This window comes from Myotis daubentonii, chromosome 6 (genome assembly GCF_963259705.1).
Source record: "Myotis daubentonii chromosome 6, mMyoDau2.1, whole genome shotgun sequence".
Taxonomy (NCBI): domain Eukaryota; kingdom Metazoa; phylum Chordata; class Mammalia; order Chiroptera; family Vespertilionidae; genus Myotis; species Myotis daubentonii.
Genome location: NC_081845.1, coordinates 60,395,822 through 60,464,382, shown reverse-complemented (window position 1 = coordinate 60,464,382; position 68,561 = coordinate 60,395,822). Strand labels below are relative to the sequence as shown.

The 68,561-nt window shown below is 40.2% G+C and overlaps 1 protein-coding gene across 5 annotated transcripts; it reads right to left on the bottom strand.

The window, feature by feature from the left end:
- Positions 1 to 14,719: 14,719 nt before the first annotated feature.
- HMGN3 (high mobility group nucleosomal binding domain 3) lies at positions 14,720 to 46,257 on the bottom strand. 5 transcript variants are annotated; one of them, XM_059701131.1, is made up of 7 exons: positions 46,097 to 46,257; positions 27,171 to 27,221; positions 19,770 to 19,799; positions 16,996 to 17,046; positions 15,728 to 15,841; positions 15,510 to 15,609; positions 14,720 to 15,195 (listed from the first exon to the last, which is right to left on the bottom strand). In XM_059701131.1, the coding sequence occupies exons 1-7, from the start codon at positions 46,109 to 46,111 to the stop codon at positions 15,182 to 15,184; spliced, it is 375 nt and encodes a 124-aa protein (XP_059557114.1). In that variant the 5' UTR covers positions 46,112 to 46,257; the 3' UTR covers positions 14,720 to 15,181. The 5 variants fall into 5 exon arrangements, with proteins under 5 accessions (XP_059557114.1, XP_059557112.1, XP_059557113.1 ...); XM_059701129.1 differs by having other exon boundaries at positions 15,517 to 15,609; XM_059701130.1 differs by having other exon boundaries at positions 15,523 to 15,609.
- Positions 46,258 to 68,561: the final 22,304 nt, after the last annotated feature.

The window sequence follows — 68,561 nt, the reverse complement described above, 5'->3', positions numbered from 1 at the left end:
AAAGGAGTGCTGTATTCTTCACAAGTCTATCAATATTTCTCAAAAATAATAATTAAAAAAATAACAAATCAAAATGGAAATAAAAACCGTTATAGGAAAAATGCTCTAGAATCAGTTCATGAGTTTCATTGTTGCATTTAAAAAAAAAAAAAAAAAGGAAACTTACTTTTCCTGTTGAGCACCTGTTTATTTCAATCACAAAAGCATGGGGAAATCTATCTGAAAACTTTGCTTCTGAGCCCAGAATTTTAATTCACTCCACTGATGGTTTTTATATTTCAAGACAGGAAATACAAATTATTCATGCAAGTATGAAATATTCTTATAGTTGATACTGAGAATGTTTTATGTTTACAAATGTGATTTGAATTATATGTGGGTAGGGCTTTGAAAAGCCATAGGCAGAGGGCCATCGATGTAAATGAGCCATTGAAATTCCTGCAATAATTGTGTTTTTTTCTTTGTCTTCAAAGACGTTGAGAGTTGTTGAAAGTTCAGTGTTGAGAGTTCTATATGTTCTATTTATTTAGGGTTATTAAAGCCAGGACTTCCTTCTAGCCCAAGGAGGTGACTGGTTCTTGGAAGTCAAAGAGGTAGAGTTTCCTTCCAAAGTGACTCTTATCCCATTAGGGTGTGACCCAACTAATCCTGGGGAATAGGAATCCTGACTCCCTCAGAACTGCCCTTGACTACCTGACTTGACTTTTCACTTTACCTTAATCTGTTTCTTTTCGACCAGGCTCTTCAGTGCTCTTCCAGATAAACAGCAGTACAAGCTGATTGTTAAAGTTCTGCCCTCTGCTGTCATTGCTGAGATTTAAGACATTGGTAGCCATACATCTCAACTTTTACTCCAGAAAGAGCCTAGGATTCCCCAACTAGGGCTTTCCCTCTCAGGGTTAGAGTATGTGATGCTGGAGATTACAACATAGGAGTTAGGAATAAATAATATACAAAATCCTCCTTTCGTTGAAAAAAAAAAAAAGTCCTCTTTGCCTTTTGACATTTCCCAATTAAAAAAAACTTCATTGAGATATAACTTACATACCATGAAACAGTCTCATTTTAAGTGTACAATTCAATGATTTTTTAATAAATTTACCAAGTTTTGCAACCATCGCTAAAATCCAGTTTTAGAACATTTAGGACTGTTCATTGCTAGTATATAGAAATACAATATAATTTTTTATATTGGTCCTATATCCTAAGATCTTGCTGAATTTTTTATTTTTAGTTCTAATAGTTTTTGCATGTGGTTCTTAAGCTTTTCTATATACAGGATCTTGTTGTCTATGAATGAAGACAGTTTTACTTCTCTTGAAATTTTTAATCCAATAATAGATATCAAATCTAGTCTCCTTATGAGAAAGAGAGATGCTGGGAGGAGGTACATATAACTTTTGGAAGATGTCTGTGTGGCAAGTGATAAAACCAAGAACCTAGTTCTTGGTTTCAAGAATAGGCTACCACTTCACAGTTATTTATTTACTAGAGTCCCGGTGCACGAATTCATGCACCAGTGGGGTCCCTTGGCCTGACCTGCGGGATCAGGCCGAAACCGGCTCTCTGACATCCCCCTAGGGGTCCTGGATTGCAAGAGAGTGAAGGCCAAGCCAAGGGACCCCACCCTTGTATGATCAGGGCCGGGGAGAGACATGAGAGGTAGGCCAGCCAGGGAGGGACCGAGGGAGGGCTCCAGGGTGTGTCTGGACCGTCTTGCTCAGTCCAAGCTCACCTACTGATTGACTGTCTGCTCCCTGGTGGTCAGTGCACATCATAGTGAGCTGTTGAGTGGCTTTAGCATATCATTAGCATATTATACTTTGGTTGAATGGACAACTGGGCACTTAGCATATTAGGCTTTTATTATATAGGATAAAGGTGATTATTATTATTCTATCTAATAATAGACAAAGATTGAAATTGACCATACCTTCACTACTCCTCCCATTGGCTAATCAGTGAGATATGCAAATTAACTGCCAACAAAGATGGCGGTTAATTTGCATACATAGGCTCGAAGTGGTGGAGCGAAGACTGAAGGTGGCTCTGGCCGGAGCAGCGAGGGCTGTGAAGGCAGCTCTGGCTGGAGTGGCACCGGTTTTCCTCCGGCACCCGGGACCCAGGCCTATTGCACGAATCTTTTTGTGCAACAGGCCTCTAGTATATTATATTTATGTATTTATTTATAATTGTGGCTATTTACCAGAGTTGATGATGGTTTTTTCCTTCTTAGGTTAAAAAAGAAAAGAAATGCAAGACTGGCCATTCAAATATGTTTTGATGGTATTTATGGATATAATTTCTAACAGGAGTTCATTGCCATTACTTCTTCCTCAACTGGACAATGTAATTGTTCCCCCTCCTCCCCAAAACAAAACAAATCAAATCAAATCAAATCAAAACAAAACTGCCTACTCTTTCTTTTTCTTCATAATTTTTCAATAGCACTTTATTTGATAACTTCATAAACTCCTGCCAGGGCTGACTGGCAGACCCTGGACGATGGATGAATGATTACTCTAACACACGTTTCTGTGAAAGAGGGCTAAGGCACTACTTGGCTATCACCGCCAAGTAGCCCTGTTCGCCTGCCTCCTTAGGTTTTTATTGTCATAACAGCTTGAACTAAAATTAAGCTCTAGATACAATTAGCAGGTTAAGTATCCTTGAGAAAGCACATGCTTCTACAAGGTCAGTTCTTTAAAGACTAAACATATAGAGATTCTTGTTTGGAAAAGTCAAAAGTAGGGGCTGCCGCCTTTGGCAAGGTCCTCTCAGAGGCCCCCATCCTTTCAGAGAATCCTCCTTACAGACATTCCAACCAAGTCCTGTGCTTCCCCACAAACTCCCTTCAACGTCATATCCATTACTAATTTATTGCTAAATCCTACTTTCTCTTACCCTATTGCTGCTGAAGGCTTATCTCTTTACATTGTTCCTCTTTTTCTCCTCGACCACCTAGAAAACCAGAAATAGTTTCTCTGGTGTTAAGCTATTCAACATTCTTCCAGATAAAATATCAATCCACACATTTACAATTTCCCCATCACCATTAATATAAACTGCTGTTGGCCTTACTCATAAGTCACTTCCATTTACTGAAAATCATTTTCCATCTTTGTTCTTGCCAGAACACACCTCTACTGGCCTCCTCTTTTGTTAACTCCATTCCCCCCTCAAGATCTCCACTACCTTATGAATTTAGTTTGTCTTTCATGTGTATCTGTTTCAGTCTATTCCCGCTAATCTTTTAAGTTTTAATGTGCAAAGCAAGGCAAATCTGAGAGGACTTTGGTCTCTGTGTAGCTATCCTCCTGAAATCATTGCTCCTCTACCCACTTCGGAGAGTAGTACTCATGCATTCTCGTGGCTACCAAACAGGAGGCTTGGACACCAGCGAATGTGTTCTGTCCAGTCGCCTGTGCACCCCCAGCACTTAGCACAAAGATGCTCTTCACTGTCCTGGATGACTAGCACCTTCCATGTGCCTGATGACCTGCGGGCTCTAGAGATAGAAAGAGAAAGTAGAGCCCGGCCAGGGCTTTAATGAATCAGCTCACGATCCAACTTCAGGCAGCACGAAGAGGACAACTTACAATTCATCGTGAATCGTCCCATAGATACATTTGTTATTGAAGCAAGATTGAAAAAAGTATTTTCAGAACAAATACTATAGACTTGAATCCTGTCTTTGCTATTTTACCATGTGTCCTTATGCACATTACTTATCCATGTTCCTATTTCCCATGTTTGTTTGTTTTTTAAATATATTTTAAAATATATTTATATTGGTTTCAGAGAAAAGGGAGGGGGAGAGAGAGAAACATATGAAAGGAATTTTAGAGATAGGACCGGCAGTCAGGAAATAAAGAGGTTCCATGGGAGAGGAATGCATATGTGGAAGGCAGGAATAGCTGCAAGACACTTTTATGCTTTCACAGAGATATAAAGAAAAGTCACAGGATACCAGGAAGAAGGAAACATATTTTCACAGAGGATAGGGGAATGTTGCAAGATGAGGGGAGAGAAAGACGGGGGCACCATGTGGGCTTTGGACTTTGAAACTGATACCATGTAGCAGAGTGACCAATGAGGAAAGCACAGGGGTCCTAAATCAAGAGGAAGGGTCCAATTAGAAAGGGTCATGTTCAGACAAAGAGCTACAGCCTATATAAACCCGAGACAAAGGGACAAGAGACAGATTTTGTATTTTTTTCCCCCATTAGAGAGAGAGCAGGCTTTTCCCATTTTGGGGGGCCCTCCCAGGGGGTTCCCTTTGGGGATCCCGCCCCGGGGAGAGTTTGTATATGCTTACAATAAACTTCTACATTTTTACTAAAGAAATCTTTTAGTCCACAAATTTCCTCTTCAACTTTGCCAGACAAGGACCCACGAGAAGAAAAGCCTGTACCCTGAACCCCACGTTTCATATAAATGATGACAGAGAATCATTGACCGGCTGCCTCCTGCACTCCCCAAACTGAGGATGGAGCCCACAACCTGGGCATGTGCCCTGACAGGGAATCCAACTGTGACCTCCTGGTTCATAGGTCAACACTCAACCAATGAGCCGTGCCGGCCGGGCTAAAGTGATATTTCTTAATGGGGGTTGCACTAGGACCTCAGAGGCTGTTCTGGTTTTCTGTGGAGTCATTAGTTGTCAAAATGACCAGAAGTGGGGAGGTGGGTGAGGAAGGTCTGGAGGTGATTACTGGGTTTTCCTGGGCAGAAGCAGGGATGCTAGACACCCTGCAGGGTGTGAACAGTCCCACACAAAAAATGTAGCATTGCCTTACTTCTCTCAGGGTTCTCACCTGTCCCGCTGTCATGCCGATTTTTCAGAAATCCTATTTATACATTTCCAAGCATTCTGTTTTAACATATACACACTGAATACTCTGAATACTTTTTGCGTAGTGTTAAATATTGTGCTTAGTTTGCAACTTTAACAAGTGTTGTGCTCCATTTCAGAAAGTCACATCACCAGCAACAGTGTAGTCTACAGTCTTTGAGCCTTCCCTACAACTATGGCTGTTGATCACAGAGTTTCCATGCAAACCTACAAACATATTTATCCCCTATTTTAAAGTTTAAAGTATAAAGAATGTTGATAATTCACCGAATGTCTTATTTTTCTTAAATCTAAACTTATTTTGTGCATCTATCCACTCCATTATGTCTTCTTGTAAAGTCACGCCCAAACATTCACACGTTGAAATAGTTTGTTATAAATTACTTTAAAAAAAATTCTTCTTCATTTTGCAGTTAGAACAGTATGTTGAATTTTTGAAACTATCTACGAGCTTTAGTTCAGGAAAGTAAAGGGACAGTAACAAATATTTGTTATACGAGGTGGGTAAATCTGATGGGGTCCAGTACAACTGCTTTAAGGCCTGGAAGTTTTTCTTTGACCTGGATCCCTCCTGTCGCTGCAAATGTTGTTTTTATTTCCCCCTTTTCTTTGCAGACAGAAAAGAGCTATTCAGACCACCTTAACATTTTCTTCATCTTTTCAAGTCCCAAGCGTACATGATGTGATATCTTGAGCTCACCAGGTTTGGTATTCCAAAGCCTTCTGGCTATAAATATAATTTTGTATGGCTCAAAGTTAAGATCTACAGTCCCACGGAACCAGCCAAAAGATGGCAGCAGCTCTTCTGCAGTCTTTTCACTGCGGCCTCTCGAGTGCCCCTGACCAGCTGTAGGACTGGTCCTGCTTCAGGGTCTGTGGGGCCTCGTGTGTCTCTACCCCCAGAACTGGGGCCTGCTGCACTCTGCATTCCAGCCGTCACACTAATTCACCGAACTAATTAGGCTAAAGGTCCATAAAGGCAGAAATCTGTTGGAGTTTAGTCTCATTCATTTCTTTCAGAAAAACTTGCAAGGAAGCTCCTGTCTGCTTTTGGAACGGGGACAGAATCTCAAAGGCTTGGCATGAAAAACAGTTGAAGGCGCCAACCTTCCAGGCCAAAGATTCTAGTCACAAAGGCTCCCAATTCAACCTTTTCCCTTGAGGCAAACTTCAAAGTATGCAGGACCCAAAAAAACCCCTCATCTAATGAAAATAAACCAAGGGATAACACACTTAGCTGAGACTTGCTGAAAACAGTTTTCTCCCACCATACCTCAATTCTCTCTGCCTCCAGACTACCTCGTGGCACTTAATTACTTGTAAGGAGGACAAAGGCAGGTTTTCTAATGCTTACTTGCTTCATTCCACTTGGACCTGCAATGGTTTTTGTTTTGTTTTTTACTTGTGTTTAAAAAAAATTAAAACAAAGCTATAGCTTACTATGTGCCAGACACTATTCTAAGCACTTTAAAATATTAATTCATTTAATTCTCATAACAACCTTGAGAGGCACTTTTCTTATTCTTATTTCACAGATGAGGAACTGAGCAAACACTGTTGCCTATTTTCCTTGAGTGGTGGTTTTTCCCCTTTATTTTATTTGGTTCCCATCCCTTCCCTTCCCTTCCCTTCCCTTCCCTTCCCTTCCCTTCCCTTCCCTTCCCTTCCCTTCCCTTCCCTTCCCTTCCCTTCCCTTCCCTTCCCTTCCCTTCCCTTCCCTCCCCTCCCCTCTCCTCCCCTCCCCTCCCCTCCCCTCCCCTCCCCTCCCTCCCCTCCCCTCCCCCCTCCCTCCCCTCCCCTCCCCTCCCCTCCCCCCTCCCTCCCCTCCCCTCCCCTCCCCTCCCCTCCCCTCCCCTTCCCTCCCCTTCCCTCTCCTCCCCTCTCCTCCCATCCCCTCCCATCCCCTCCGATCCCCTCCCCTTTTCTTTGTCTCTCTCTCTTTCTACATAAGGTCCTAGGAGAGTGCATAATTATGTTTCAGAAACATTTTTAATGATTGAAAAAAATTAGAAAATGACTACAGTAGAGATCAGAAAAAAGCATAATCTCAAGACACAATGTTTGGAGTTGTCTTTTTTTCTTTTTTGTTTTAGGTGAAATATAAGCCACTTAGGGAAGTCCATAGAATGACACAAATAATACCACTTAGAGATCCTTTTGGCCATTAGGCTTAATTTAGCAGAATAAAGCAGCTAAATAAACCAGAGGTTTAATCTCTTAGGTTTCTCTTGTTTTTATATGCTCTTGGCATTGCCTATCCCTCACACTGTTCCCCGCCCCCACTCCCCCCCCCCCGCACCCCTCCCCCCCCTTCCATTGCTTACCTCCAGGCTTTTTGGGAGTGGCAAGAGAAGAATAGCATCCTCACTACCTGTGTAAGGGCATTGTTCACACCTCAATGCACACACTCAAAGAGCAAGTGCCCAAATTTGGTGACTACTGCAGAGCGCCATTCACACGTTTTGCTTGCACTTATACAGTACCATTTATCTGGAAACTTTTGTGATATTTTGATTAAAATTTAATGTATATTCAGCTAATTGGTTTAGAAAATGACCAAAGTGCTTGCAAAATCTTGAAATTAGTGGCCTGTTAAAATTAGAACTTTCCTATAGGAGCATTTTGAATTTTGCAAAAGGAGAGTATAGAGGAGCAGCCCTTGTTACACAGATCTCCCCTTAAATAATTTCTTTAGGGTATTGAGATTTTCACCAGTTTTATTTTAGAATTCTGAAGCACATGTTATTTAGATTTGGATTATTGTCAATTATCAATTAGTGGCGAGAGGTGTGGGACTGCTCTCTCTCTCTCTGAAAGCATTTTTTCCATGCCACTGGAATTGTACAGCAGCCTCCTATTAACAGGGGATGTGGCGGTCTTGTTACTTGGATAAGGGAAAAGTTGATGAGAAAGCCCTTTCTGTCAGAACTCTTGGACTTCTTCATAAAATTAATTAGTCCACTTAATGGCCTTAGAAAATGAAGTGTGAAAAGGAGGACCCATGTAAAACTTTCAACAATAAAGATTTTTAAAAATTAAAAAAAGAAAACAAATTGTGGAGTAGCCAACATCACTGAATCTTTCAGGGCACTGTGTCTTCTTTTGCCTCAGGGTCCTGATTCGGAAGGTTCATTATTATTGTGCAGAACGGCAGTTAGAGAATGCAGGAGACAAGACGCAGCCTACATTGCTCCCTGAACCCACTTACCCTGGGATTCTTTTCATTGTATATCCCTGATACAAGCTGGCTTTCTTATCAGCAAGATGCACAAGCTCTGGGGCAGTCTGCCAGCGTTTAAATTCTACTCACGGTATCACCTTGGGCAAGTTCGCTATCTATCTGTTCTGGAGTTTCCTTATCTGTTAAACAGGCAAAATGGTAGGTCCCATCCAACTCATGAGTATTAAATATGCATGCAAAAGGAGAACGCCATGCTTGGTGTTAGCCAACTGCAAAGTCTAAGGGCACAGTCCCCAAGACTGTCATCATTTCTGACATCAATCGCAAGTTCAGGGAGTTCTCAAAACCAACCCCAGGTTTGATAATGCCATAAAATTGGAAGGAGTCACGGACCTCACTGAAAGCTATTACACGTGTGGGTAAGTACAGGGAAAGGATACATATTAGAACACGCTAAAGGAAGAGAGACATGGGGCAGAGTCTAGGAGGGTTCCAAAGGAAAGCTTCCAGTGTCCTCAGGACGAGTCGTCCTTCCTTCTGATAGGAATGTGTGACAATACACATGGACCACTGCCAACCTGGGATGTGCATCAGAGTTTTGGAGTCCAGAGTATTTTTACTGGGCCTTCATTACATAGGCGTGATTGATTGAGTGACTGCCCAGGGGTTTGAACAAAGTCTCCAGTACATCCCCCCGCAACCCCCACATTCCACCTCTGTCCAGAATTGAATAACATGAATAACAAAGACACTCTTATCACTTGGGAAATTCCAAGGGTTTAAAGATTACTTTTCAGGAGCTAGGGCAGTGATGGCGAACCTTTTGAGCTCGGCTTGTCAGCATTTTGAAAAACCCTAACTTAACTCTGGTGCCGTGTCACATATAGAAATTTTTTGATATTTGCAACCATAGTAAAACAAAGGTTTATATTTTTGATATTTATTTTATATATTTAAATGCCATTTAACAAAGAAAAATCAACCAAAAAAATGAGTTCGCTTGTCACCTCTGACACGCGTGTCATAGGTTCGCCATCACTGAGCTAGGGACAAAGCCTGGGTCAGGCCAAATTCTTTACTACACAGCCTGGCACAGGGTAAGTACGCTCCTGATGTGTATGACTATCATCATTAATTGTCCTCTTGCTCTGATAAGAGGATTAAAGAACAAACATTTCCCCCACTTCTTTTCTAACCTTTTCTTATGAAAATATACAAGCATACAGAAAAGTATAAGGAAACCTTTTATACCTACCACAAGGTCTAACAATTAACATTTTGCCATATTTTCTTTATTTATGCAGATGGTATATGTGCACATATGTTGCACATATAAGTTATGTATATAATTATTTGAAAGTAAGTTCCAGCTATCAAAACCCTTCACTCCTAAAAAAAAAGCTTCAGCACACATTTCTTAAAAATAACCATAATTACATCTTAGAAAAACAATAGTTCTCTAATATGCAATATCCAGACTATATTCTAATTAAAGGGACTATATAGGTTGATTGAGGGATCCAGTTAGCTGCCAGGCTCCTCTTCCCTAGACATCATGCCCATCCTGCCTCTTCCCTGGGGAAAAAAATCTAGGGAGGCTCCATGGTTCTTGCTGAGTTAAGTACAAATACTGGTGACCAGCACTCAAGGCTTCCTGAGCACGTGGATCTCTCATTCCTAGCCTACAACATCACACCCCCACAGGCATTTACATGACATTCTCCAGTGCTGACTGTGCTAGGCATGGTCCTGAGTGTTGGATGGTCCCAGTCCATTCCCCTGCTTCCCACCATCAACTTTTTACTCCAGCCATGGTGTCCCTGTCTTTCTGCACAAACTGTGCACATTGATGGTTGGGCAGAGTCATCATGCCACTCAGGCCTTTAGATATCCCCTGATTCACTGGCCTTCACATTGTGTTCTGTTGGTCCAGCCAATGAGCCTTAGGAATGGCCTCAAAGGGTGAAGTCATGGCCAAGAAAGTGTGTCATCCGCACCCTGAAGGCCCCACCAAGAAAGAATGATTGGTATCCTACGGCTTTAAAAACAATGGTTTCAACAGCCATTATCAAAATCCAATCCAATCATTTTACAAAAGAAATGGAAGCAGGAGACAGTGAATGGATTTGCTCAGGTATCTAAAACACGGTTCTGCGCGAAGAACCTACTCCAGGAATGTTTCACTCCACATACTTCCTCCGGCCTTTATAAAGGCAGTTACTTGTCTGAAGGATCCTTCAGCTCCTTTCTGACTCACTCATACCTCCTTCAAAAACGGGAGTACTGTGCTTTCACCACCATTAAATCTCTCCCCTGCTGCTCAAGATGGTTCTCTTCTCTGGTCTCCTGGAGTCTTTTGTCTGAACTTAACACATTTAACACTTAATTTTGTACCCTGGAGTTTTCTGTTCCTTTTTTATATATTTTAGTTTTGCCTCCCTCAGAGATCAGTAATACTTTGAAAGTTGGGAGAACAACGTGGACCTACAATTAGTTCATCTAAACATTCCATAAACATTCATTGAGTAACTACTAAGTACCAGGCACCAGGTAAGTACATTGAAGATTATAAGGAAGAAACTCCCTGCCTGAAGAGGCTCAAATTCTACTTGAGGAAATAAAAAAGAAACATTGTTTTACAGATTCGGACAGAATGAAATAAGTACAAAATTTAGGTCAAGAAAAGTGCTGTGTGAATGCAAGAGGAAAAGCAACTCATTGTGTCAGAGATGATCAGTGAAATTCTCATTTGCTTCTCTCCACCATGGGGGACAATGTAGACACTCAAGGATTTTACTGTCTCAGTTTTGATGAATCAGTATTAAATTTTCTATTTAAAAAATCTGGAAGTGCATATGGCCAAAGGCCTGTCTCATCTCATAAGAACAAAGCCAAAAATGACATCTCTTCTTGGGGTTGCTATTACTTCTCCAGCAAAGTGCTCAGAACACAGTAGCTGCTTAACAGTTGCTAGTTAAATGCAGCTTGTGGGACTTAGTATGTGCTGAATAAACCAGTTTTTAAACCATTTTTCAAATTGAATTCCATCAAAAAGAGTGAATGCATATTTTTAAATCATCTTATCCTGATTTAAAGCCTACTATTAGAAAACCTTGAAAATTTCCCAGGGGGAAAAAATACACTAATTCTTTTGGAATTCTAAGGAGACTCACCTCTAAGAAGGAAAGGACATCAGATACTCACAAAGATCTATCCCAGTTCTGTGATTCCCAACTCTGAGACCCCCTTCCTCCCATCCTCTACTCCCCTCAAATTCTGTTTTACCTGCCAAGTCATTCAAATTCCTCAGGTCATTTTGTGACAGACTGGACTCTTCTAGTCAAAAAGACAGCTGTGTAAGAGCCACAGGAAATACTCAGAACCAATTATTTCCTGGAAGTACAACTGAACTTTCTTTATACCAAGTCCAAATTGTCATTTGTTGGTACTCTGTAACAACCAAGTGAATAATACTTAAAAAGCCATTCAATAAGTTATTTAGTTTCTTGTGGGTTTGTGGCTAACATCTTTCTAAAATGGACTCCATTAGAGGTACAAGAAGGATTTACTGTGGAAGAGGTTAGGCTTCAGTAATAGCTCTTACACATTTGAGAAGTTGAGACAACCTCCCATGCCTGCTAGGATTGGCAACCTAAGGAACAGCACTGTACCTCTAATCAAGAGTGAAGTCCTTGCCTAGCCAGTGTGGCCCAGTGGTTGCGCATTGACCTATGAACCAGGAGGTCATGGTACAATTCCTGGTCAGGGCGCATGCCCAGATTGCAGTCTCAATCCCCACTGTGGGGTGTGCTGGGGGCAGCTGATCAATCATGCTCTCTCATTATTGATGTTTCTATCTCTCTCTCCCTCTCTCTTCCTCCCTGAAATCAATATATATATATATATATATATTTTTTTTTTTTTTTAAAGAGTGAAGTCCTCTAAAAATTGAGGACAAGGAAAATCTTTTTTCCATGACCTGTTTCTAACTCCTTAACTGTGTAAATGTACATTCAAAATTTTATGGGACAGTTCACTAAAGTTGGACCAACGTCTTGACTTTTGGTTCAGATTATCTTTTCACAGAATTTAAAAATAGGAATTTCAGGGCATTTGCCTCTCAAAGCTCCTCTCACTCCACCACAATTTGTGGGGCAGTCTCCAGGAAGGATTTGAGGACATCACCTATGATTATACAAGCAGTTCACTGCTTAACAACAGGGGTGCCATGTAACTCAAAGTCATTATAGATGCAAAGGGCTATTACAACTTTCCAGCAAATGAACAAAAACGTTTGGAGAAGGGGATCCTTTTCCTAGGCTGCATAAATCCACTGAAGGGGTAGCAGTGTGGCAGTAATGGGTACCTCCCACCTTCTATGTGTTTGCAGTAAGTACATCCATTCAAGTACTGGGTTATTTTGGTAGCTGTCTGCTTTATAGTAGTCCCTTGTTTTGTCAATGTGGTAATAATACCCATAAATTTTAACAGACACACATCCATGGCCTGCAGAACCCATGTTTGAAATAAAAGTAATGGCATCAATGGACACTGTAAATAATAATGATTTAAAACAGCGACTTCCCAGTAAAAAAAATAGGGGGGAAAAATCACAATTCACAGAAGAAATTCAAATGACCATTAAACATATGAAAAACTCATTTTACTTGTGGTAAAATAAATTTAAAATTAAAATAGTAAGGCATTATTTTTCATTTATGAGACTAAAATAAGGTAAGAAGAGATGCCATTTGCACGCTGTTGACAGAGTGGATGGGCACAATGCCTTTGGCATAGTCAAATGTACCTTCCCGTTGACATTCCGCTTCAGACATTCCACTTCTAGGAACTTATTTGAATAGAAATATATAAGTAGGCAAAGCTTTGTGCACAAGAATGTTTATTGCAGTCTCAATGGCAGCATTGCAATATTTGAAATCTGTCTCCAATTACAATTTATTGGTTGAATAATTCTAGATAGGATGTATATTTCCTTCCTTTAAAAATCATGTGTACATTTTTATGTATGCGCATATCTGCATACACACATATGCATAGTCATAGAGAAAATGGTGTGCAGGGATTACCTCTGGAACTCACGAATGGGGGAAAGGAAAACTTTGACTTTTCCCTTTATTTATTATTGTAATGTCTGATATTTTAAAAAACTACCTGTAGCACCTTTATAATTTTTAAAAAAGTAAGTCTATGGAGTTTATATTCCACTTCTGAATTGGAAGCTAGCCAGCAATGTACCAAAAATTATTGAAAATATTTTTATGAAGTGCTCACAGGATACCAGCTATTTTTTCTTGGGGGTAAAAGTGGTTTTCAGTACATATAACACTCATGAATTAAGGCACATTGCCTAATCAGAAGCAAAGGAAACTGAATGAGATTATTCTGTGTACTAAGGTTGTTATCTCAGTAGATTAATGCTAGATTAGGGACAATGACACAAAATACAAGCATGATGGAGGGGCCTGTGTTTGTTGATAACCACAACAGAAAAGCATCTGAGGCTCTGAGGAACAACAGCCTTTTGGTAAGAGTCCCTGAGCAGCACAGGCACTATTCACATCCTAAAAATTCAGACGGTCTTCATCTAAGAGGAATGCCCAGAATTCAGCTTCCCTGAGTGGTCATGCAGTTACTAAACTTCTCAGGAAATGTAAGCGAACAAAAAAATTTACAGTAATAAAATAGCTCCTCTGTTCCCAACACAGCCATGGACTTCCAGATACAAAAGGCCATCGCTATGGTCTGAATGTTTGTGTTCCTCTAAAGTTTATGCTGAAATCTTACCACTCAAAGATGATGGTAGTAGAAGTGGGGCTTTGGGAGATGCCTAAGTCACGAGGGTGGAACTCTCGTGAGTGGGATTAGTGGCCTTATGAAAGAGGTCCCAGAGGCTCCCTGGCCCCTTCTGCCACCTGAGGATACAATGAGAAGTCTGTGATCTGGAAGAGGACCCTCACCCTACTGAATGGCACCCGGATCTCGACTTACAGCCTCCACAACTGTGAGAGAGATATTTCTGTTGTTTATAAGCTACCCAGTCTGTGATATTTTGTTATAGCAGCTTGAACAGACTAAAATAGACACTACGTATACAATTCAAAAGACCAGGTTCAAGTTCTGTTTTTTCTTCTTCCCATGGGCCTGAAGTAAGTCACATACTCTTCATGTCCCTATTTCTTAGCCTAGAAAGAAGCTCTAATAATACCTATGCCAACTCCTGTCCCAGGCTGCTCCAAGGCTGAAATGTGGTCACGCTGGGTAAAGTGTTTTCAAAGCTGCGAAGTCCTCAAAGAATGTGACTCGGTATTATTTTGAAAGGGGGGACTTTTCAAGGACGAGCCAGAGTTTACGGTTTTTCACAAGTTGTGGTTTAGCAGACCACTATCTGTTTATAAGGACTTCAAAAAAGTGGTGTCTTATTGTTTTATATATGGTAATCATTGCAGGCCACTTCTGGTATCAAGTGTTTTAGATGTGATTCCACACTGGCACTCACAGATGACTTTATTAAAATAGTGGCATTCTTAAATGCCAGAAAATTAACAAACAACCCTACTTGACTTAGTAAAGATACCCTCAGGGCACAGACTGTAGAAATTCTTTACATCTTCTGCAAAAATGAAACACTGCCTAAATTTAGTGAAAACACTAAGAAGCAGGTATTTTGCAGGCAAGAACACCTTTTTATTTTAAACCACAAATAGTCAGCAGGTGGCCACAACTACCCATGTTTCATTAAAATCACATAGACCTAGGTACAAAAGCACCACTGATTATTGCTCTAGAAAAACTGCATGAAAAATTCAAATATGCACAGTAAAAACACCACAGTATGCACAGGACTAAGTTTTTAAAGCGAATGCATGGAATGCTGAATCAATTTTATACACAGCTTCCAATATTAAATTTATTTAACTTGAGGATGATGGAAATCTCCAAAAAGATGTATTATAAGACGGTAAAATGTCCATCCTTATATATTTTTGTATGCCAACTAGTTGAGTTCTAAAAAATTAGCATTTACAAAAACTTGGTAAAAATAGCTTTTAAAAGTTGTCCCAAGAGGTACATAAAATCAACCCCAATTTTTCATGACAATTCATTCTCCCTCGTTATCTACAGATTCAGTTTTCTGTGCCTGTGGGGAGGAAAAAGGGAAAAAAACATAGTTACTATTAAAACTAATATAAGCCAAATAAAAGTCCACCCCGCCAACACACACACTTTAGAACATCGTTTTTTTAGCAGCTCTACCCCAAAACCTATTTCAACTCTGGGTGTGAGACAGACAAGGCAGGAATATATTACACAAACACTTTGCTGCATTTATTGCTTTCTGCTTTTCAAACGACCGCAGAAGCTTTCCCTACAAGCTCCCACTGCTCCGAAGACACAGCACCACACCACTATCTAATTCTAGTCACTGCACACATGCAGAATTTTCTACTGTACCCTTAACTCTCACTGTTTCAACCTGCCCCTTTCCTGACAGTGTGCTGGGTGGGGTACCTCTGGAGGTTGAGACACTAACAGTTGAGCGATAGATGTGGATCTGCAATAACATTACAGGCAATGAAAAGAGACATTAAGAACATGCTACCAGCAGCTGAAGGATCCAGCAATTTCTCAAGACACTGATTCAATCAGTGGGAGGTATTTATGCAAAGTACCTCTTCAGCTTTAGTTTCACCATTTTCAGATGGTGCAGTACCTTCCTTTCCAGCTTCCTGCTTCTCCTCCTTCTTCCCTTTAGCACCTTTGTTAGTCTTTGTTCCAGGTTCTTTCTAACAGAGAATCGAAGCACAGAGTATGTTAGACACGGTGTGCTGTCAGCTAACATCAGTCAGTCTCCGTCCAAACACAAGGTAAAGCACAACCATCGCCAACTCGGTAGCTTTTGGGGGAAAATGGGAACCCAGTTTTTCTGGGCACCAACTGAGTTCTGTGGAGTCTCTGAACATGTAACAGGCTGCTTCGAGCCCACTGGACCTTCCCTTCTGAGAAAACATGATGATTCCCCTCGTGTATTTGTTTGGTGGCCCTCCTCTCCTGATGAAGTGGGAGGTGGTTCTGGCATGGAGAGAACAGCAGCAGCTGGTGAAGGATGAGGCAAAGCCAGGGAAGAACCCAGCACATGAAACACCTCACGTGGGGACATGGGCTTGAGTGACTACAAAGCTGAGAGAGAACTTGAAAATGAAGACCTAGATCCTTGTTTTAAGACCAAGCCACAGAAGTGAGTGCTGCTTCAGCATCACCTACTCACACCACAGCACACAGTTTAAAACAATTCACAAGAAGGGACAAGGCTCTGAAGGGCAGAGTAGAGTTGAGAAAAGCCACTTTGGGTCAGTTTCTGTGCTTTAGTTTCCCCATCGGCAACACGGGCTATTTGCACCTACCTCAGTAGGACTGATGTGAGGGTTATATGAGCAAAGCAGTCAGAACAGGGTCTGGCTTAGTATAAGGGCCATATCAATGTTTGCTGGTGTTAGTTATTTGCTAGTATGCATTAGTACGGGATTATTATGAGTTAGACTGGCCGACTAAGACCATTGATATGAAGTCAGAAGCCCTTTCCCGAGGTCCTCCGCTCTCGGCAGCAGTACGGCCCACGGCCAGGCCCACCCTCTGAGCACTGTGTGAACAGCACGCTCCTGAGGAAGTACCAAACCCCCATGGACATGAGGCTCCTCAGAGCACTGTTCGCTGACTTTCTTCGCTTTACTGACCACATGGAAAACACATCCCTGGTAAAAGTTACATTAAACTGTGCTTTATGCCTATTGAGAAAGCCTGTAGCAGGGGTAACAGGTTTTTAGTCAGTACATTTAGCCTGAAGCATTAAATGTGATCTTTCCTTGGATGACTTTTGGATATGAAATTATAATTTATTCATTGTTTAAAAAGCCAAAGTGGGAGTGGGAGCACCTCTTACCTTAGCAGATGTTTTTCTTGCTTTAGGTTCAGGTTTTGGTGGAGCGGGTTTCTGCAAAGATAAATTAAATTATGCCAATACTGACAAAGGCAACCCTCAGTACAACCTTCCCCCCTCCCCTCCCCAAAAAAACCCAACAAAAAAACTAAACCAGAAAAACACAAAAAGGCTACAAAAGACAACAGTGCATTTTGACTATGATTTTGTTCATTTAAAAAATATTTCGTTCTATTTTCAGCATCAGCTAACAGCATAAAGCTCTCTGCAATTTCATAACTACTTTCATCTGGGTCCTCAAGTGAACGGCAGGTGAGATTTAAAAGCCGACTCATTATTCCCGAGTCCAGAATAGCTCTTCTCCGGGAACAGGTTAAGCTTCTATCTCTGATGTCTGGTGCTTCCTTTTATCACAGCACAGCAGCAGGAGGAATGACTCAGGCTCTCGTCCAAATGACTCAATGAATTCAGTCACACTAGCCTTCCCAACAGTCTAGAAGTCACAGCATAATCACAGGCAAAGCCCATCCGGTAATGAAGACTGCTGCCTGGGAAGTATTTCAAAATCATTTCCAAATCCTTTCACCCCTGATGTAGATTTCAAGTTCTGGAGCCAAGCACCTTCTTACTTTCGTCTCCAATGCCAGCTCAAGGTGAACAGAATCTCTTGCCCACCCAGATGATGGCTCATTTCGCCCCTGGAGCTTTCTATTAAGAACACGATTGTAATGACGAAATGTCTATTGTTAGCCCCAAAAGTTTAAGGTTTTTCACAGATCGTATTAACCAGAGAGCCCACGAGGCAACTATTTTTCTGTTGCCTCGTATGGTTCTCCTTCCCATTCCTGTGAGCGGTGCCGGCGTGCCCTGTGGCCATGGTCCCCTCCACACAGGGCTTCCGCCTTGGCCTGCTTTCCAGGGCCCTGAGAATGGGTGGCACATGAGGATGCTGGGGAAAATAACCAGTTTAGAACTCTAGTTTTCTATAGCTATTTTAGGAAAAGTATTTCTCTCATTCAGCTAGAAAAAGTGCATGTACATCTCTTCTGGCACTAGGGAGAATGGTTTTTTAATAGAAAACACGGGCCAGGGTCTCCCCCTGTGGAGAAAAATACATGTTCCTCCCCAAGGCCTCTAGTTGCTTTTCATCAAGGGCATAAAGTAAAATTGTAGACAGTTCAATTCCTGAAGGCTGGCTGTTAGACATGACCTTTCCAATGAAAAAAGAAAACTGAGCTTGAAAAGTCAGGAATGTTTTTATTCATCTTCTTACCACTCTAAATCTGCGTCTGTTCCCCAAATACAGCAGCTTGCATGGCCCCCAAACTGTCAGGATTTTAAGTTTTATATTTAGCTTTGATATATTGTATTAATATACGTGTATTCTCAATTTACAGCAAAGAATTTCCCTTTCTAGTATTTCTGTAAGACAGCCCCCTCCCCCGCCCCGCCCCCAACTCAGCATTCACGTGTTTTGATGGGACAGGAAATGACGAGGTTTCAGTCTGTAACCCCACTGGCCTCTGACGAGGCTCTGCGTCAGCACTGGCAGCGATGATCTCAGTGGCAGGTGCTTATATTGCCGGTTCCTGGTGCTCAGGAAAAGCCTTGTTTTAAGATTGGGGTATTATGTGACTTACATCCCCTTAATGGGCTAGAGATCCATGGAATACAATGGCTTTCAGTAAAATCTATAGTTAAGCTAAAGAGCATTTAAACTCACTTCTGAGCCTCGCTGAAAGTTACTCTCAGATAGAGCACACCATCTTTGAGGGGTTTCAGGAGAATCTGGAATAACTATGTGCACACACAACCGCACCTCCCAGCTCTCCCTCTGATACCACTTCCTTAGGCTGGGACTCATGTGAAACACTGGCTCACTCAACTCAAACCCAGTTACACTTCGGAATTTGTGACTGGTCCTAATATACATTTCTGCTTTGATTTATTAACCTGTGCCAGGCACGGGTATTGGCGGAGGATGAATTCCATGCTTCCTCAAAGGCCAAAGGAGCTTGCAGCTCCTGTACGATCTCGTATGGTGATATAAACTGTCAGCTGAGGTTAATGCCTTTCCCCTACATCTCAGTGGGTAGTGTGGGCTGCTGGTATTTTAACCCAAATCCTCTACCAGAGAGCCAGGCTGACCTGTCTTCGCAGAATGAAGACCAGACACCAATCCGCAGCAACAAGGAGGAGCACAAGAGCCAGCGAGGAGCCCAGCGTGGTGAGAAGAGCGGGAGCGCACATCACCAGGCCTGGCATACCTGCCATCCCTGCTTTAATGATCTAACCTTCACCTCTTCCCTGGGCCTGGCCCACAAAGACAGACTCCAAGTGGCAAAGTGGAATCATTACTTTTTCAAAGATTGTCTAGTTCTGAAATGAGGCTAAAGCATATGGAGCCATAACTTTCACAACATTTTGACTAAAGTATGCATTGTAGACAGAGAATCAGAATTCTTGTCCACTTTAGCACATCATAGGCTATGATTTTGCTTAACATATTTCCTTTGTTTCAGAAATCTAGCAATGTCAAACAACTTCCTGTGCTTTATATTCTTGGTAATGGGGCTGGGCACTGTTTTTCACGGACACATCTGATCAAGGGAATTGCTTGGCAACAATGGTTGAATTTGCTATTTATTGTGACCCACATAATTTCCAAAAAGCAAATAAAACACTCAAGGGAAACAATCTTCCTTCTGCTGCTCAGCTCTGGACACGGGGAACATGAACTCAGAGGAACTAATACCAGGGGGTTCGAGAGTACTCACCGCTGACAATCTGGCAGACCGTCTTGTGGGCTACAAAGGAAATGGAAAAAGACATGTTTTTGATGATTATGATGCCATTGTGATAACCTGGTTATTATTTAACAGGAAAGGAGGGAAGGGAAGACCGATAGATGCATGCCCAGTAAGGTCTGAGTGACGTGGGAAGGCACTTGCCTGTCAGTCACACCTGGAATCTAGTCAGTGGCCAGATGGGCGTGGCCACTGCCAGTGCGGAAAAACCTGAATATTCCAACCAAAGGAAGTTCACTCTCTTTCTCTCTGGTGCACAGGGTTCTGAGCTCTCCCGTGGCAGGGGATGATGCGCTCCCTCATGGCCATCTTGGACTACACAATGGACTGAACCTGGAGTTTAATTAGCTTGGATGCTGAACTACACCCAGTAGCAACATGGAACGAAAGCTCTGGACACTGGCCTTACTTTTGGCTTTGCTGAACTCCCAGCTGCACCTTTCCCAGGACTGGCTTACGGGCAGGGAACTCTGGAACCCAAGAAAAGTAACTTCATGCAAATAAGGCCTCTTCCACATCCCATCCTCTCCTGGGGGCTTCTGAAAATGCGTATTTCAGCAGTACCCCAAGAACCTCATTCCCATTCATGAGTGGGAAATCTGGCCTAGTAAATCCTCCTGCAACAATTATACACAACCAAGTTGATTTTAAAAAATTCTTTCTTGATGTCTTATATTTGTGGAAAGAATGTAATGCATGGCTCCCATCACCCTCTCCAGGTGAGTTCAATCACCCTGGGCACCCTAAAGCTCAAGAGGAAGTTTCTGAAGGGGTGTGGGCACACTGTTCAAAGAAATGGCCTCTCCCATTTAATAATTTCACTAAGGGTGTGGCGACTAAGGAAAGAAAAGGAAGATGAGTTTAGGCTCCAAAACATAATCTCTACTTTTCATAATCTCTACTTTTGTGATAAAATTGACAGTGGGAACATTGAGGTGCTATTTAAGAAATAGCTTCCAGTGTGACTCTTGTTCCTTACAAATGGAACTAAAACTTTTAAGTTAATACAAGAGACTTACATAATTGTGTAGAAATCAAAATAATAGGACTTGGCCTTGTTATATGTTAGAAAAGAGAATGACAACAAGTCTTAGGTAGTTAATGAGAAATGTTTCCTTTAAACCAGTGGTTCTCAACCTTCCTAATGCCGGACCCTTTAATACAGTTCCTCATGTTGTGGTGACCCCCAACCATGAAATTATTTTCTTTGCTACTCCATAACTGTAATTTTGCTACTGTTATGAATCGTAATGTAAATATCTGATATGGAGGATGTATTTTCATTGTTACAAATTGAACATAATTAAAGCATAGTGATTAATCACAAAAACAATATGTAATTATCTATGTTTTCCGATGGTCTTAGACGACCCCTGACCCAAAGGGGTCACGACCCACAGGTTGAGAACCGCTGCTTTAAACTGAAACAAAATAAACACATTCATGTCTCTACTAAATGTATATGTTTAAAGATTTAAATAGTTTCACTAATATTTTCCTTTAATTTGGAAGTTTATAGAATTTAGAGAGAAACCGTGCTGAGAATGATGTGTTTCAGGAAATCTTTTCTTTAGTGATGGTGCAAGTTAGCAAATGAGATGGCAAAGAAAATTTAAAATAACAGAACTCTTCCAGGCATTTCAGAAATAAGCACACAGAATTGATATTCCATTTACCACCAGCAAAAGATGGCTCCCCAAGGGATTTCACATTCTACAAGTACAACTGCCTTTCTTTATGTGTCCTAGAAATAAACACTCCACACTTTTTGTCTGTTTTATTCCCTGCTCTAATTCTAGTAGAATAATACGCCACTTAACATATTGTAGATGCTCAATAACATTTGGTCAAAAAATGAACTCAAGCTTTTTCCTAATTCTTGCTGCCTTATGCAGACTTTGCCTCATTCCAATAGCTTAAATGTTTCAAATAATTCTTTAAGGGGTTAGCAAAACTGATCAGTAGCAGCCCGTGCCATAAGTGCAAAGAATCATGAAATTCTTGAAGCTGTGCTTAGGTCAGTCTAGGTCATCTGGTCAGGCCAAACTGGAAGAAATATTTCTTGCTATCTCTAGATCTAAGAAATTTCTTGCTGAAAATAGCCACAGGAAGCGAAACTCATCTTTCTTTAAACTACAGAAAAAAAATGAAGGACCAGAGCCTTCATGAATAGTTTTAACCCTGGGATCTCAAGGAAAGATCAGAACTGGACTTCAGGCGGCCAGCAGAAGTGCCGGGACTAGGGGGCTGTGCAGGTTAAGTGGTGGCTGTGATAGATTCACTGCAAAGGGAAAGAGGATGTACCGCTGGGCGTCCTAACAGCATGGGGGGACTGCCTGTGTCAGATGCTCCATGGGAATACCACCGTGTCTGTTAGGATTATCATGACAATGCACCACATAGCAACTGGAACCAGAACCCCAAATCTGTGATGCCTTTCCCAGGATGGGGAGTTGCATAAATTGGTATGATGGAAGAAAAGGCAACATTATCAGTTAAACCAGGCAGCACGTGGTGAATTGTTACCAAATAGAGCTCAGCTTTGATGCCACAAAATACCACGTGCGGGCATGCACATACAGTGCGATTGAAACTTCGTGGCCCATGCTCAGAAGTTGCATGGAAGAGCCACACTCAAGGGGCCAAAGAGCCGCATGTGGCTCGAGAGCCACAGTTTGCCGAACACTGGTTTAGGAGAGGAAAAGTGGCAGCCTCTACGTTAAAGAGGGGTGAACGGACCTTGCGGATCCCTCTCCACTTGTGTACCGCACTGGCCTCACCTCACTGTTCGCCTCGTCTTTCTCACATCTGTGCCCCTCCTGCACAGGACCTTCCTCTCTAACAGTAGCTCCCGTGCCTACTGGGCCCTCAATAAATGTGGAGGTGAACACTAGAAATGTGCAGCAGTGTGAGCTGGGGAGGGGTGCTACGGTCACCACCTCATCTTACTGCACTTTGCAGACGATCGTTGTCATGAACAGCGAGGCGAGGCCCTTTACCGGCACAAAGATTATGACTCCCTGAAGGCTCCAGTGATGGCTAGCATTTTTGGCAATAAAGTCTTTTAAAATTAAGGTATGTACATTGTGTTTTAGGCATAATGCTCTTGCACACTTAATACATTACAGTATAGTGTAAATATAACTTTTTAAAAAATCCTCACCTGAGGATATATTTTGATTTTTAGAGAGGGAAACATTGATCAGTTGCCTCCCGTATAAGCCCTGACCGGGAATTGAACCAGCAACCTAGGTGTGTGCCATGACCAAGAATCGAACACACGACCTTTTGGTGCATGGGACAACGCTCCAATCATGAGCCACCCGGCCAGGGTGTAAATATAACTTTTATATACACTGGGAAACAAAAAAAATTATATACTTGCTTTATTATGATATTTGCTTTATGGTCTATCTAGAACCAAACCTGCAATATCTCTGATGTATGCCTGCACTCATTCAGGCCCTATTCAGTGCAGGGCCTGAAAGGGGCTAAATATGTTAAGCATTACTCATAACTGCCTCCTTAACCGCCAACTAGCTGTCCTGATAATCACTGAAGTGAGGCCAAAGCACATAAAAAATTCCCCCACATTTGCTATCGCTCCTTTCCTCCCAATGTGAACACCCAAACACCCGAAGAGGCGGGGTGACGTCAGAGAGCCCTGTGGGATTTCCAGAGCGACATTCCAGCCAAAGCACTGCTCTGCGGGGCCTGGAAGCTGCTCTGATGCAAAGGCTCCCTGCCCTTTTATAATCCAGGCCCAGTACCAGAGCTGGAAAATCAAAAGCCTAGGTCAGGAAATTAAGGCAAAAACAAAGTTTTTTTCTCTGGGCTGTGTAAGTAACTAATTTCTAAAAAGCACATCTTTTACTGTAAAATCACTTTATGACTGCCTGCCGACAATTTCCCAGCTCTTCTTTCTATGCTATTTAAAAAAAAAAGAATTTTCTTAAATTTTCCTTTCTGGGAACCATCAGAAGAGATTTTCTCTATCACTGAAAACAGTGGAGGCTGAGAGAAACCTTTCATTTAATCAGCAGAACTGGGTACATGTGCGAGTTTGACATGCTTGGTGTACACCTTCCTGGAAAGTTCTATCAGCGTTCATAGCCTTAAAGTCTGTCAATGATTGGACTATATTTATTGGACATAAAATAGACTAGACTGCTATTTCTTTCCTCTTTGAAACACTCGAATTTGAAGTATTCATTTGAGACTCAGGTTATTGAAGTATTCATTTGAGACGCAGGACTGCTATGAAAATAAATACAGTAAGAATTTCTCTTGATTTGTTGATTGTGAATCCTCAGGAAAAGTGGCCAAAAGAATGGTCCTCAAAAAGGAAGGAAGACTTTCAGAATGATAGGTCACCAAGAGAGCTACAGAAAAATGTAAGGATTTGTCACTGTGGTATATAGGTGCTGATCACAATGGAATTATTCAGTATGCAATTACTAACTAGCTTATCATTCCCTGGGTTGGAGACAATTCTGGTGAAGGCTACTCTGAAAGACATGGATTCTTTTACTTTTATGTCCTAGAGGCAAAAGCAACATGGAAGTCTAACCTTGTTATTACAAAGTTCACTGGGATAGAGATAGCTAGATTCAAGTAGAATCTTTGGACTTTGCTGAATACTGCTTGAAGTATATGGGTCATTCCATTGGAATTTGTAAACATGTTTATTTTTTATGAGATTTCTTCATGCTCCTGAGTTTGACCAGGAACTTTCAAACAACCAAAATTCAAGCTGCTTTTAATTCCCCCAAACAAACGAGGAACTAAATAGAAATGACCTTTGCAAAACTGGGAGGTAGGGAAAGATGCCTTGGCAGAGAAAAAGCACTGGACGATCAGAGTTTTACGATTACCACAAAAGGGGCATGAGGACTGAGGACTTTGAAGCAGGACATGCAGCTACCTGTCCTGGTTCTGCAATTCACAGGTTGCGACACGTGGGGAAAACCATATATGTCTCTGAGGACACTGCATTTGTGAAAATGAAGACAATAACATCGCCTATTATCAAACAGCACTTCTCTGACATTCGCTATTCCCTTCCCTTGTTTTATTTTTCTTTATAGCAAATATCAATTGTTTTATTTTACTTTCTCCCCTGCTAAAATGGAAGCTCCATGAAGGCAGAGATTTTTGCTTCTTTTGTTCACTGAGGACTCTTGCAGAGCCTAGGACAGCACCTGGTGCATAAGGGTGCTCAATACATTTCTTTCAAGGAATGAATCTGTTTTGCTCTCATTCCAGGGTTATTGTAAGGTTCAGAAAAAAAGAATGTATGCAAAAGGGCTTTGTAAACGGCCAAGTGTAATGACTGTAATATATTGTTTTGGTCATTTATTGTCCAAATACTAACCTGCACCACACCCTGCAAATATCATGGAAGGAATAGAAGCTCTTTAAATCCTTGGTACCTTCGCTATAGTCAGGGCTGAGCACACTCAATGGCCTAACTAGAAAATCTAAACAATTCAGTGGGGGTAAAATCAATAAATAACTGTCTGACAGTTCTTACCCTAAACCCTAACTCACTAGCTAACCCACTGACCTTTTCACTTTTCAAACAATTGTGTTGATATCTTGAAGGAATATCATGAGTTTTAATTTGGTTTTAGTTTAAATGACAAGTAGAGTCTTGTCTAGGAAATATTTTGGTTAACAATACTATAATACATATAAATATATAAAATAGAATATTAAAAATAATAATAATTAAAAAAATAATATAGGCATACCTCTCAGAATACTTCAATAAAGTAAATATCTCAGTAAAGTGAGTTGCACAAATTTTTGATTTCCCAGCCCATATAATAGTTGTGTTTACAGTCTATTAAGTGTGCAATAACATTATGCTAGAAAAACAATGTACATATTTCAATAAAAACACTTTACTGCTAAAAGATGCCTAACACCATCTGAGCCTTCAACAGTTGCCATAAACCTTCAATTTGTAAAATATGCAAGATCTGCAAAGCACAATAAAGTGAATCACAAAATGAGGTGTGCCTGTAATATAAATAATAAAAATTCCAGGGCCAAAACAATATGTATGAGACAGCTGTAGAAGCAAAATTCTTTTACATATATTCTAAGCAACTCTATTGCTTTTAGTGAAGAAGGATCGGAAAGACTGTTTTCACTATCCAAGATCTATTGTGTGCAGTGCTTTCTAGATTTTCTGACTGACAGATCAATTTCAATAGCAATCCCTAGGGAGAAACCCAAATGCATTTCATGCCCAAATCTAAAAACATTAACGTTCGTTACACGTAGCCAACTGTCCTACAAATTATATTTTCAAGAAAATTCAAACATTCATAATTTTTGGTTGGTTCTAACATTAGTATAGTGACTTGATTTTGGATCACAAACTTCACCTCTCAAACTATTAGACTGAATGCTTGGTAGGTGGATGGTGGGGATGTGGTTATAGGCAGTTTTGTTTTGCTTTTAAATTATTTCTTTATAGATTCTGTTAAAGGTTTTCCACTTGGCAGAATGAATTTCTTTGTACAAATCCTCTGTAGGGATTTTACTACCACGATAAACTCTTCTGGATTATTATCCTCAATATGAACCATCCAATCAAAGAATCTGTAACTAGACATTGTTTTTATCTAGCTCACGACCCATTTTAGTTTATAAGTTCACTGCAATCTCTGTGCAAAAATGAATGACTGTCACCATAGTTACCATCTCACTTGCTACTTTTTCATCCATCTCCTTTAGAAGTTCATGATATTAGCACAGCGGGTCAAATGCAAGCATTTCTTCCAAGATCCTAGCTGTTTGGAGGTTTCTGTATATCAATACAGAGCTTCTTTGAATTATTGCCTAATTAACTATCCTAAGCCCTAAGACTTTTTCCGATTTAAAAAACCCAACTTTAGTATTTTGACATCTTGTGTATCCTTCCATAGCTTCTGGCTTTAGACACGACTCCTTAGGCAAATTTCAGAACCTAAAAAGTGATATATAATTCACTCACTGGAGCAGAGAATTTATTAAATCAACAGTCTTTGATTTCCTTGCTGTGAAAGGCAGACTTTGTTCTCCTTGATGAATTTACCTATTATCTCGATTTTTGCCCAGAAGGAATTCTCAGTATCTGCTTTAATAAGACAGCAGGACCCACAGGTAGAAACATAAGCAACACAGTAAGTGGAAAATGACTCATCTATGAACCCGACTGAAATATACCTAGGCCAAGGGGGACTACACAGTGACACTCTCTGGCTTATGTAGTCTCAACAACCTTGTACAGGAATAGTATTCATTCAGATGCAGACAATCATAACAATATTAAAAATTCCAGTTACATAACTGAATACAGGATGTCAAAGATACACTTACCTCCTGTTTAGTTATTTTGGATCCATCCTTGCCCTCTGTATTCTCTGGAGACTAGAAAGAAAATATTTCAGTAAATTGTATTTAAATTGGGAAACACACATTAGAGGGAGTTTTTTTTTAAGCTATTTAAATTCTCTGGACCACATATACCAACAGATACCTTGTGGGGGGAAAAGTAAGTTTATAAGAGAATATGTTGTTTACACACACACACACACACACACACACACACACACACACACACACTGCATAACTGCTCTCATTTTTAAACGAGGAGTGGTGCAAGAATTGATATGAGTCCCTGTTCTCAATGTACATTCAAACTAAGCAATTTTCATTCTTGTGAGTTAAAGAACAGAAACCCAGTAGTCAGTGGCAGGGGTGCCTGCGATCCACCTGCATGTTCCAGTTGCTTTGATTCTCTGAGATGAGGGCAGGGTATCTCGCTTTGATTTCTAGCCCATTTCTTGATATCACTTGACTTGATACTCATTATTTTTATAAAATATTACTATTTTTTGCCCTAGCTGGTTTGGCTCAGTGGATAGAGTGTCGGCCTGCAGACTGAAAGGTCCCAGGTTCTAGTCCAGTCAGGGCACATGCCTGGGTTGCAGTCTCCATCCCCAGCAGGGGGCCTGCAGGAGGCAGCTGATTAATGACTCTCTCTCATCATTGATGTTTCTATCTCTCTCTCCCTCTCCTTTCTTCTCTGAAATCAATAAAAATAAATTTTAAAAAAGGTTACTATTTTTCCATTATCAACTCCAGCATCTCTACCACACTCCCAGTTTCACAGGAGAGCCAAGAGCCCTGCCACCCGAGCTGATTTGTTCCCTGACTTTAATCCAGCCCTGTGCAGCGCCTACCCACTCTTGTGACAGTTAAAACCTGCTTCTTTTATAGGCTTGCCTACAACGGGGAAAGTATATTTAGATTTACATGACATACAAACTACCCCTATATATATATTTTTAAAATATATTTTATTGATATTTACAGAGAGGAAGGGAGAGGGATGAGAGTTAGAAACATCGATGAGAAACATTGATCAGCTGCCTCCTGCACACTCCCCACTGGGGATGTGCCCGCAACCAAGGTACATGCCCTTGACCGGAATTGAACCTGGGACCCTTGAGTCCGCAGGCTGATGTTCTATCCACTGAGCCAAACCGGTTAGGGCAACCCCGATATATTTTTATATACCCCAATATATTTTTATTGGCTAAGACAATAAGATTAAAAAAATCAGAAAATTAAACTACTTAAGATATGAATAGAGTTCCCATTAGAAAAAAAATACAAATAGCAAACCAATGTTTGGCACAACGTTTGGCTTAGCAATATAAAGCAGCTAATGCCTTATCTAATATGAGGGGGGGGGAAATAAGATCATAAAACCCACTGTTTGGTGGGGCAGGAGACACTGTAAATTAATATAGTATTTTCAAAGAACAACTGGGAATATGAGAAAGATACATACAACTAATTATATAATAACCCAATAATTCCAATTTTAGAACCAGGACTCAAAGAAAGACTCTGAAAAAAATATGGTTTTATTTGTATTTTTTCTAATATGAAATAACTGGAAACGACTTACTGGAAATGTTTAAATACACTATGTAACTATGAATGCAATGAGATTAAAATATTTAGACTATGTGACTACATAGAAAGAACACATAAAATAATGCTAAATTTAAACAGAAAATACTATACAAAACATAGGTCAGAAGTATATAAAGTTTTTGAAAAAGACAAAAGCTTTTCTTCAAGTCAAAGGACCTGGTAAATCTTCTTCCTAGGGTTTCCTGTTACCCAGTAGTTCAACCTCTCTCTGGAGCCCCCTAGACCTATGGAGTTCTCTTGTTTTCCAAATCAATGAACTTTTTTCCCTCCTCCAAGGGACCTCCTCTATCATACAGGGAAACTGAGCCTCCCTTTTCTGTTCTCCACTCTCTTGCACAGGATTGTCTGGTTCACAGTTCTAGTGCTACATCAGTCAGCCGAGTTAGGGAGGGCAAGTCTGAACACATGAAGACAATCCCCAGATGGGCTATTCAGCTGTGCTCACATCCTCGGCTCACTTCACAAACTCGACCCTTCTGGTCACAAACCAGACTCTCTGTTGTCAAGGAGTGCTGGACTGCCCGTATACCTGTCAGGCCACTAGGTAGATTTAAATCTGGGGTACTTCTACCTGTTACTGATAGGCATTTAAATAAGCAGCACATAGCTATTGATGTTAAATGATATTAAAAAACAAAAAATGATTAAATGACATTATTTTCAATATTTTTCTAAGAAGACTAGTGACAGCAATGTGACTGAGAGATGACTCTAAACACTGACCTAATAATGTTTGAACTGGATGTAAGTTACTGAAAAAGAGAAACTTGAAAAGATGCACCATTAAAAAAACAGGTGTAATTGAAAATATTAATGCCTTCAGATGAATGAACATAAGACTAGACATGTGAAGAACTACAACTCTAGGCAAAGCTGGTTTCTCTGGTAATCTCTCCACAAGTGCTTTCTACTAACACAGCGGTTCTCAACCTGTGGGTCGCGACCCCTTTGGGGGTCGAAGGACCTTTTCAAAGGGGTCGCCCAAGACCATCGGAAAACACATATATAATTACATATTGTTTTTGTGATTAATCATTATGCTTTAATTATGTTCAATTTGTAACAATGAAAATACATCCTGCATATCAGATATTTACATTACGATTCATAACAGTAGCAAAATTAAAGTTATGAAGTAGCAACGAAAATAATTTTATGGTTGGGGGTCACCACAACATGAGGAACTGTATTAAAAAGTCACGGCATTAGGAAGATTCAGAACCACTGTACTAACAAGCAGGTAACAAATCTACCGTCAGGAACAACCCAACTGATCTTTACCCTGGGATTAGTGTGGTACCGTGCTATGAATGCAGGTCAGGGCATCAGCTTAAAAGTTTCAGTAGAAATCCTAGATCAGTGCTGTCCTATAGAAATATATAATTCTGAATTTTCTAATAGCCACATTGAGAAAATAAAAAGTAGATGAAATTAATTCAATAATATTTTATTTAACTAAATATATCTAAAATTTTATCACTTCAATGTGTAATCAATATACAAATTTTGAAATATTACACAAACTTTTCTGTACTAAATCTCCAAAATCTGACATGTATTTTATACTCATAACACATCTTCATTCAAGAGCTAAGTTTTCACCAGGAACACCTATTTATGTATTTAAAGTTCATAAAGTTTATAGTGATTTTACATATCCAGGTTGTTTCAAACATATTACAATTTCCAATAACTGAATCTAATATCAGTTTTTTAGATTTAAATAGATTAAAAATAAAGTTTTAAAAACTGAGCTTATTTTTTTTATGTGGTTAATAGCCTCATAAAGCTACTGGCTACCATAATGGACAGCACAGTTCTAGACAATAACCACCACAAAAGAGGAGAGTAGGATAGATCAGAAGTCAAAGGTCTTGGTTTTGTTCTCAAGGACAATAAAGACAGAACAATTTTAGGCTTTGTTAAAATAAAATTTAAAGACAGTCATTAACATTTTTAAGACAAGAAATAGGATCTATAAACTTACAAGTCAGGAGAAGTGAAAATAAGCAAATTTTACAAATAAAAGGCAAGGAAGAAAAAAACAAAGCAAGGAAAAATACAGGAAAATAGAAACCACAAAGTAAGATTAGAAAAGGTCCAAATACATTAAAAATCACAATATAACTAAGCAAGTTATACTAAATCTTTACAATGTCAAGTGACAGAAGGAAGAAAGTGATTCCACTTTCACAAATTTTAAAACAGGAACAAATCAATATTATGGATTTGTATATGTCATATATAACATATATCATAAATGCATAAAATCATGGACTGAAAGAATACACACTAAATTCAGAATGGTTGTCTCTAGGGAGGCTGACAAGAGAAGGGAAACAAGGATGTTTCAAACTTGGACTTTATTGGTAACATTTTATTTATTACAAATATCTGAACCAAATATGCTAAAAAAATAAGTCAACTTTGTAAACTCTGAGCAGTGGGTAAATGGGAATATTAAATTATTTCCTGGATTTTTCTGTATTAATTTTTTTTCAAACAATATTAAAAATATTGTGGGGACAGGGCGAGAAGTAAAGCCCAGTTTAACAGTGCCACATCTATTCTCTACTACAAATTCCATGACTGGGTTTACTCATAGCATATTCTGTGTTTTTTCAATAGCTTATAAATCTGGTTCATACACTGCCTCTTCTTTTTCTGTTCAAGACACATAATTCATAATCGCTTCATCTGTGCTGATCTGAAGGAACTGGAGTCAGGCAATACTAGAAGCCTCTGAACACTGATTCAAAACTCTCCCTCTCGCACTAGTGTGGGAGGAGAGTGGGGCAGAGAGAGCATGGATTCCTTCAGCAGCTGGCCAATGGTACTGTACCCTTTCTTTCATTACACAGAGATGCCTGGGTCCTGCATCTGAGGGCACTGTAGTGTACTGAAGGGGACACAACTATATTTTCCTTAAGACTACAACAGGACCAGCAGTCCTTATCAGGAAAGCAAGAAAAGAACTTTGGAATTTTTATTCTATAGACTAGGGGTGAGGAATCTTTTTTTCTGCCAAGGGCCATTTGGATATTTATAACATCAGTTGTGGGCCACTCAAAATTATCAACTTAAAAATTAGCCTGCTATATTTGGTCAAACATTTAATTAACTCTCCCCTAATGCATTGGCAGGGCCAGCCCAAATGATTTCACGGGCCTTACATGGCCCTTGGGCCCGACGTTCTCCCCACCCCTGCTATAGATCATCCATATGGAATCAACAGGAAAAATTACCCAATTGCTGAGCTTCTCTTTCAATAAACAGCAGATACCACTTTACAGAGGGCACTGTGGGGGTCATGAGCCCAATTTTCTCCCTCCAAACTCAGGAAGGGATCAGAGAAGATGAGAAAATCCTTTCAAGAGTTACTCAGGAACACTTCCACATGGCAATAGCCTGTGGGTTTGCAGAGGAAGATATACTGAGGGTGTGGCAGGAAGCTGGGAAGTGTGAGTCTAGTACCCCTGGTGCCATGTTTCTCATTCTCACACAAGAAAGAGGAGAGTTCAGGATTCTCAGCAACGTGTGCTGGACCTGATATTAAAGTTCCCCAAAGTCTTTCCTGGAAAGTATAGGCTCTCAGAGTTTTACTTCTAAATTTTTAGTGACAGAAGCTATTGCTTTATAACTTAAGTGAATTAGTTGCATTATTATAACCATTTGCCAGCAGCCATAGAACAAATCCAGTCTCAACAACTGGGTTATCCATGCTAATCTGGAAAAGCTGGGAGTAGCTATAACCAATAATGACTTCTTTTAACCTGGGAATGTATTACTTGGAGGTGATTTGTCTTTAATTTGTTGGCTAATATTTTAAAAATTATTATTTGAAATTTCTTTTAAAGTTAATTTACAATTTTTATTACAAATGTAAGGCTGGAGAAAAAAATGAACTGTTTAGCAAAGGACAACCATTCTAGGACAAAAAACCCAAATAACCAATCCAGAGAAGACTGAAACGTGTCTGTTAAAAGTAACACATAATTCAACTACTTGAATAAAGCAATGTTAATTTCCCTCTACATTGCCCATGAAATCTTGTGAGGTTTTTCAAATAACAGTTCCCTTAAATTCAAATATTCCTATAATACATGAAATAGACACTAAAAGTTTTATTCAAAGCCATCAGTACCCTTGTTTTACATTAGTATGGCTGTTTTTCATTCATCCTAAAAGTGTATTTTGGGACCTTCCAATACTATACTGCTTTTTTTAAAAAAAATTCCTTATTGTTTAAAGTATTACATATGTCTCCTTTTTTCCCCATTGACCTTTCTCCTGTCGTTCCCAACCCCCGAGCATTTGCCCTCACCCCCTACTGTTTGTGTCCATGGGTTATACTTATATGCATGCATACAAGTCCTTTGGTTGATCTCTTACCCCCTTCTTCCTCCACGATACTGCTTTTTAAAATAAATCTTTAAAAATCCAATACTGGAATTGAGAGATCATATGCAGAGGAGTAATAATCAAATAAATGCTAAATGTTTGTTACTTCCTCCTTTGCTTATATCAATTGATTTCATCAACTTCTATAAACCCAAACTGTACTTTGAAGTCGTATCAGCCTTGTGTCTTCCCAAAGTAATATTTTGTTGTTTAAGATAAAAGTAACTGTGTAATAATTTTGCTTTAAAAGACTTTGGATGAATGGAAATAAACAGCAGCTCTCTCTTTTCTGAGGGATACTTTTAGGAAAAATATCTCACATTTTAAAAGATAATTGAAAGTAAAGAAAAAGCCATATTCAACTAGGTTCAGTGAAATTTTATTAGCATAAATATGCATAATTCAATAATGGGAGTATATTGTTAATATGAAATAAATAACTCAAAATATTTTACACAACTCTTTGTTATGAATTGCCTCTTTCATGAGAGTTATCTTTTTCCATGTGTTGTGGTTTTGTATGGGATGAGCTTATGGAGGAAACACCTGACTGAGGTCAGAAGCCTGCATTCTATACGGTCTCATATCTCACGTGTGGTTGGATCATTGAATTCTTTGAGTTGTCTAATCTTGCTGGAAATCACTTGATGTTTGAGTGGCTGCTGAAAGGAATTTAAAAGCCTTGCAAGGATACAATTGCTAGGGAGGTTAATAGGATAACTATGAGGAGAATAATAGGTAAGGAGTGAAAAATTTCCCAGAGCAAAGATTCCCAGGAGCCAAGATTTAAATACATCAACTGGGTTACAATCAGATTCAGGTTTTACACTTCTAAGTCAGTTTACATTTTTGGGAATAATGGGTAATTGGGTTTCAATTTCTTCTGTTATGTACATCACACAATATGATGTATTAGCAATTGCATATACTCATGATTACTTAGGACAGGATGAACATGAGGATATTTCATTTCATTTCATTTCATTATTTCATTTCATTTCATTTCATTTCATTTCATTTCATTTCATTTCATTTCATTTCATTTCATTTCATTTCATTTCATTTCTCTCTCAGAATTGATGTTTGGTGTTGCAGGTGAGCTTCCACCTAGATTAAGCCTGTAATCATGTGAGCAATCAGGTAATTTAATAAGAGAAATTTCTATGGAAACAGAAGAAAAACAAAGGTTAATAGAGTAAATTATAAACTCAATTTCTGAGTTTGGAGAGCAGTCAATTGAGAAATATTTAGATTTGAGTACAAAGCATCTATAGATGGTGGGATGAGAATAGCAGTTTCAACCTGATTGAGTTTTCTGGTTTGCACTTTGCCTGTCTTTGATGATGCCCTTGGGTGTGTGGTGAGTTGCCCATGCAACAAGCATGAAGGTTGTCTATACATGGTCTGTTGTGGTGATCCTCTGGCTTACAGGTAGATTAAAAAAAAACATTCCAAGATAATGAATAAAACTAGAGTCTGATAACAGGTGTACTGTAGTTTTCTATTAAAACATTTTTTTGCCCTAGCCAATTTGGCTCAGTGGATGGAGTGTCCGCCTGCGGACTGAAAGGTCCCGGGTTTCACTCCAGGCACATGCCTGGGTTTTGGGTTCGATCCCCAGTAGGGGGCATGCAGGAGGCAGCTGATCAATGATTCGCTCTCATCATTGATTTTTCTATCTCTCTCTCCCTCTCCCTTCCTCTCTAAAACCAATTAAAAATATTAAAAAAAGAAATAAATATTTATGAGAAGTATTATGGAATGGTTAATAAGAGCAAAATTCCTGAGTAAAAGAGGGCTGGGTTAGAATTCCTGATTCTATCACTTCCTAGCTGTGTGACCCAGGGGAAATGCCTCAATTTCACTAAATCCTAATATTCTTACTGTGTATGAGAAAGGCCGAGGGCTCAGTGGTTAAGAGCACAGGCTCTGGAGCCATGCTGCCAGGCCCACAATCCCAGCTCGGCCATTCCCAGCACAGGGGCCTTCTGCAAAATGGCAGTGTGAGGAGTACACACCTTCCTGGGAGGATTCAGTGCATTAAAGCAAAGTGCTCAGAACAGTGCCTGAGCTATAGAAAGCTACCTAACTGTTATTTATTGTGATTGTCATATCATTATCTGTGAGACGAGGACAACCTCAGAACTGTTGTGAGAGTAAAATGAAGTTATATGAAATTATACCTTAATACTTCCCACATATATTTTTATAACTTCACATATTTTTTTTATTAAAACTAAGGTGCCTAATGTATATAAAGTCCATAGCTCAGGACTGGTATATACAGGCATTCAATAAATGGTAGCTATTTAAATTTTAATAGTAAAACAATGTATTTATATGTTGTTACTGATGTTCATTTCTCTTCAAATATTAAATTTTAGAACCAATTTTGAAATTTAAAGTTGTTTTCTCTATTCTTTACTTGTGAATATGCATATCATTTACTTTATGGGCGACTTAATATGCATTTGCTTCTAGCATATTTAAATGGCTGTTTCTGGACATGTCCACAGATATACGAATATTAGATTCTATAAAAATCCTGACTAGGAATACGTGATTTGACTGAATTTTTCTGAGAAGAAAATGAAATGTACAATAAATAAGCAGCCAGTGAAAAAAGAATTCAACATTTTGATTTGGTTTGTTATCTTCAACACTGAATTTTAAATTACTCAGGAGACTAACCTCATATTTCAACATACTAGGTACTATGAAAGCAGTCAATTTAAATGATATTTATTTCAGTCACCATTTCCAAATTGTACCCTGAAGAAAAGTGGAATACATTTAATTTTGGTGTAAACAAAAGCAATGTTTTAGGAGGAAAATATAAGAGAAGAGGATCACATGATAACTGATTTGCTAAGGGAATTTTAATGTTATGTGAAGATATTTTTAAACACATTTCTTTTCTGTAAGAAAATGAACCAGATTAAAGCTTATGTTCTTTCAAAAGTACTACATTTTTATTTGGTTGCTGAACATTTACTCCTATAATTGCAGTAAATTAGACATCCAGGGTGAGATGCTTACTCCCTATGCACTGTGTTTGCCATTTGTAGTCCTACAAAATAAAAGGTTGAGGCTTACTACAAGCCTATTATTTCACAGTAGTTCTCTTAATAATTAAAAATATCATTATCCCATAATGAATATCTCTACTGTTTTACATGTGCCAGGTACTGTGCTAAGAACTCTACATTCACTCTGTCATTTAATTCCTCCAACAACCCAATGAGGTAGAAGATAATTCTATTCTGGTTTTATAGATGAGGAAACTGAGTCTTAGAGATTTAGGAACTTAGAAGCTTAGGAAGAAGTAACCTGCCCTAAATCATATATCTAGTAAACTGTAAAGCCAGACCAAATTGGACAATCTCATGAACAAGTATATGAAATAATTAAATTTATACTTAAGTATAATTACATTTATACTTATTGAAAACCATTCATTCATGTACTCATTCAACAAACAGTTACAGTACCTATGCTAGGATCTCTGGGAATAAAAAAGATCAGAGCCATCAAAGACTTCATGCTAAAGTGGAATTAGGATTACAAAGTTAATTCAAAATTAGGTAATAAATCAAATAAGGTGAGCCAACTTAGAAACATGGTCCCTGACAACCACCTTTAAAACACAAGAAGGTCATTAACAGAAAGGCATAGGGACCAAGAAGTCACTGAATCTCTACTAATGAGAAGGATGGCTACTGTTCACAATCCAATCTCAATTGTACTAACAGGCATTGAATTTAACTTCCTCAAACAGCAAAGAAATACTTCATAGAAAGACCAATGACAGATGACCTGTAGTAACAAACTAGCACTCATCCTCTTAAGAATAAAAAAAAAGAAGCTATAACCCCCAACCATTTAAACCAGCCGTGGGCAAACTATGGCCCGTGGGCCGGATCCGGCCCATTTGAAATGAATAAAACTAAAAAAAAAAAAAAGACCGTACCCTTTTATGTAATGATGTTTACTTTGAATTTATATTAGTTCACACAAACACTCCATCCATGCTTTTGTTCCGGCCCTCCGCTCCAGTTTAAGAACCCATTGTGGCCCTCGAGTCAAAAAGTTTGCCCACCCCTGATTTAAACCAAACAATTTTTGACAGTTTTTTGTTTTTGTTTTTTCCTTTTGGACATGTATTCTGGTCAATCCTTGAAATGCTCCATAGCTCATAGCTTTTCTTGTGGCTTATTATCACTTCTTGTCATGAATTATAAATGCTTGCATATGTATATAACCTACCCTGTCAGACTGAAAGATCCTTAAAATAGGGCATTTATTCACTTACTTTAAAAGGATTGATAAAAACATTAATAACTTTCCTGAAGTGCTTGCATAAAGATGATGCTCAAGAAATGTATATTTAACATGGAGTGAGTGAATCTATATATACAAAAGCCTAAGTGACTGAAAGACTGAATGACTGAACAACCGGCCGACTGGTTGCTATGACATGCACTGACAACCAGGGGCCAGATGCTCAATGCAGGAGCTGCCCCCGGTGGTCAGTGTGTTCCCACAGTGGGAGCGCTACTCAGCCAGAAGCCGGGATCATGGCTGGCGAGGGCAGTTGTGGCGGCTGCCTCTGTGGCAGCACTACCAAGCTGCGGGAGCAGCAGACACAGCGGGCCTGGATGAGCAGGAGCAGGGGCGTTGCCCGACTCAGGCTTGGGCTCCTCCCTGGCCACCTGCTGCCTCGTGCACTGCTACACCCCCTGAGGGGTCCTGGATTGAGAGAGGGCAGGGGCCCCACAGGTGCACAAATCCATGCACCGGGCATCTAGTAAATAAACAAAATGAACAAAGACTGCCATTTGGGAGTCTTTACTCAAATATAGGCTCCATATCAATATTAACTCAAATTCAGTAAGCACTTATGGATGGCATACTATCAGTCAGACCCTTTCATATTCAGACCAGGAAACTCAATATAGCTAAAATGGCAATTCTCTCCAATTAATTTATAAATGTAATTAAATTTCCATCAAAATCACAACAGGCATTTCTGTAGAAATTTACATGCTGCTCCTAAAATTTATATGGAAATGTGAAGGACGTAATAGCCAAAACAGTTTTGAAAAAGAAGAACAAAGTGGAGAATTGACATTATTAGATTTCAGATCTTACTATAAAACCCAGATAATGTGGTATTAATGTAAGAATAGACATGGAGAGAATGGAACACCACTTAGAGCCCCAAAATAAACCTTTACAATCATGATAAAGTGATTTTCAACAAAGGTACCTAGGCAAGTTGTGGGAAAGAATTATCTTTTCAACAATTGGTGTTGGCCCAAATGGATATCCACATGTCAAAAGAAAATTTAAACCTTTATCTCACACTATATCCAATATTAACTCAAAATAGATCATAGACCTAAATATGAGATAAAAAATCTAGAAGAAAATACCTATGGCCTTGGATTAGGCAAAGATTTAAAACTCTGTTCTTTAAAATATATTATTAAGACAGGGTGTTTTTTTTTAAAGACACAGACTGGAAGAAAATATCTATAAATCATACATCTGATAAAGGACTTGCATCCAGAAAATACAAAGAATTCATACAACTCAATAGTAACATAAGCAATACAATTCAAAAATGGGCAAAATATCTGAATAGACATTTCACCTCAGATATACACTGTGCTAGTAAGCACAGGAAAAGATGTTCATTATCATTAGCTATTATAGGAAATCTAAATTACATTAATCAGAATGGCTATAGCAAAAATAGTAACAATACCAGGTATGAGCAAGGATGTAGAGAAGCTTGAACTCTTATGCACTGATGGTACAATCACTTTGGAAAATAGTGCAGAAGTTTCTTAAATGTTAAAGACACTTTCATGCTACCACCATTTCTACCTTTTGAAAACTTCCCTAGAGAAATGAAAACATGTCCATGAAATACTTATATAGAACTAATCCAAATGTCTATCAAACTGTGAAAAGATAAACAAAAACTAGTAAATCCACCCAATGGAGTATTATTGGGCAATAAAAAAGAATGAATACTAGTATGTGCTATAATTTAAAAATATTATGCTGAATGAAAGAAACCAGACACAAAAGACTACATGTTGTTTGATTCCTTTTATATAAAATTTTCAGAAAAGGCAAACTTAAGGAGAGTAGATTAGTGGTTGCCTGGGACTGGGGTGGGAAAAAGGACTGGCTGCAAACAACATAAGAGACTTTTTTTGGAGTGATAGAAATGGTTTAAAACTGAATTATGGTAATGTTATACAACTCTATAAATTTATTAAAAATCATTGATCTGTATACTCTGAAAAGATGACTGAACTTTATGGTAAGTAGATCATAGCTCAATAAAGTTTCTTTAAAAATATTTTTTTTATTGATTTCAGAGAGGAATGGAGAAGGAGAGATAGAAACATCAATGATGAGGGAGAAGAGAATCATTGATCGGCTGCCTCCTGCACGCCTCCACTGGGGATCGAGTAGGCAATCTGGCATGTGTCCTGACCAGGAATCAAACTCTTGGTTCATAGTTTGATGTTCAACTGGCTGGATAAATTTTTTTTTTTAAAGGAAATTATACTCCCAAACACATTGCTTGAGAGTTACATGGAGTGTCAATATCACTCAGTCATGGGCAGTGGTACTTTCAATCTTTTTTAAGAACTGCATCTCATTATTCTTAATAATATACATTTCTTTGATTTATAGTACAACTAAACATTTTCATCTATTTGAGCCTGTTATTTTCTTATAAGAATATACATCTTTTCCACAAGGACATTTGAGACTATCAAACTAAAAAGTCTCTGCACAGCAAAAGAAACTGACAACAGGCGGCCAACCAAATGGGAGATGATATTTACAAACAGTAGCTCTGACAAAGAATTAATTTCCAAAATATATAAAGAACTCATAAAACTCAACACCAAACAAATAACCCAATAACAAATGGGCAGAGAACCTGAACAGACTCCTCTCCCAAGAAGACATATGAACAGCCAATAGATGTACAGTATATGAAAAGATGTTCAACCTCACTAGCAATTAGAGAAATGAATATCAAAACTACAATGAGATACCACCTCACACCTGTTAGAGTGGCTATTATCAACAAGACAAGTAATAACAAATGTTGTAGAGGTAGTGGAGGAAAGGGAACTTTCATTCACTGCTGGTGGAAATGTAGACTGGTACAACCACCATGGGAAACAGTCTGGTGATTCCTCAAAAAATTAAGAATAGATGCCCTGACCGGTTTGGCTCAGTGGATAGAGCGTCGGCCTGCAGACTCAAGGGTCCCAGGTTCGATTCCGGTCAAGGGCATGTACCTTGGTTGCGGGCACATCCCCAATAGGGGGCATGCAGGAGGCAGCTGATCAATGTTTCTCTCTCATCTCTATCCCTCTCACTCCCTCTCTGTAAAAAACTCAATAAAATATATATTTTTTAAAAAAATTAAGACTAGAGCTACCATACAACCCAGCAATCCCTCTCCTGGGTAAATACTCGAAAAACTAAAAAATATGTATTTGCAAAGATATATGCACCCCTATGTTCACTGCACCATTAGTCATGGTGGCCAAGACATGGAAACAACACAAGTGTCCTGTGATAGAGGACTGGATAAAGATGTGGTGCACATACACAATGGAATACTACTCAGCCATAAGAAAGGATGAAATACTGCCATTTACAATAACATGGATGGACCTCGAGAATATTTTGCTAAGTGAAATAAGTCAGTCAGAAAAAACTCAGAACCATATGATTTCACTCATATGTGGGATATAAAACTGAAACTCATGAACACAAACAGCAAGCAGTGTGGTGGTGCCAGAGGGAAGGGAATGGGGAATAAAAGGGCCCTATTATATGGTGACGGGAGAAGATTTGACTTTGGGTGGTGGCACACAGTGCAATATACAGATCTTGTAACATAGAAACCCACACCTGAAACCTGTATGATCATATTAACCAATGTCACTCCAATAAATGTACTAAACATTTTTTATTAAAAATAAAATAGCAAACTTTTTTTCAGTGATATCTGATACAAATAATTCTCCCAGTTTTTCATAAGTTTTTAAATTTTAACAGTTCTTCTTTTGCCATATCAAAATATTCCTTTTCATATAGTCAAATGTATCTGTATTTTCATTTATATCTGTCTCTGGTGTTATAACCTGTGGTATTATTATGAAAGATTAATCAGGAATCTTGAGTATTATTAGTTAAGCATCCCCTGTGCCAAGCCCAGCACTACTGCGCCTTTCCATTTTAAGAAAAACAAAAACAAACCTATTTTCATATTTCAAAACAGGAGGCAGACAGCCTTCCTCCCATCCGCTTACCCCTTTATTTAACACATTGTATGCGGGAAACGTATTTATATGTTTTACGTATTTATACGTTCTACCAGTGTAGTAGAGTGCCGGACACGTATTAATATGTTTCTTATAGACTAGCGGTAGAATGCGGGTAACATATAAATACGTAAACTAAAGTTATCGTAATTTTACTGAACGTTGCCATTTGCGCAAAAAATTAGCAAAAATGGCCCGCACCACCTGTTAGCGCGCGATAAAAACTACCTGCAAACAATGTGTTAAGTATAAAAAAACACTAGTGTTTACACCCCAAATTCATGGAAAATCTTCTCATGACAGAATTTCTGATGTGATACACTAGACATCTATATATATAAAAGCCTAAGTGACTAATACGGCAGAACAACCAGAATGACTGGTTGCTATGATGCTCACTGACCACCAGGGAGCAGGCACTCAATGCAGGAACTGCTCCCTGGTGGTCGGTGAGCTCCCATAGGGGGAGTGCCACTCAGCCAGAAGCCGGGCCCATGGCTGGCGAACACAGCTGCGGTGGCAGGAGCCCATCCTGACTCCGCGGCAGTACTACAAAGTGTCGGCGGCAGGTGCAATGGGCCAGGATGAGCGCGAGCGGCATGGTGCCCAGCACCAGGTTAGGCTCCTTCCTGGCCGCCTGCCACTTGGTGCACTGCTGCATCCCCCAAAGGGGTCCCAGACTGCGAGGACTGCGAGGAGAAAGGAAATTAATACCTGGGTACATTAGAGGGAAACTACAAAAAACAAAACAAAAAAACAAAGGCAGAGAACATATTAAAAACAGTCAGAAGAAAACCGGCAGGCGGACATCCCCCAAGTAATCCCAGACTGCGAGAGGGCACAGGCCGGGCTGAGGGATCCTCCCTTCCATGCACGAATTTCATGCACTGGGCCTCTAGTTTCTAATAATTCTAGCAATGAGGAACTGGGGGGGAAAAAGAAGGATGTGAAAATGTGTTTGCTATTGCTAATCATGCCAGGACTCTAGGCCTGCCTGGCTGATACTCTTAACATCAGATCATAACCAAATAACGTGACCACTGCAGACATTCATGGACATCTGACCACAACAGTCTAGAAGTCAGTCACACACTATCCCACCACCACCTTAGTCCACGAATATTGTCATTTTCCCTGCTATTCCACTCACTATTTATGAGTAGTAACCCATTGAGCCACCACCCATTAGGTAGTAAATATATGGGAAAGTCAATTTTACTTAAATCTCACAAACTCAGAAAGAGATTTAATGTAACTGAAGAACTCTTCACTGTTGAGTGATGTATTACTTAAAAAAAAAATACTACAGCAGTAATAAAAAGCCCATTGGTTTAATGTAGTCATCACATGCAAAGATACAGATAAAATAAATATATGATTAAGAAATGTAAGGCCCGGCTGGCGTGGCTCAGTGGTTGAGCGTCAACCTATGAACCATGAGGTCACAGTTTGATTCCTGGTTAAGTCAGGGCATATGCCTGGGTTGCAGGCTCGATCCCCAGTGTGGAATGTGCAGGAGGCAGCTAGTTTATGATTCTCTCTGATCATTGATGTTTCTCTCTCTCTCTCTCCCTCTCCATTCCTCTCTGAAATCAATAAAAATATATTTAATTTTAAAAAAAGAAATGTAAGAATGTTTTACATTAATATAGATATTATGGGCTTTGAGTTGTGTGACTGAGGCCTTATCAAGTTAAGATACAATCTGAAGAGGCATTCAAATGCCTGATAACAGAGAATGACTGTTTTTTTCTTTGTATATGAGTTCTACCCACATTTTCAAGACCAGCCCAAATTCAACCTTCTTTCCTTTTCTATCCTACAGCTTTTAGAATCTATACTACATATTCTAGAACATATATATAGGCTTAATATTATTCAATTGTTTTGATTCTGCCACTCTCGTCACCTCATTGAATTAAATATAAGCTCCATGAGAACAACCTGTGCATCCCCATAGCATTAAAGCAGTGCGAGGACTCCAGATGTTTTTTTATTATTGTTAAATTTTATTATACTTTTATTCCAGATGGTTTATGCCCCTTCTTATTCTGCAGAAGCCTAAACATGTGCTCATTAAATAATTTTTCTTGATTTCTGGGAACAGGTTAAAAAAGAGGTCAAGATGGCAGAAAGTGTTGTGAGGGCACTTTTAAAACTTATTATAATGTAGAACAGGCAGTCCTTTAGTAAAAACAACCACACTGAGTATGTAAATGTTCTGACAGTTACTCCAGCTTTACAGATCTCCAAAAGCTATGGATGGATGATGTCCAGTTCTTTTCTTTGCATCTAGGCAGGCTTTACCTAATGACAATGGCTTCCAATATAAATTCCAGTGAACTCCAGGATTCCGGGAGGCAGCTATAAAGTTGAACTGATGGATGGAATGGCCAAGTAGCCGTTTAATTTGTGGCTGCTCCTCTCCGGGTTTTTGAGCTCTAGGTGCAAATGAAGACCTTTCTATTAATAAGGAGAAGTTTGTCATCTCTGAAGAACACTCTGAGGTCCTGAGGGATGATACACAGGTGCCTGTACAGAGGTCTGCTAGCTTTTCCAGAATGCCTGCTAGCTGTTTTAAAGGGGTTCGCTGCCTTCCAGAGAAATAAAACAATAATCAAAAGCCAGCTCCTCTACTGTTTTTCTTTCCTTTCCTTCTATTTCCTTAAGAGAGGTGGACAATGAGGGAAAGAAAAAGTAATGGTTTCACCAACTCTGGCTCTTGAACAACAAGGATTCTACCATGTCAGGGTCCATTAAACATAAAGGGTTTGTGCACACCTAACCTGTTTATCTAAATTTGTTAATAATTCTAAGGAAAGGAAATGGCGCCAACTAACCCTGTAGCCCATTTCTTGATGAATAGTTCCTTTGACTCTACTAGAATTCCAAGCCTTGTCATTAAAGCTCAGATAAAATGCTGAAAATGGTGAATCATTTTAATATCCTTATTTTAATACAACAGGGCTGGGAAAAATACTTTCATAAAAATTAAGTTTAAATAATGAATCTCAAGTATTGGCACTCTCAACAAGCCATCCATCTTCTTAGGCTTGAAGTATCTTGGATTTCCTAAATTCCTCTAGACTAAATGAAGAGACTGAGTAAATAATGTCTGAAGGTAAGAAATTTGGACCTACGGAATCTAATTAAATCTTTGGTACTAGCTATTGGTTGGTGAGACAGTGGGTACTTCAAGTTTCTAATCCCCAGTACAATGGTGATAACACTCCTCAAGGTGTTTGAGGATTAAATGAGATAGATAATGCAAGTCAAATATTCTCACAGTAAGAGGCACACAGTATGTGCAAAATAAATTAAGATTTAAAAAAAACTGGTTTAATTAATATGTTTTTTAACAAAGTAGAGACAAGTTTTCATCAAATTTTCAATAACGATAGATAATGCAAAAGCTGCTGTATTTTTTTAACTTCAATATTTTTAAGGAATGCATTCACTTAAACACACAAATCAGTCCACAGTCTTTACCGGATCAAACAGGATATTATTTGTAATTATGCTTCAAAGGTAGTACCCTCACTGGCGGCCACTGGCGGGAACATGGGCGCAGGCAGTGGGAGGGCGCAAAGCCGCCACACACCTGTTTTCTCCGGGCGGAGGGGCGCCTTCCCATCCCTCCCCGGGACAATGACAAGTCGCAGCGCGGACTCGGAGAGAAAGAGACGTCCGCGCGCGAGATACTGGGTGTCCGGTGCCCGCGCGGAAGGGGACATAATAGTCCGCAAGCAGCAGATGAGACTTGGGTGACCCCAGTTCCCTCTGCGCACGGAGGGGGGCCGGAGAGGGCGGACCCCGCCTTCCCCGACGGTGGGTTTGGGTCGCGGGGCGGACCGGGTGGCCTCTGCCCTTGGCGGCCACGGTGGGTGACCCGGGGCCAGGCGCCGCCCGTCTGCACGGCGCCAACTCCGCCGCGCTCTCCGCGAACTGCGGCCCCGCCTCGGCGTCCCCAGCACTGATTGACACCGGAGTTGGTACATACGGGTCTGCCGCGGAGCGAGCAGGGGGGTGAGCGCTATTTTAAACATGGCTTTCCCTCTGCCGGAGCCGCGGGCACGGCCCCCTTGGGAAGAGCCCCAACATCTGCCCGACTTATCTTTTCCCATCTCCTCGTGCGCGTCCTCGTTCCCCCCTCCCGCCGCTTTTCCGCCACACGAGCTACAACCGGGCAGTTTGCAGAGGAGACTCCCCTCCTGGAAAGGGGAAGGTAAACCGCGTCTGCTTCTTGCAGGAGACGGAAACCATTCCGCAGAGAATGAGTTCAAAAAGAGGGAAAACCGCGTCGCTGGACAGAAAGTAACATTCAGAGACCGATGGGGCCGGGCGGAGGGAGAGCAATGTCCACAACAAGCATCTGAAAACACGCGTAGGGAGCGAAGAGATTCGCAATCGCCGACTTAGTACCGGGCGCATTCCGCGCAAGCCATGGCAATGACAAGGTTTGCTGGAAGCACAATTTGAAGGCCTTTGAAATCTTTTTTTTTTTTTTTTTTTGGTAAGACTTACCTTTCTCTTCGGCATAATGACTATGTTCGTGTAGCTAAAAAAGTAAAGCCACGGGCTGGAACTGCTGGCACCGCCGCTGGATGTTGCCGCCGCCGCTGCTGCTGCTCACGCGCGGGGCACGGCCTCTCCGACCTGCACCTCCACTGCTCCCTCAGGGGGCCCTCTACTCGCTGGCCTCCCGGCTCCTCCAATGAGAAGCGCCGGCAGCTGGCCGCGAGGCCCCATTGGCTGCGACAACGTTCTAAATTCCACGAGGGCACGCCCACCTCTGCGCGCTCAGTAGGCGCTGTTGTAGTTTCCAATTCACGGGAAAAAATCTGCCTGGCGACTGAGCATGCCCAGTTCTACTAGTAAACCCCAAGCCACAGGATCCTGGAGTTGCATTGTTTTGCTGCTCCCTCTTTGGATTGTGCCAGTGTGGGCGGACCTTCCTAGGGAGGAAAAATATTAAGGATGGACACATTAACTTTTTAATGTAAGTATATACACAGCATACACATTATACGTTTACGACTCATAAAGGCTTGTAAGGAATGTTATGTGATGGAGACCTCTAAGTGTGGGAAGGTGCTCTGTTCTGGAAGACTGGCAATCTTTAAGGGTCTTGGTTTTCGCCTCTAGATATCTAGTGACATTAACCCCTAAAATTGTTTAGCTCTTATTTCCTAAAATCTGTGATTACAAGAACATATATGCATAGCCCATGGGCACAGACAGTAGTGTGGTGAAGGCCTGGGGAGGGGCGGGGGCTGGGTGGAAGGGGACAAGGTGGGAGAAAATGGGGGACATCTGAAATACTGTCAACAATTAAAAAAAATCTGTGATGATAAATCACTCACTAATCCAGGCTATTTCAAACTAGGCTTGAAGATGAATAGGATATATTGGTAATGGAAATTTAAAAAAGAATGAACAAGGTCATAACAGATTCTTTTATATTTGAAGCATATATTTTCATATACATGATTTAAATATGTATAGTTTGATGTTTGATCTCAAAGATCTGCTAGGCATTAAATGGGCATTACAAAAACACTTCCAAATTTATTTTATGAGATCAGTTTTACCCTGATACCAAAAGCCACTGCATGGCCATTTCTTTCTTAAAAAGAAAAGAGAGCTAAGACCAATATCCTTTATAAACACAGACATAAAAATCTTGAACAAAAACTTTAGTATATCAAACCCAACATTTAAAAGGATACTACATCTTGACCAGGGAGGTTTATCCTGGGAATGCAAAGTTGGTTTAACACCTGAAAATCGTCTAATGTAATTCACCATATTAATAGGATAAAGGAAAAAGCCAGCATGATCATTTCAACAGCTATAGGAAAAGAACTACTGAATGGGTAAACAAAGTGTGGTAAACACATATGATGAAATACTACTCAGCACTAAAGAGGAACAAAATTTCCTACATGGATAAATGTCAAAACAAAATGTTGTCTGGAAGAAGTCAAATACAGAAGACTATACTAATAATTTCATTCATGTGAAATTACAGGAAAAGCAAAATTAGGCAAGGTTAGCTTCAAAATTATATTAGAAGACAAAAGTTTCCATCACAGGAAAGTATATGGAAGCCTTATACTGTAAATATGACCAAATCCACTTTGGTCACACAGAGGCTGTAAATATGTGTAAAACAACATCATAAAGTAATTTTAATGCTTGATTTTTTTCTTTGTTAATTTCAGAATAATTGGTATCCTAGCAAACTCCAGAAGTGGTCAATGACTTTCTTTTTTTATACTATCTCAAGGAACCTGTGGATTTTTATATATTTGATCTATTTCAACCTATTGCCATTATTGCTATTTTTTATGCTCATAATGCCTCAATATGAGAACCTTTTCAAACTAGTGCTTATAGATTCTTTGCTTTCAGTGGATGGCAATGTACTCAAAAGAACTGGGATAAAACCAGTTCTTTGCTCTAAAACTGGATAGAAACTTCAAGGTTAGTAATTTTATGTAAAAATCCTATTTATAATGAAGTTGTCTTAGAAGAGAATTAATTTTCAAAGTGCTTGATGGTTTTTAAAAAGCCATTGAATACATGTTTTCATAAGATGAGTATGGGAAGGAAACTGGTAGCAAGTGAAATCTGGGTTGAATTGTTGTTTTTCTTTAGTTATTTTTATTGATTTTTAGTGAGAAAGGGAGAGGGAGAGAGAGAAACATCAATCTGAGAAGGGAACATCTATCAGCCGCCCTCTACCCGGGATGAGCCACCAACCCAACATATGCCCTAACTGGGAATAGAACCAGCAACCTTTTGGTGCACAGGACAACACCCAACCAATCAGTCAGGGATTTTTGTTTTACTTTATGGAGATAAAAAGGTGTCACAACAAAGATGGGGCTAGGGTGAGTTTTTTCCTCCTGTGATGAAAAATGATCATGAAATTGGCTTCTTTTATTTTTCAAGACTAAACACAATCAAGAGCAGAGAAAAGTGTGAATGCTTTTACTACACATAGTAAAGTGGCTGCAGTGAAAATGAAGCTTGCTACCTGGATAAAGAAAGTTGATTGTGGGGATCTTGGGTCATTTGAGTCTCTTAGTTCATTTACACATGATGGAAATAAGAACTTTAGCTGAAAATAAATAAGAACATCGGTTCTCTTTCCTTTGAAGTGGATTGCACCTGCCTGAGCTGGACACTAAGGAATGGAGGGTTCTCCCTGTACCTTCAATAGCCTTCAAGGTCTAGGAAAAGAAGTGCCGACCTCTCTGGCAGCCCTGAAGGGAAGAGGAATAGGCAAAGAGAATGGTTCGGTGAGTAACTAGAATTACAGGTTAGGCAATAAAAGAAAAATGAGACTGCCACATGCAAGACAGCGAGGAGGCCAACCTGGTAGGAAGTAAAGACTCCTTTTCTTATCAGTATATTCCCCTGAGCATTTTTCCTGCTTTGATATATCAACTCTAAGACTGAAGTCTTCTCTACAGGGTGTGGATACTATCTAAGCTAAGATAGACAGTGGATGGACGAAGGGAGTTAATGCCTGAGGAAGAAAGAAGGACAAATTTGTGAGCAAGCTTCTTTTCCAATTCCAACTCCTCTCCCTTCTTTTCTACTCCAAGAGGCTAGAATTCTACACCTACCTCAGCAGTTTTCAAACAGCAGGACAAAATCATTCATGTTGTCCTGACTATCATTAAGAAAGGTGGGGGAGAGAAAGAAACAAGAGAGAGAGACAAGAAAAGGCAGAGCATAGAAAGAATCAGAATGCATTTCACATGGTAAGTAGTGTCTTATAAAATGTTTCCATTTGTCCATACATTCCCACATAAACATACACTACACACAAATACATATACGTACGTAGCGTGTTTGTTGTGTATTTTATAGGTTGTGACTTGAAATGTACTTTTAGGATGGGTTCGTGGACAAACTTTAAAGCTACTGCATAGCCCTAATGAATCTTCTGAATCCGTGGGGCTCCATCAATATGTTCCTCAGAAGAAAGGTCCTTAATCTTCAAATCTTGAAAGGAGATTTTGAAAGGAAATGATCACTTGCAAATCACCTCCCTCTTGATTTGTCCCTCCTTCTCTCTTTCAAGGAGGCTCACTTACTAGTAGGATTTTGCTCTAAGTAATGACAAATTACTGGAGAAGTCAGATTTAGAATCTATATACTGTTGCTCTGACAGGTGTGTGATTCTGGGTTATGTTACTCTCCAGTAAACAGGCCAGAGGTGAATAAGATTAGGAGTGTAACAAAACGACAGCAAAAACAGCAAGCAAAAGGTGGCAAAAGAATATTCCATTTTATTTTTATTTGTCAAGTCTCTGATTGGATGCTAACTTTTGAAGAATCCACATTTTGTTTTTACAAAGTCATTAGGACAGTCTAAGAGCCACCCATCCAAAGTCACAGGAGCTGCCTGATAATAATTCAGAGTCTTTATGGCTGGACCCCAACTAAGTGAATCAGAGTCTTTATGGCTGGACCTAGGAATCTGCATTTCAAACATGCGGGTATTTTTATACTAGAATTTGAGAATTCTGGACTAGGCCTTAGCTCTCAACAAATATTTGCTGAATGCTGGTTCTTCAGTTCTAATGATGTATATCTGCGAAAGCCTCTTGATTTCTTAGCACACTTTCAAAGCAGAAGCATAGTTCTGTGGGTGAAACTCCCACAGACCTCACTTTGTGCTTGTGCTTTATCTCGTCTTAATTCCAGTTTTGCTTGGCACTACCTGCTTCCTTCACATTCTTCTTCCTCTTCTCAACTTGCAAGGACCCTGAAGGGTGATTAAAAACTGCACACCTCAGATCCCTAGAATAGCACCCCTTCCCATCTTCCCAGGCAGCCCTGCAGGAGGCTTCTGGAGCCCCTGACAAGATTACATTCGCTGGCCCTGCATCCTCAATAGAACCTAGCCTGCGCAAACCCCCACAAGCCACACCCTCTCAAGGCTTTATTATTTCAATGATTGTACAAGCATACCTTGTAATTGCATTAATAGCAAGGGGGGCCGGGGAGTCCTGTGATCTTCCAACAGGAACCCAGTTTTTGTTTTTCCCAGCTTTCAATCAGATTTCATCTGTGTGCAAATTCTTTATCTCAAGTATGTTTTACGCAGGTTCCCACCCCCAGTCCTTTTCAGGTTCAATCCCTGTGTTATTTATGTCTCCTTGTTGCTGATGTTTAAAGTCACAGGGGTGTAATTAATTTGCTTTCTGTAGCTCCCAAATACCAGTAACTATTTGGGGACGAATTAGCCATGCTCTGTAGATAGAACCAGGGATTGGGCTATATTCGGTCACCCACCCCTTTCTGCCAGATTGTTAGCAAGTCCTGTGCCAAAAGCAGCTATGTTTAAGGAGGCAGAAGTGAAGGCAGGGTCTTCCCTAGGTTCAAGGTGAGGATACAGAAAGGTAAGGACATCTCATCCCCTTAGGGGAAAAGCCACAAGCTGAAAGGTACCGAAGACCAGTTAGGTGCTGCTGCGGGGTTCTCAGACTGAGTAATACACTCCTGTGGATAGCTGCCGTTGCCAGCACCCTCTCTCAAGGACCACACCCTGCCCTCTAAGCTGGGGAACTTGGCTCCCCATTTCTGATTCTTTTTTTTTAAAAAAAAAAATATATTTTTATTGATTTTTTACAGAGAGGAAGGAAGTGGGATAGAGAGTTAGAAACATCGATGAGAGACATCGAGTAGCTGCCTCCTGCACACCCCCCACTGAGGATGTGCCCGCAACCAAGGTACATGCCCTTGACCAGAATCGAACCCGGGACCCTTTAGTCCGCAGGCCGACGCTCTATCCACTGAGCCAAACCAGTTAGGGCCCCATTTCTGATTCTTTTGCATTTCCTTCAAACCTCAGAATTCTTGAGAGCCTTAAGAAACATCCAGCACCCTCGTCCTGCATTATTCACAGCGAGCCTGCCTTTCAGGGCAGAGAGGACTATTTCCTTTTCTCAATGAAAGCCAAAAGAGAACAGAAAAATCCAGGTTTGGGGAAATGAGAATCAGACAAATCATTCTGGAAAATACCATATAACAGTTAGAGATAATTTTTGGCTTAGCTTAGTTAATAACTATTACAAATCTCAAGCACCAGGCAGGAGTTAATGCAGGCAATAAAGTGAGTTTTGCCAGGCTGTAATGAATTCTAGTCACAAGGCAATACATATTTACTCAGTGCTGGAAAACTAAGCCTGAAAATGCGCCATAATCTTTAAGTCTGCTTTTAAGCACAGTGGGCTTTTTGTTATTGTGGTTTTTTAAGCATGGGATCATGCTATTCCCACAGAAAATCTCATCCTGTCCACCTTTCTTGTTTCGATTCCTACTTCTGCTCTTTAGAATCTTTAGTAAATGGTTTTTTTTTTCCTGAATAATCTGATTTGCTTCTTCATATGTAAACAAAAATAAGTTTAAATTATTTTTTAAATAAATGCTTATAAAAAAGCCCTGGATTTGTAGTCATAAGGCTTGAATTCCAATCCCAAGTCATTGTGCTCTGATCAAATTACTTAACTTTTTTGAACCCTGTTTCCTTGTTGTAAAGTGAAGGTAATGATGTTGATCTGAGGCAGACACTGCTAGTTACCTGTCAGTGTTCACACTAGCTTTCTTCCTCACCAACAGAATTCTGATTCTGGCAATAGTCCTGGCCAAAAACAAAGCACAAACTTTAGTTCCCCAGCTCCTCAAGCAGAGAGAGGTTCTATGTGACACTGTTCTGGTGAATGAGTTGTGTGTAGAAGTCACATGGTAGCTAGAATAAACACCACCTATAAAAGAGGCAGACCCAGCCCTGAAGCTGCCTTCTGCCTTTGTTCTTCCCCTTCTTCCATCCTGGAAGTTGATGATAATGTCTGGAAGCAGAACAGCTAAGTTATGCCTATGAGGATGGGGGCTACAAGTTTAGGGGAAAGAGCAGAAAAATAGGCGTCTCAGTCCCTGTACTGGCCCTGGATTGCCCAGCTCCAGACTACTTATTACATATGAAAAATGAACACCATGCGTGATCAAGAGCACTGTAGGTGGTGTCTGTGACATGCAGCTGAACGCCACCCTTAACGGACACACTACCTCATAGAATTGGTGTGAAAATGGATGGTGACAAACTGTGGGGTTGTGCATATGCCTGAAGCATAGTGCTTAACATATTGTGTTTGAAGAAAGTGTTTTATATTTCCCCATGAATTATAAAAGAGAACACAGGAAAATTTTAACTTTTCCTGAATACCTAAGGACTTGATTAGGAACATTTAGTGTAAGCCTCTTAAAATTAAAATAAGCAGGGAAAAAATATTATATACAAGTATTACAGTTGCTATAGAATGCACTGCCTTATATGTGGCCTACTACTGCATAGAAAGAGAGGAACATGTTGGTTTTTTGTTCAACTCCATCCTTGCTGGAGTGTTTCTCTCTGTACTGCAGATGCTGGAGCCCACTGTAACTAGGGCTCTGGGCATGATTTGGATTTGGCCAGTTGTATGCACTAGCATGAGATTTGGAAAGTAAAGATTAGGAGGAGGCCACATTTATTGATTTTTATTTTTTGTTAATCCTCACCCAAGGATATTTTTCCATTGATTTTTAGAGAGAGTGGAAGGGAAGGGGAGAGGCACAGAGAGAGAAACATCGATGTGAGAGAGACACTTTGATTGGTTGCCTCCCACAGGAGCCCTGACCAGGGCTAGGAAATTGCCGGGAGCCGGTCCATCCTTGCTGTTTCAAGGGACCTGGCATATATGGCATACGGTTCTTAATATGTTTGCTCACCTTCTAGGCGCTGTGTTTTAACCAAGGTCACCTCTCCGAGAAAGGTTGAATCCCCAGGTAGGGATTTTCCCCTGAAGTTAGGGAGGGAATAAAACCCCTCAACTAAGTGCCAGGCGGGTAATTAATCCCTTTAACTATGAACAATCATGCTTAAACTACATAATCTTTTCTCCCTGGAATGGAAATAAGAAACGCCCTAACCTTTGTAATAGAGATTGATAGGATTGAATCAACTGGTATAAATACAGTTGTAACAAGACAGAAACACACAGAACTCAGAACACAGAACACAGAACTAAGAACACAGGGCTTGGAAGACAGGACCAAGAGAGACAGAGCCTAGGCACAGAACCTACACAGAACGTTCTCTAGGGACAGAAGAACTTCGCTGGCGAGAGCATGCCGGAGGATCCTGGACAGGGACTGGCCTCGGAGCCTAGAGACAGAGCCTAGCGGGAGAACATGGCAAGGGATCCTGGACTGAACCTGACTACAGAGATTGGCAGGAGAACCTGACTGGAACCTGGACACTGAACCTGACTGGAGAGCCTGGACAGAACCTGGCTAGAGAACCTAGCGAGGGAACATGGCTACAGAACCTCGCTGGAAATCCAAAGCAGAACCTCTCTGGAGATCCGGGCTAGAGATCCTGGCTAGGTTGCTGATCAACTGAACGCTGTCTCCGTGTTATTCCTTCTTTGCCGACTCCGTCCACGCCTTTGGGAACCCCTGGACCTGCTGGGGTTGGACCCCGGCAGGAAATGAGCCTGCAATTGAGGCATATGCCCTTGACTGTCATCGAACACGGGACCCTTCAGTCCATGGGCTGACATTGTATCTGCTGAGCCAAAATGTGATGGGAGGAAACCACATTTAGCTATCTCTACTGGGTCTGGTGTTTTCCATTTTCCTACAACAATATCAGCAGAGATCTAAGGCACCAGCTTTGTGGGTTTTTGAGAGGCAGGACTCCCTGCATCCATTCTGCAGACATAGGCAGTAGCAGAAGTGGTGTGGCCTGGAACTGGCAGCAATAGTGGCCTGATTGAGACTGTTTTTATTCTCATGGGGTGCTGACACTGGTGGATTCCTGATTGCAGTAGAGGCACAGCTCCTTTTGATAACTTGGTTCTGGGGTGTGACTTTCGGAGAGTTTTTATGAAAGCTCAACCTAGAGTCTATTTATTTATAACTCCCAACTATCCAGAAGCCATTGAATCCTTGAATCTGTCTCTTCCTCCTTAAATTAGATACAGTGGGACCTGTTCCCTGCATCTGAACGCACAGCTATAGAGCTTCTATTGTGTTGCTTACCAAATAGTTTCAGCGTTAAGAGGAGCCCCCTCTCCCCTCTGAAGCTATGATTATGGAGAGGGGTGTTGCGATAGAGACTGTCTATGGTGCCCCTGAGGGACCATAGTGAGCAGAGCCTTTGAAGATACTTCCAATGGACGTAGGGTACAAGAGAAAATAAACCTTTTCTTTAATCTGTTACTATTTGGGGAAATTTTTATTACTATAGGATTATTTATCTTATCCTTAAATGACACAGAACTTAGAAATAAGAGTGAAGTGCTGCTTTAATGATAAAATAAGCCCTAAAATCTGTGGCCTTGGCTTAACGGCTGGTCAGAGAGAATCAAGGAAACTATTACTAAAGTCTGGAAATCCAGGGTTTCTAATGGTGAAACATTTGGCAGAAGTGTGTCCTGCAGTAAACTGGAAGGTAAAAGGCTACCTAAATTTAGGGAAGAGATGGAAAACAAATTATTATTACTGCCTAATTCGTTGCTATTAGCTGCATTTGGCACGATATTACAAGAAAGAGATATATTTGGAGAAGAATCAATCAGTTTGTAAGGATAAATAAAAGAGATGAGAGAGACTACAAATTCAAGAACCTATCAGGTTGGAGAAGACAGCTGCTTCTCAACACAAACAGTAAAAGATAAAACTGATACTTTAACAAGAAAGGCCTATTAAAACTCAGCTCTGCAGCAAGGATCAGATCACTTCAGGTGGATTCGGGTGTTGTGACCTGGAATTCCTTTCAATTGGACCAAATGGCTCAAAGTGACTTAAAATGGTTCAGAATTTGAAAAGGTGTTGCTCTCACTGCTCTGCTCAAGGAACCTATGATTAGGGTGGGAGTGCAGGAGTGGGAGAGAAAGAGGGAGAGAGAGAGAATGAGAGAGGCATTGGGGCAAAAAACCACAGAAGTACAGCAAAGAAATATGCCTAGAAAGGAAATGTGGGGATAGATAAGTCAACCAAGTTTAAGTTTTGAAGACAGTTTTACAGCTGACAGAGGCACCAATCTGGATTAAATGCAATTGTGGCTATTGTGACTTAAAATGACTCTTGGATTCCGTACCATTGATGGGTAAGAAGTACGCTGAGAAAACCGCTCAGCCTGTAAGGCAGAGGTATTCTTCAATGCCTACTTCAGACAAGGCCCAGAGGATAATGGAAAGAAGAAGCCTCCCAAAGAGAAAATCCAAGGGCCAAGGAGATCCACAGACTGGGGAGCCCCTCATAGGAAATGCCCATGAGTCATGTTCCTTTAGGCTAGGAGAACTAGAACTTCTAACCAGTCTAATACCCAACAGGCCAATGGTTTCCCATTCTTCCTATTTTTAATGTGAGCCTTTATTCAAGGTATCCCAACCCTGCTCCACCACTGGGGTGTGTGTGTGTGTGTGTGTGTGTGTGTGTGTGTGTGTGTGTGTAGGTGAGGAAAGGTTTACAATCAAGAGGAGTTGCACATGGACTTATTGTAGAGGCTACTTGCACATTATCCCCTGATATAAAGACGACTGTGCCTCACCCAGAGATCCTGAGCTTGACTGACAGCATCACTGGGACTTTTGAGTTATCTTCCTTGAAAAGGGAGTGAGTGAATTCTGTATGCAGGAAGAAATATTTCATTCCCAGAAGAGGAGACTGTGGTAATAATTAGTCCTGTTACCAAATATATCTTTTCCTTGTAAGACTTTGCTGGAGGCAGCAAGAAACATTCAAAACATACCTATGTTCTGAGTATTTCTTAAACATTGCTCCTGCCTGTCCTAGGTTTCTATGGTAACTTTACTACCAAATATTTGCCGCAGCATTCTAATTTGCTTATCTTTCACTGTTTGGCCACTTTCATTAAGTCACATGTGTAGTTCTGTTACTTGTAGCACCAGACTTCTAGCTACCAAATTCCAATTAGGTTTGTTGTGAGTATCAGATATCCAAAATGACAGTGCCTTAATCAGGGTGGATTTTTATCTGTTTGTATCATGTACAAGAGAGGTCTGGGGCTGACTGGCACCTTCACAATTATCGGATTCCAGAGCTTCATTAATTTTCAATATCCAGATTCTATTTTGTGGTCCACAATGGTTGCTCTACTGTTTGCCAACATGTTTGCATTCTAGCCATCAGATATAAGAGAGAAAAAAGAAAAGAGAAGGAAAAGGGTTCCCTGTTTCTCTTTAAAACTGTCTTCCAGAAAGTTGCACCCACTGTTTCATCAGTGAGAAATTGACATAGCCTCTCCAAACTACAAGGAAAAATGTAGTCCTTATTTTGGGTGTCCATATACCTAGCTAACATTTGGGGCTTTCATTACTGAAGAAGAATTAGGGTGTAGTTAGCTGCATTCTCGCTGCAGTCTGCTTTGATTTGTGGACAGCAACTAAGTCACAGCACAGAATTTGGTGAGTAGAACTAGCTGGAGCTGCACTATAATGGGTGGTGCTGCATTTCTGAAATGATCATTGAGGAGGAAATGTTGCCATTCAAACGTTTTTGAGAGCTCATAGTGATGAAACCAAGAAAAGAACTGGAGGGGGCATGGCTGGCATTTCCCAGTCTTTTATTACTAGCATTTTGGGTACCTGAACTATTCTCTACATTGGCTAGGTAATAGGTAAATGGGAATGTAGAGGTGTTCAGCTATGCCTGTCAGCTTCCCAAAGACCCACATAGGTTTTGCTTTTAACGGTCTACCTCATGAATACTGGATAGTGTGCATCCTAAATTACAGAGTTCTGCAAGCTGAGGTACCAGAGTCAGCATGATCTTCACATGGCTAGTCATCACACAACTACATCCCTTTTGCTGTAAAGAAAACCAGATACCAGGACAGTTCCTTAATATTAGATCCAACTCTGTAATATTAGGTATGATAAAACAAGCTGTTTTACTCTCTCTTTTTTAATAATTTTATTGATTTTTTACAGAGAGGAAGGGAGAGAGAGAGTTAGAAACATCGATGAGAGAGAAACATCGATCAGCTGCCTCCTGCACACCTCCTACTGGGGATGTGCCCGCAACCCAGGTACATGCCCTTGACTGGAATCAAACCTGAAACCTTTCAGTCCGCAGGCCGATGCTCTATCCACGGAGCCAAACCGCTCAGGGCCTGTTTTGCTCTCATAATGATGGGAAAAGCCTTGAACATTTTAAGTTCCCAACCAGTTTTTGTATTTTGGACCCTGAACAAAATTGGGAGTTTCATTTGACTCTTTCCCAAAGACAGGGAAAGAAGCTTAAGGAGCTTTGCTTATGCCTTTGGCCTTGAAGAAAAGCTTTGGGAAGTGCTTTGGGAAAAGCTTTCCAAGAAGTATTTTAGAGTTTTAGGATAAAGGCAGGAAGAAACATTCAATATAATAAATTAAATCTCATTACACAGTACAATGATTGAATACTTTTTTCTGCTCAGATTTTTTTTTTTTTACACAGTTTTCAGCTAACTCATCATATTCTTTACTTGGTGTACAAAACCCTTAAGTTCAGGGACATGATCACTTACCAGAACACACAACTTCAGGAGGACACATGCTCTGCCTGCTTCTGGGCCTTTGTAACCTGTGCCACACACAGCGCCACCATGCAGGGACATCAGAAGCTAGAACTCCTTTCTAGCTCCTTGATCTGCATTTTACACTACTTTAGCTAACATCTACTAGACCAAAGATAAAAGACTCCAATGAGGCTCCACACCTGTGTTTGACCCTAAAAGGAAACCATGAGAAATTTTAGTTCAAAGATGAGGACCAACTAACTTTATATAAGAAGGATGTGAAGAGCCTTAGCCCCACAGTCTGAGAATCAGCATTGTCTCCAGGGTTATGGCTCATTTCTAAAAATTTTATTTTAGCTACTTTCCTGTATTGAGACCCCCTTCAGAGTCAATTGGCTGGTGTGTCCAGTGTCTTTAGAAGGAGAAGTAATCCTCATCTCAGGTGCCCCTATGTCCTTAAAAGTTTAATTCAAACATATAAAGTCCCTGTATAGTATTTTTTCCTTCATCAACATAGCAAAATTAAAATAAGTGGCATTCTGCTCCAGTGAAGACATAGAAAGTTGTGACAATCATGTTCATACTTAAATTGAAAAAAATTTAGAAAACGTTTTTTAAAAGACAGCTATTGAATGCAAAGAAGTCTAGAGAGGGGACAAAACCTAACTAGGTATATAAATATGTATAATGGTAATAATGTAACTGAATTAAAAAAATAACTCAAAGCGTCATTTTACCAGCAAGAGCGAAATAATTGAAAGGAATAAAATTAATTTCCTAATTATTTAAAAATATTTTTATTGATTTCAGAGAGGAAGGGAGAGGGAGAGAGATATAGAAACATCAATGATGAGAGAGAATCATTGATTGGCTGCCTCCTGCACTCCCCACACTGGGAATGGAGTTTGCAACCCAGGCACGTACCCTGACTGGGAATTGAACCGTGACCTTCTGTTTCATAGGTGAACGCTCACCCACTGCGCTGGCCAGGCTTCTAATTATTTTAGCAAACTTAACTTTAGACCTTTGTTTGATATGAGAATATACTTTTTATTTTTTTTATTTATTTATTTATTTATTTATTTTATACTTTTTATTTTAGCTGTTAGCAGCTATTCATGTAGATATTGCTGACATTTTTTCAGCACTTGACATAATTGGTAATGTATTAAATACTTTTTGTTGAATTAAATAAGATATAAACTTTTAAAATTTAATTCTCAAAGTACAACTCACACACAAAAGCATAAAGAACAAACATAAAAACATTCACAAGATTAACCGCAACCCATAGCCAATGCATAGGCCACTTCTCACAACATGACAGAGATGGAGCAAGAGAAAGTCCTCAATTCACACCCTTTTCAAAGCCATAGTTTTGTAGAACTGATCTGGCAACGTTTTGTGTATCCATGTTGAATTCATCAGTGTTGCTCATGTGATACCCCTAAAAAACAAAAACCTAACAAGAGGAATTAAATACTAAGGAATAAGATTTTATTAGGGAGAGTTGAGATTCGAAGGGCCATATCTGTTGTAATATTAATATATTTAGTAACACTTCCCCAGGAAGAACTTTTGTCCTGTTGGATGCAGTATTCTTCAGTGAGAATGCATAATGTAAATGAATTTAAACCACGGATAAAAAATATTTATAAAAGGAATATTTGCAAGTAAGATATATTTTCCCTTTAATTATATAATTTAATTTTTTGCCTTCTTACATGTTTTATTTTATATGTACAAGGGATAATTGCTTCCTTCCAAAAACAATTTCCCTACTTTGATTACAGAATTCAGTAATCCCAAAGCTCATTTAATGGAAACTTATTTTGGACTACACTTTTTCTAGGAGTCTCAGGGACCATCTTGTACAGTGGTGTCTAGCCTGAGATCTTTTAAAATATATATTTTATTGATTTCAGAGAGAAAGGGAGAGGGAGAGAAGTATAGATACATCAATGATGAGAGAGAATCATTGATCAACTGCCTCTTGCACACCCCACACTGGGGATCGAGCCCACAAACCCGGCATATGCCTTGTCTGAGAATTGAACCATGACCTCCTGGTTCATAGGTTGACTTTCAACCACTGAGCCATGCTGGCCAGGCTAGCCTGATATCTTTAAGTAATTCCTAAGGTGGTAATAAAATATCATGAGCTATTTTCAATATTTCAAAATGCCTAGACAAAGTAATAGATACTCTTGCTGGCTTTATTTTCTGATGTGCTACGTTTTATAGGATTTTGTTCCATAAAAACAAAACATTAAAATGTCGCTAAATTACCTGAGGAAATCGACATGTCCTTCTAGCTAGCCCAATCACCTACCCTGTTCTCTGTCGAATGTAGCTTCCCTCATTTGAGTCACCACCATTCCTGATTCCCCCTTAGAGATTTGGTAGAATTTTTAACAAAATAACAAATGAAACAATTATTGCTCACCAAGTGCCTTTTTCTATTATCTAAATATCATTCTACATAATATTTTGAAGGACAAAGTGCATGGTTAAATATTATTAACAGGAGAGCTTAGTAGTGAAATGTTTCAACTACTTATCTGGTTTAATGTTCCACAAAGATGTAAAAAGGTCAAATGCATTTTCCAAGGTCATCAAACTGGTTAATGATGAGGCAGGAATGAGTCCCAACTTTCTGACTAAAACCTGTCATACTTTTCACTGCATTAATGCTGGCCTCAGCATGGAGGGCATTAAACACTTGTGCCGTAACTAGCATGAAAGCCATTTTCTGTTGATAGAGGTTAGTGGCTGCCTTCACACCCTAAAGCTGTGAGAGCTGCTCTGACTGCCTGTTTGTATGCCAGGGCATTATCCTCAGCCCACAGTGCAGCAGAGGTCCGGGAGGCAAAATGCTGATGCAGCAGTTTTGACAGATCCCTAAAAGCAAGCTCGTGTTGTCTGTGACTGCTGAGTTGTGCTGTGATAACTGTGGCTTGCAATGTCCTAAGGCACTGCATGTTTCCAGGGTGTGATCTAAACCAAGACATTACATTTGGAACAATTTTAGTATTTACTACACAGGCTAGCATTCCAAGGTGACAATATGGCAGCTCTCAGTCAAACATTATTTGTATAATTGGACTTAAAAGTAAGATTTCCAGAATAAAATTAAATAGAAGACTCAAGGTCTAGAGCAGCCGTGGGCAAACTACGGCCCGTGGGCCGGATCCGGCCCGTTTGAAATGAATAAAACTAAAAAAAATAGACCGTACCCTTTTATGTAATGACTAGGGGCCCGGTGCACGAAATTCGTGCACTGGGTGTGTGTGTGTGTGTGTGTGTGTGTGTGTGTGTGTCGGGGGGGGAGTGTCCCTCAGCCCAGCCTGCCCCCTCTCACATACTGGGAGCCCTCAGGCGTTGACCCCCATCACCCTCCGATCACTTGATCGGCCCCTTGCCCAGGCCTGACGCCTCCGCCAGAGGTGTCAGGCTTGGACAGGGGACCCCCATATCCCCCTGATCACTGGCTCTGGCCCCCGCCCAGGCCTGAGGCCTCTGGCCCAGGAATCATGCCTGGGCAGGGGACCCCCATCTCCCTCTGATCGCTTGCTCCACCCCCCGCCCAAGCCTGACGCCTCTGACCCAGGCTGCAGGCCTGGGCAAGGGGACCATCATATCCCCCAATCCCCGGCTCAGCCCCCCACCCAGGCCTGATGCCTCAGCCAGAGGAGTTGACCCTCATCACCCTCCGATCACCAATCACAGGATCGGCCCCTTGACCAGGCCTGAGGCCTCCGGCAGAGCTGTCAGGCCTGGGCAGGGGACCCCCAGCTCCCCGCGGTTGCAGGCTCTGCCCCTGCCCAGGCCTGACACCTCTGGCCGAGGCGTCCGGCTCGGGGAGCGGGGACCCGCAGCTGCAGCGGCCCCGCGATCGTGGGCTCCGCTTTAGGCCCAGGCAAGGGACCCCTAGCTCCTGAGACTGCCAGCTTCGACCATGCCCAGCCCCCATCGCTGGCTCCACCCCTACTTTTTGCTATCACTGGCCAGGGCGGCAAAGGCGCCTGATTCTCCGATCATGGCTGGGGGGCAGGGCAAAGGCGGCCCCAGGGCCGCCTTTGCCCTACCCCCCAGCTCTTAGCTCCCCCCTGGGTTTCCGATCACTGTCAGTGGCAGGGGGCTTCTTCCTGCTTTCCCTTTTGCCTCCCTGCATTGTGCCTACATATGCAAATTAACCGCCATCTTGTTGGCAGTTAACTGCCAATCTTAGTTGGCAGTTAACTGCCAATCATAGTTGGCAGTTAACTGCCAATCATAGTTGGCAGTTAATTTGCATATAGCCCTGATTAGCCAATGAAAAGGGTATCGTCGTACGCCAATTACCATTTTTCTCTTTTATTAGATAGGATGTTTACTTTGAATTTATATTAGTTCACACAAACACTCCATCCATGCTTTTGTTCTGGCCCTCCGGTCCAGTTTAAGAACCCATTGTGGCCCTCGAGTCAAAAAGTTTGCCCTCCCCTCGTCTAGAGTCATATTGCTCATTTTCATAGTTTATATTTGTTAGAATAGTTTACTTTTACCTCATCAAGCCTTTGCTGACTATTATGTTATGGCTCTCATTGATTTTTCTTTCTTACTGATTTTAACTACTCAGTTTTTTGAGTTCTTTAGCACACAGTTAATTCATTGATTATACATTCATTTAATAAACTCACTGATTACCTACTATGTGACAGATTTATGCTAGATACTGGGGAGATACTGGTGAAAAAATGATAAAGAAACTTATTAGAGTGTAGACAGAAGATTAGCAAGGAAATAGATTTGAACAACTAGACTCAACAGACATCTATAGAATGCTCCATCCCATAAGAGCAGAATACATATTCTTCTCAAGTGCTCGTAGAACATTCACCAGAATAAACCATATGCTAAGCTGTTAAACAAGTCTCAATAAGTCTAAAAGGATTGAAATCATATAAAATATTTCTTTTCAACCACAATGAAAGGAAATTGGAAATAAAACACAGATGGAAATTTTGGAAATTCACACATATGTGGAAATTAAAAAGCATACATCTAAAGAACCAATGATTTATAAAAGAAACCACAGGGGAAATTAGAAAATACTTTGAGATTAATGGAAGTTAAAACACAACATACCAAAACTTATGAAATAGAGCAAAAATAATGATCAGAGGAAAATTTACAGCTGTAAGCACCTACTTTTTAAAAAGAAGAAATATATCAAGTCAATAATCTAAACTTTGTCCTAAAGATATAAGAAAAGAGCAAACTAAACCTGAAGCAACCAGAAAAATGGCATTAATACAGATCAGAGTGGAAATGAACAAAATAGAGGGTAGGAAAATAATATAGAAAATCAATAAACCCAAAAGTTGGTTCTTCGAAGAGATCCACAAAATTGACAGACATTTAACTATACTGGCCAAGATAAAAGAGAGAATATTCAAATTACTAAAATCAGGAATGAAAGAGGGGACACAAATTACCAATCCTGACTCAAGAAGAAATAGAAAACATATACTGGTCTATAACAAGTAAGGAATTTTAATTAGTAATCAAAAACTTTCCATCAAAGAAAAGCACAGGCGTATATGGCTTCAATGATGAATTCTAGTAAGAATATAAAGAATTAGCACTGATCCTTCAAAAACTTTTTCCAAAATAGAAGAGAAAGGAAAACTTCCTAATTCATTTTATGAAGCTGCTATTAACCTGATATCAAAGCTAGATAAGGGCATCATAAGAACACCCCCCCCCCCACACACACACAGATCAATATCCCATATGACTCTTCAAAATACTAGTAAACGAAATACAACAATATATGAAAAGCATTATATACCATGACCAAGTGGGATTTATTCCAGAAATTCAAAGTTGCTTCAACATACAAAAATGAATCAAGAAGCATTATATTATAGAAGAAAAAAAACCCCAACTCCACATGATCATTTTAAGAAATGATCATTTTAAGAAGTGGAAAAAGCATTTGACCAACTCTAATAACTTTTAATGATAAAAATACTCAACACACTAGGGGCAGAAGGAAAATTTCTTCAAACTAATATAGAGCATCTGTGAAAAACCCACAACTGATATTATATTTAATGGCAAAAGACTGAAAGTTTTCCCCCTAAGATCAGGAACAAGCAACGGATGTCTGATCTTACCACGTCTGTTCAATGGGGTGGGGGAACAACAGGCATCCAGAATGGAAATGAAGTAAATCTGTCTCCTTCTGCAGATGACATAATCATACATAGGAAAAAAACCCCACAAAAGAATCTACAAAAAAAGCTAGTATGGCTAATTTCAGTAAATTTGCAGTATATAAGATCAATATACAAAAGTGAGTTTTATTTTGTCATTAAAATAAGCGATCTGAAAATTACATTAAGAAAAGAAGTTCACTTACAATAGCATAAACAAGGATAAAATACATGTATTTATACATAAATTTAACCAAAGAGGTACAAGACTTGTACACTGAATACTATAAGATTTTGCTGAAAGAAATTAAAGTATAATAGAATAAATGGTGAGACAGTCTGTGTTCTTGGATTGAGAGACTTAATATTGTTAAGATGGCAATACCACCCAAATTAGTCTATAGGTACAGTGCAATCCTTATCAAAATTCCAATTGCGTTTTTTAGAGAAATGAACAAGTTGATCTTAAAATTCATGTGGAATTTCAAGGAACCCAAAATAGAAAAAAAAAAGAATCTCGAAAAAGAACAAAGTTAGGATTTACTTTCTGATTTCAAACGCTACTTCAAAGAAACGGTATTCAAAACAGTGTGGTGCTGGCATAAACTAATCATGTATCAGTGGCATATAGTGGAGAGTTCAGAAATTAACTCATATATCTATGGTCAATTGATTTTTGACAAGGGTGTGCCAAGACCATTCTATGAGAAAGATATAGTCTTCTCAAAAAATAGTGATGGGACAACTTGATATCCATAGGCAAAAGAATGAATTTGAATCCCTTTTTCCTACAATATAAAAAAATTAACTCAAAATGGTTCAAAGACCTTAATGTTAGAGCTTAGCCTGTAAGACTCTTAGAAGAAAAATTGTGTAAATCTTCATGACCTTTGATTAGGCAATAGCTCCTTAGATAGGACATGAAAAGTATAAGCAAAGAAAAAAAATTGGTATATTGGACTTCATTAAAATTAAAAACTTTTGTGCATCAAAGCACACTATCCAAAAAGTGAAAAGACAACCCACAGTGTGGAGAAAAATATTTTCATATCATATATCTGAGAAAGATTAATATCCAGAATATAAAAATAATTTTAACAATTCAACAATAAAATGTAAGAAACTCAATTTATGAGAAGTAAAAGATTTGAGTAGACATTTCTGCAAGGAAGATATATGCATGGCCAATAAGCATATGAAAAGATACTCAACAAAATTTGTCCTTAGGAAAATGAAAATGAAAACCACATGAGATACTACTTCACAGCCACTAAGATGGCTAGCCTATATAATAAAAGCCTAATATGCAAATTGACCCCTCAGGCTGGCGATCGACTGGGAGTTCAACTCCTTGCTATGATGTGTGCTGACACCAGGGGGCGGCGCAGAACACAGCGGGCGTTGGAGACACAACACTGGCAGCGGGCAGCAGTGGAGGCGCTGTCGGTTCTGATGGGCTCTGACAAGAGCGGGATTGCGGAGGGATGGTGGAGGAGGTGATCAGGCAGTGCCAGGCCAAGGCAAGTGTGTGCGGGGCCTGATCACCCTGCCGATTGCGGCGATCAGCGGTAGCTCTGACACTTCCATTAGAGAGAAAGGGCAAATAGCAATATTAAAATATTTCTTCTAATTATTTTCCTTTCAGTGTGCTCGAATCCATGCACTGGGCCACTAGTAGAAATTATAAAAAGAAAGAGATAAAAAAGGTAAATCAGTGTTAGTGAGGATTAGGAGAAATTGAAATGCTCATGCGCTATTAGTGGGAATGTAAAATGGCTCAGCCACTTTGGAAAATGGTTTGGAACTTCCTGAAAAGGTAAATATAGTATTATGATTCTACTACATTCTTCTCAAGAAAGTTGAAAATACATGTTCATACAAAAGCTTGTACATGAATGCTTCTAACGGCATTATTCATAATAGCTAAAAGGTGGAAATAACCAAAATATCCATCAATTGATGAATGGATGGACAGTATGTGACTATATCCATACAGTGGGATATGGCTGAAGTACTGACACATGCTACCACATGGATGAAATAAATGAAAGAACTAGACACAAAAAGCCATGTATGTATGTTTCCATTTATAGCAAATGTCCATAATAGGCAAATTTATAAAGACACAAAATAGATTAGTGGTTGCTAGGGGCTGGGGGAGGGAGAAATGAGGAGTGACTGCTAAAGGATGTAGGATGTCTTTTTAAGGTGTTAGAAAAGCTTTGGAATTACTGATGATGCTTGTACAACTTTATAAATATACTAATGACCACTGAACTTTACACTTTAAAATAGTGAGATTTATGGTATGTGAATTACATCTCAAAAAAAAAAAAGTGAAGAGAGTCAGAGAAAGGAATGCAATGTGTTTGGCTTTGAAGATAGAAAAGAAACCATGACCCAAGGAATGCAGGAAGCTGGAAAAGGCAAGAAAACAGATTTTCCTCTTGAGCCAGAGGAGAAATCAGCCCTATCCAGATCTTGATTTCAGCCTATTGAGACCCATGTCAAACTTCTAACCTTCAGAACTACTGTAAGATAATTTAAGTTGTCTTATTTTATTATTATTAATCAGAAATTTATTTCTCACATTTCTGGAAGCTGAAAGTCCAAGATCAGGTTGCCAGCATGGTCATGTCCTGGTGATCATTTATATTATCAGCCAAGCTGGGACTTTCTGAAAGTAGAAGGGCCCTATTAATGATATAAGAAGACAGCAGGCATAGTCCAGGGCCAGCACTGGTAAATGGGAACATACAGGCACCCGAATCACTCAATTCTCACAGTTACACTGCACCTGTGGTCAGTCTTCCCCTGCAAGATCTCATCTGCCCCCCCTTAAGCAGAATTTCCCATCTTACTTGTCCTGGCACCTGGTGACTCTAATTACATTTAGCAAGAAATCAGAATCTCATTTGCCACAAGCAGGAGCCCTAAATATAACTCAGGAGGGGGCACGTTCAAGCATGTAGCCACTAGCCCAGCAGCTGCTGATTACCAGCTGTTTAATGGGCTTCCTCAGAGCAGTGCTATATCCAGCCCTTACTAGAACTGGAGGGCCCACTTTATCTTAAACCAGGGAGGTTCACAGGTTCACAGCTCTAAATTTAAGGTGTGAAAAGCCAAGAGGCCCAGCAGGTGTGGCTCAGTGGTTGAGCATCAACCCATGAACAAAGAGGTCAGGGCACATGGCCGTGTTGCAGTCTCCATCCCCAGTAGGGGGCCTGCAGGAGGCAGGGGATCAATGATTCTCATCATTTATGTTTCATTTTATTTTATTTTATTTTATTTTATTTTATTTTATTTTATTTTATTTTATTTTATTTTATTTTATTTTATTTTATTTACTAAACTAGAGGCCTGGTACACGGATCCATGTACCAGTGGGGTCCCTTAGCCAGCCCTGTGGGGATTGGGCCAAAACCGGCTCTTTGACATTCCCTGAAGGATCCTGGATTGCAAGAGGGCACAAGCCAGGCTGAGGGACCCCACTGGCACTGGGCCTCTAGTATGCATATAAGATCTTTGGTTAATCTCTTCCTGTCCTCCCCCCTCCTCCTTCCCTCTGAGATTCATCAGTCTGTTCCATGCTTCAATGCCTGTGGTTTCCACTCCTGCGTTGAGTGTCTGCCCCCTGGTGGTCAGTGCGCATCATTGTTACCACTTGCTTAGGCTTTTATATATATACTAGAGGCCTGTTGCACAAAGAGATTCGTGCACTAGACCGTCCCTTCTCCTGGCTGCCAGCACAGGTTTTCCTCTGGCACCCGTGACCCAGGCCTTTGCTCCAGCCGGAGCCGCCTTCCGTCTTCCGTCTCTGCTGCTCCGGCCCGAGCCGCTTTCTGTCTTCCATCTCCGCTGCTCCGGCTCGCCTTCAGTCTTCCCTCTGCCACTTGGAGCCTACATATGCAAATTAACCACCATCTTTGTTGGTAGTTAATTTGCATACACGCTGATTAGCTACGGTCAATTACCATGTTTGTCTATTATTAGATAGGACTAGAAGCCCGTTGCACGAAGATTCGCGCAATAGGCCTTCCTTCCTCTGACTGCCAGCGCCAGTTTTCCTCCGGCACCTGGGACCCAGGCCTTTGGTCTGGCCGCAGCCAGTGGGAGGCGTAGTGAAGGTACGGTCAGTTACCATGTTTGTCTATTATTAGATAGGACTAGAAGCCCGTTGCACGAAGATTCGCGCAATAGGCCTTCC

Excerpts from the sequence above, each read along its gene's own strand:
- HMGN3 (XM_059701129.1), bottom strand. Across the intron at positions 19,800-27,170 it reads CCAAAATAACTAAACAGGAG|CCCACAAGACGGTCTGCCAG; the intron begins GTAAGTGTATCT and ends TTTCCTTTGTAG. Across the intron at positions 15,610-15,727 it reads GTGAAACTAAAGCTGAAGAG|ATCCACATCTATCGCTCAAC; the intron begins GTACTTTGCATA and ends ATGTTATTGCAG.